The sequence below is a fragment of the Trichomycterus rosablanca genome, chromosome 18, assembly GCF_030014385.1.
Source record: "Trichomycterus rosablanca isolate fTriRos1 chromosome 18, fTriRos1.hap1, whole genome shotgun sequence".
Classification (NCBI taxonomy): Eukaryota; Metazoa; Chordata; class Actinopteri; order Siluriformes; family Trichomycteridae; genus Trichomycterus; species Trichomycterus rosablanca.
In genome coordinates this window covers 26965370-27037458 of record NC_086005.1, presented here as the reverse complement: position 1 = coordinate 27037458, position 72089 = coordinate 26965370, and the positions used below count along the sequence as shown (strand labels likewise).

General features: G+C 40.4%; 4 protein-coding genes across 4 annotated transcripts; all 4 read left to right on the top strand.

Annotated features, from left to right (window-relative positions):
* The first annotated feature begins 19178 nt into the window (after positions 1-19178).
* On the top strand, positions 19179-20916 carry timm10b (translocase of inner mitochondrial membrane 10 homolog B (yeast)). Its single transcript, XM_063014335.1, has 3 exons — positions 19179-19342; positions 19436-19531; positions 20378-20916. Exons 1-3 carry the CDS (start codon positions 19316-19318, stop codon positions 20876-20878), a joined length of 624 nt encoding a protein of 207 aa, XP_062870405.1. The 5' UTR covers positions 19179-19315; the 3' UTR covers positions 20879-20916.
* A 1808-nt stretch (positions 20917-22724) lies between these two features.
* Positions 22725-49780, top strand: ilk (integrin-linked kinase). The gene is made up of 13 exons (XM_063014045.1): positions 22725-22822; positions 26352-26526; positions 40628-40793; positions 41115-41210; positions 43019-43115; positions 43209-43292; positions 44572-44657; positions 44734-44843; positions 44957-45084; positions 45194-45315; positions 46117-46216; positions 46487-46617; positions 47019-49780. The coding sequence occupies exons 2-13, from the start codon at positions 26438-26440 to the stop codon at positions 47166-47168; spliced, it is 1359 nt and encodes a 452-aa protein (XP_062870115.1). The 5' UTR covers positions 22725-22822; positions 26352-26437; the 3' UTR covers positions 47169-49780.
* A 1061-nt stretch (positions 49781-50841) lies between these two features.
* LOC134332391 (NHL repeat-containing protein 3-like) lies at positions 50842-57161 on the top strand. The gene is made up of 7 exons (XM_063014026.1): positions 50842-50963; positions 52968-53120; positions 53210-53360; positions 53825-54028; positions 54925-55016; positions 55105-55217; positions 55428-57161. The coding sequence occupies exons 1-7, from the start codon at positions 50871-50873 to the stop codon at positions 55672-55674; spliced, it is 1053 nt and encodes a 350-aa protein (XP_062870096.1). The 5' UTR covers positions 50842-50870; the 3' UTR covers positions 55675-57161.
* Positions 57162-58996: 1835 nt separating this feature from the next.
* emsy (EMSY transcriptional repressor, BRCA2 interacting) lies at positions 58997-71188 on the top strand. Its single transcript, XM_063014372.1, has 20 exons — positions 58997-59033; positions 60493-60641; positions 60793-60892; positions 61162-61236; positions 61339-61514; positions 61634-61789; positions 62757-63016; positions 63128-63362; positions 63634-63858; positions 63943-64092; positions 64977-65150; positions 65242-65378; positions 65480-65653; positions 65751-65952; positions 66041-66205; positions 66295-66450; positions 67089-67216; positions 68024-68551; positions 69393-69716; positions 70319-71188. The coding sequence occupies exons 2-20, from the start codon at positions 60536-60538 to the stop codon at positions 70514-70516; spliced, it is 3669 nt and encodes a 1222-aa protein (XP_062870442.1). The 5' UTR covers positions 58997-59033; positions 60493-60535; the 3' UTR covers positions 70517-71188.
* Positions 71189-72089: the final 901 nt, after the last annotated feature.

Below are 72089 nucleotides of genomic sequence, written 5' to 3'. Positions count from 1 at the left end.
TTCGATAAAACATATGGCCTTGTACGAGCACGGTTCTACTGGGCCCGAATGAAGACTGATGTTGAGAAGTATTGTAAAACCTGTGTTCGGTGCATTCAGCGAAAGACGTTACCTAACAGAGCTGCTCCACTATTACATATGTCGAGTGAGAGTCCAATGGATCTTGTTTGTATAGACTTTTTGTCAGTTGAGCCTGATTCATCCAACACTGGTAGTATATTGGTTGTAACAGACCATTACACCAGGTACGCTCAAGCCTATCCCACCAGGGATCAAAAATCATCAACTGTTTCCAATGTGCTATGGGAAATTTTTTCGTTCACTACGGGTTACCCAAGAGGATACATTCTGACCAGGGGAGAGACTTTGAAAGCCGACTTATTCATGACATGCTTAGCGTGCTTGGGGTAAAGAAGTCAAGGACAACACCTTATCACCCCCAGGGTGATCCACAGCCTAAACGATTTAACAGGACCCTGTTGGATATGTTGGGAACTTTGGATCTTAAGGAGAAAACCAGATGGAGCCAGCATGTCAGCTACTTAGTTCATGCATACAACTGCACCTTAAATGAATCAACTGGTTATTCTCCGTACTTTCTGATGTTCGGACGTGAGGCACGGTTGCCCATAGATTTGAGTTTTGGGGTCTCTAGTGATAGGTCTTCACACAAGTCATATCTGAGATATGTGAAAAATATGAAGCGTGAACTTCAAGCTGCATATAAGTTGGCCGAGAATAGAGCTGGAGAAAAGAATGCAGCAAACAAACAACGCTATGATCAAAGGGTCCGTTATGTCCCCCTTTCTGTTAATGATAGAGTTTTGATACGCAACCTTGGCCTAAAGGGAAGCACAAATTAGCTGATTGGTGGGTCACCACTCCTTATATAGTAGAGCGCCAGGTACCAGAGTTACCTGTGTTCAGACTGAGACCGCAGGACAGGGAGGGTCCCGTAAAGGTTTTACACAGAAATCACTTACTACCAATTGGGGAAGAAGTGAGATTTCAAAAGGAAAGTGAGGATGAGCCACTCAAGTCTCAAAGAAGAAGGAGTCAGAGAAGCAAAGTGAGGGGGTAAGTATTGCCTAATATTAATAAAGCATTTCCACTGGAGGAAGAAGGTGAATATGACAGTGGCTCTGAATATGGAACGAATGTAGAGATGGGATATGTCTTTGATATACCAAACCCACCAACAACAGCAGATGAGATCCTGGATGAAATGCCAGATCTGTCTGGTCTAGATTTGGATGGTTTGTGGCCTGCTGACATGTCAGAGCATGAACTGCCAGTAACTGAGACACCCCCCCATTTGCCAACTACATGTACTGTGTCTGAAGGGACAGAGCCGGAAGTGGGCGAAGCTGAGTCTCAAACTGATCAGCATGAACAGACTGAAGGAGAATGTGAATCAAGAGTTGAGGGGATAGTTAGGCCTCAGAGAACGAGAAAAGCTCCTGCTAGATTTACATACGACACTTTAGGAACCCATATTTCAATACCAGTCACCTCCTACATAGCTAACATAGCTAAAGTTGGAAAGAATTTTGGTGCTGGTCCTTGTGTCACATTCACCGTTAGATACACAAGTACACTATATAAGTGGATTGCTTAGAGTAAATAGCTGGTATAGGGAAAATTGGTCATGAGGACATGCCGATTTGGGTGGGGGGAGAGTGTAGCCCTCATAAAATTTAGATGCTTGGGTTTTTATTGATTAAATAGAACCCGATGGGACATGAACAGAATTGAGTTATTAATTTAGTTTATATTGTTGTTTGTGTTTGAATGTAATAGGTTGAAAATAAAAGTTGAGTAATTGTAGTGTAAAAGTAGTGTCATCATAACTATATTGCCACATACTACTTTAAATGTGTTTTGTTTCTTTGAAGAGACTGTTATCCAGTTGTGGACTTTAACTTTGGAAAAAAGTAATTATTATTGTGTCAGAGTTCATATAGTTTGGGATAAAAAGAGCTAAAAAGAGAAGGATCGCCACGTTATTGAATGAATGAGGATACGGAGTTTTGTTTTCCAGACTGAATGCTGAAAAAAGGGATAAAAATAACAGTCTAACGAACATTTGTTGGTAGAGCTGAAATCCAGTGATGTAATGAACAAGTTTGTATGAGGGTTTCTTTGCTGGGTTGCAGTTAATTTGAGTGAAATATAGGCAGTGGTGGTTTGCATCGGTGGGCTATCGGGACATGTGAAAGTTGAAAGTTTGGACCGGTGAACGTTCGGACATCAGGAGGACCGGATATCGGTGAACCTGTGTACTTTTGCATCGGGGATCTTGTGCTAAACTGTTTGCTGCCCGGATCTGTTCTGCCACTGGAACTGTGAGTGAAAGATTTTTTTCTTCAAAGCGCGCCAACAGAGGGTAGCCCCCTCAGACTCTAAACCCTGGGGTATTCTTTTTCAATTTGTTTATTGACATGTTACTGAATGTATTATCTTTTAATAATAACTTGGCTAGATGATTTATATTGCCGTCTACTTTGGTGCACATTAAAACTGGGAACCTGTTCTTTGCAGATTTAAAATGGCTGCATTGGTTACCTTAATCATTTTACCACTTACAGTAAAACATTAAAGTTAACCTCTCTGTTCTCATATTTACTGTGTTGTGTAACATTATTTTTTTCTTCTTTCTTGTTCCCTAAATTGTATGTTAACAAGTGAATTGTGTTAGATTTATCCCTTGTGGAGGGGAATGAATATTAATGTATGGGTGCATGGGAGAACCGAGTAGTATTGTAGCCACTTTCTTGAACCGGGCCATATCAAACATAGCCTTAGGCAGTGAGCCATTCTATGCAGGATAGTTTGGTTATTTGTAGATCTCACCGGAGTTCCTCCCATGCCATTAGTATAAGGGGGTAATATTGGATTTTGTTAACCCTTGGAAGTCAACTGAGTCTCCGGTGGGAGGGCTACACGCCTTTTTGGACGCTCAGAGAAGCTTTAAGGGGAAGAAGATTTTCATGTGATGATGATGTGGAAGCAGCGGCGCATCAGTGGCTGAGTCACTGCTCATGCTCATGCTCAACCAAAAATATTATTTGCTGATGGCATTAAAAAGTTGGTACGACGCTGGAAAAAATGCATACACACAAAGTGGTTCATGTGTATTGTGGTTTGTTTTACAGGGAAGCGAGACGTTGTCCCACAATGCTATGATAAACCTGTGGACAGTGAATCCTGACCACTCTGGGATTTACACTTTAACTGTTCGAGCTGAAAATCATCCCCATCTTTACCGACAGAAGGATTTTATCATCACTGTGCTTAACAGGACACACACAGGTGAGTGTGATTGGCGCTGGTTTGTGTGGTCCGATCCAACAGACGAGCTGCTGTAGCTCAAACTGTTGAAGAAGTTAATGCTGGTTCTGATAGAAAGGTGTCAGAATAAACAGAGCATCACAGTTTGTTGCTTATGTGACAGCAAAAAGGGGACCAACACAATATTAGAAAGGTGGTCATAATGTTATGCTGGATCGCTGTAAGTCAGCGTACTCTAATTAAACACAGTTAATGTCACTCCTAATCTCACAGCTTACTTCCTGGATTAGTCAATAAGATAATGAGCGGCTGTGCTAGCTGCTGTGTTCTGGGTCAGAAGCATCTACATGCACTGTGGTTCACGCTGTGGTTTGTTCTAAAGAGGAAAGCAGATTCAGCAGGAAATACAAAAACTAAATACAAAGTTTGGTAGGGATGGTTTACTAACTGGGTAGTAACTTTACTGAGTAGCAATGTTTTATTATGATGATAAATGATGAATATTACTCTTGTCTTTTTACAGACTATCAATAATTGTAACATGAATCAATGACAAACTGTTTACATTATATACATTTTACAAATTATTATTATTAGTAGTAGTAGTATATATACACTGATCAGCTATAACATTTCTACACTCACATTTTATCAGCTCCACTCACCATATAGAAGCACTTTGTAGTTCTACAATTACTGACTGTAGTCCATCTATTTCTCTGCATGCTTTGTTACCCCCTTCATGCTGTTCTTCAATGGTCAGGACCCCCACAGGACCACCACAGAGCAGGTATTATTTAGGTGGTGGATCATTCTCAGCACTGCAGTGACACTGACATGGTGGTGGTGTGTAAGTGTGTGTTGTGCTGGTATGAGTTTTTAAATCCACTCATTGTCCACTCTATTAGACACTCCTACCTAGTTGGTCCACCTTGTAGATGTAAAGTCAGAGATGATCGCTCATCTATTGCTGCTGTTTGAGTCGGTCATCTTCTAGACCTTCATCGGTGGTCACAGGAAGCCGCTGCCCTCAGGCGCTGTTGGCTGGATATTTTTGGTTTTGGTTTCCTCCCACAGTCCAAAGATGTACAAGTGAGGTGAACTGAAGATACAAAATTGTCCATGACTGTGTTTGACATTAAAAACTTGTGAAGTGATGAATCTAACGTTCCTGTCATGAATGTAACCAAAGTGAGAACAACATGACCTTAAAACCATAATAAATAAATAAATAAAATAAAACTTAGAATACTTAGTTATTAAATGAGTATATAATGACTTAAAAATGTAAAATAAAAAGCAGTTACCTTTCACACGTTCCACATGATGTATCTGTCTTCATTACCATCATCAGAAGATCATCAGAGCAGCACCGTGGCTATGAAAACAACACCAGCGATCATACAGACAACAGAAGAATCTGAAGTTACAGTTACATCACAACCACCTCATACCAACAGCACCACCTCCACCATCCTCACCACCTTCACAGAGAAACACCTGAACACCAGCTCCATTGCTCCCTCTACTGGAGACATCACCACAGTACCTGCAAACACCACCACAACATCAGCACACACATCAAGTGATGCTCCAGTTTCTTCTGAATGGCAGAATACGACATACAGACCAGGAGTCACTGGGACAGAGTTCACCCAAGTGCACCCAAACACCAGTACAACCTTCTTTACATCCAGTTTAATGAGCAGCTTTACGGTCCCAACAAGTAATGTCTCTCTGACTGAGGTTAAGAAAGGTACAGTGATGAAGAACGCGTCCATATATACCTACAATGTGCTTGAAATTCTTCATACATCTTTACAATAGTCACTTTAATAGTCTTACAACCTAAAATCAGCAAAAAACTGTCTCCAGCTTTATTAATACGTTAAAAAAATAAATACATACATAAAAACTGAAATAAAATGGCTGGGAAAGTGATTAATCCCCTGATCTTGCATGTTGTAGAGCCACATTTTGCTTTTATTACAGCCATCAGAATGTTTGGATCTGTCCCTGCTAGCTTTGCACACCTAGATTGAGGAGATTGCCTGATCTTCCTTGCAGAATTGTCCAGGTTCAGTTAAAGTTTGCTCACTTTAAGTCCATCCACAGATTTTTTGATTGAATTTAGGCCAGGGCTCTGACTTGCCATTGAAAGACATTTACCTTTCTGTGCTGCTCAGGTGGCGCAGTGGTAAAATACGCTAGCACACCAGAGCTGGGCTTTCGAATACAACTGGGCTGGTATATAAACGACATTTGGCTGTTGGTCATACAGGGTTAGAGACCCGGATAGGGAGCTCATAACTGATGCAATTATGACCGCTGGTTGATGGCGTCCGCACAAAGTAAAGGAATAATGCTGATCAGGGTGTGGCTCTCCGTGCACAAGGCTGATTCGCATATGAACTCGGCTGGTGCAGGTGAAAAAATGTTGGCTACTGTGTGTCAGTTCGTTCTCCTCAATCAGGGGCGTGGGTCAGCACCAGTAGAGAGGAAGCATAACGCAATTGGGTAAAAATTGGGTGTGCTGAAAATCAGGAGAAAAGGGAGAAAATGCATTAAAAAAAATTCATTAATTAATTTAAAAAAAAGAAAGACATTTATCTTTTTATCCATAAGCCACTGCTTTATTTTTTGGTGGTGTGTAGGGTCTAGAATTATAAAACCTGACCTTATTTTAGGTGAACAAACCTAGCAGGCGTACAGAGAATGAAAAAAGCCACAAAACCCATCAGAATGAGATGTGCAATTCCTTCATTTGACCACCAGGTGGAGACAGAAACAACATTTACACTTACATTTACAGTCTAAGTAATTGAGGGTTAAGGGCCTTGCTCAAGGGCCCAACAGTGGCAACCTGGCAATGCTGGGGGTTAAACCAGAAACCTTTCGAATACTAGTCTAGTACCCTAACCACTAGGCTACAATTGTCCACTCTATCTACGTATGATATAGGCGTTTATAGGCGTTTATTTATGATTGTTTTTAGGACGTGAATATTTGTTATGTACATTCATTATGTTCTTTTTCAGATCTGACTAACACAAAGTCACATGTAGTGTATGTTATCATACCTGTTCTCCTGTTGTGTCTCATCGGGTTTCTTTATCGTCGGTATCAAATCCAAAAAAGGTGAGAAATCCATCAAAGCTTCATGCATCAGCGATTGTGGTCATACTTTACATTTCTTTCCTTTTTCTTTCATTACCAGAATGGATCTGCCACCCTCGTTCAAGCCTCCACCTCCACCAGTGAAGTACACATCATCGAGAGCTGAGGGAATCCCTGTGACTGACATCTTAGTATGAAGCCACCATGCATTAGAATAGAGCTTTAAACGCACACAAAGTGTGTGTATGTGTGTTATTATGTTTTATAATCTGTGTTCATCTGTAAATATACATAAACGTTTAATAAAGCGTTTAATAAAATGTTTTTTATCATAAGCATGACCTCATTACACTCAGTAAAGTCAGCACTCCCACATAATGTCTGTTTGTGTTTAACATTTTCCAAAGATGTAAATGAAAGGTCAGTTATAGCATCAACAAGGAAACAGGATGTCTTTTCAAAATGTGGCATAAATTTCACATACCAGGACAACAGTCTTTATTTTTATTTATGCATTTCTGCTTCAAATCATGCAATCACAATAAATTAATATATGATACTGTATTAATGACTCAGTGTTTGTTTTACATTTACGGCATTTAGCGGACGTTTTTATCCAAAGTGACTTACAGTACTGTGACAGTATTTTGTCTAAGCAATTGAGGGTTAAGGACCCAACAGTGCAAACCTGGCAGCAGTGGGGCTTGAACCAGCAACCTTTCGATTACTACTCCAGTACATTACCCACTAGGCTACAACTGTCCCTGTTTTAAACACAATGGTGCTTTTAATTTCTATTAATTTATAGTACAGTAGTGTACACTGTTTGTAGGAGTATGCACTGATATTAAGTAAGAAGGCTTGATGTGCAAATGGCATTCCAATTCATCTCAAAGGTGTTCAGTGGTGTTGAGGTCAGGGCTTTATTCAGACCACTGGAGGTCTTCCACACCAAGCTCACCACACCATGTCTGGTTAAGGATCTTGCTTTTGTTTACATTTACATTTATATTTTTGGCATTTAGCAGACGCCTTTATCCAAAATGACTTACATTACATATTGAGGGTTAAGGGCCTTGCTCAAGGGCCCAACAGCAGCAACCTGGCAGTGGTGGGGCTTGAACCAGTACCTTAACCACTAGGCTATGGCTTGCCCCGATCAACATGCTTAACATGTTTTGATGTATTAGTTTGGTGTATTTAACTCACAATTAGTAGCGATAGTGGTGGGGAGTGCCGTCTCCTCACAGCAAGAAGGGCCTGGGTTTGATTTCCTGGCCAGGTGGAGTTTGCATGTTCCTCCTTCCATGTGTGCTTCCTTCGGGTGCTCCGGTTTCCTCCTACAATGAACGACAAGACAATAAAGGGTAAGAAGCTCCACAGTATGACAAACTCTACTGCTAATGACATTTTTGTCCACCTGCTTTATTTTATGCTTGATTTTATTTCCAGCTTCATCACATCTCTACAGATCTTCGCAGCGAGGTGGGTGAGACGATATATCAGCACAATGCAGATGGTCTTACACTTAACCTCAGGTCACACCTCACATAGACAAAGACGACAGAAAAACCAACGACGCAAACCACATCAAATATCAAACAGTGACCAACAGACGTTCCCCTTTTTTTGTCAAGCAGGTCAGCTAAAAATAGCACATTATAGCAGATTTCACTGCATACAACAAAGAGGGAAGAAATCTGTATTTTATTAGGATTATAATTTAATGAAAAACATTTATAAACTTTTTCAGTGCACCTAAAGTCTCAGTGAGTCTTCTGTATGCAAACCAGCTTGTAACTAATAACTATCGGCCTTAGGTTGCTGACAATGAGGTTGTGGTTCAAATTAGGTATAAATACTCAATGCTGAAGAAAACCAGCATGGTTTAAAATAAAAAAAATTCATTAATTAATTTAAAAAAAAGAAAGACATTTATCTTTTTATCCATAAGCCACTGCTTTATTTTTTGGTGGTGTGTAGGGTCTAGAATTATAAAACCTGACCTTATTTTAGGTGAACAAACCTAGCAGGCGTACAGAGAATGAAAAAAGCCACAAAACCCATCAGAATGAGATGTGCAATTCCTTCATTTGACCACCAGGTGGAGACAGAAACAACATTTACACTTACATTTACAGTCTAAGTAATTGAGGGTTAAGGGCCTTGCTCAAGGGCCCAACAGTGGCAACCTGGCAATGCTGGGGGTTAAACCAGAAACCTTTCGAATACTAGTCTAGTACCCTAACCACTAGGCTACAATTGTCCACTCTATCTACGTATGATATAGGCGTTTATAGGCGTTTATTTATGATTGTTTTTAGGACGTGAATATTTGTTATGTACATTCATTATGTTCTTTTTCAGATCTGACTAACACAAAGTCACATGTAGTGTATGTTATCATACCTGTTCTCCTGTTGTGTCTCATCGGGTTTCTTTATCGTCGGTATCAAATCCAAAAAAGGTGAGAAATCCATCAAAGCTTCATGCATCAGCGATTGTGGTCATACTTTACATTTCTTTCCTTTTTCTTTCATTACCAGAATGGATCTGCCACCCTCGTTCAAGCCTCCACCTCCACCAGTGAAGTACACATCATCGAGAGCTGAGGGAATCCCTGTGACTGACATCTTAGTATGAAGCCACCATGCATTAGAATAGAGCTTTAAACGCACACAAAGTGTGTGTATGTGTGTTATTATGTTTTATAATCTGTGTTCATCTGTAAATATACATAAACGTTTAATAAAGCGTTTAATAAAATGTTTTTTATCATAAGCATGACCTCATTACACTCAGTAAAGTCAGCACTCCCACATAATGTCTGTTTGTGTTTAACATTTTCCAAAGATGTAAATGAAAGGTCAGTTATAGCATCAACAAGGAAACAGGATGTCTTTTCAAAATGTGGCATAAATTTCACATACCAGGACAACAGTCTTTATTTTTATTTATGCATTTCTGCTTCAAATCATGCAATCACAATAAATTAATATATGATACTGTATTAATGACTCAGTGTTTGTTTTACATTTACGGCATTTAGCGGACGTTTTTATCCAAAGTGACTTACAGTACTGTGACAGTATTTTGTCTAAGCAATTGAGGGTTAAGGACCCAACAGTGCAAACCTGGCAGCAGTGGGGCTTGAACCAGCAACCTTTCGATTACTACTCCAGTACATTACCCACTAGGCTACAACTGTCCCTGTTTTAAACACAATGGTGCTTTTAATTTCTATTAATTTATAGTACAGTAGTGTACACTGTTTGTAGGAGTATGCACTGATATTAAGTAAGAAGGCTTGATGTGCAAATGGCATTCCAATTCATCTCAAAGGTGTTCAGTGGTGTTGAGGTCAGGGCTTTATTCAGACCACTGGAGGTCTTCCACACCAAGCTCACCACACCATGTCTGGTTAAGGATCTTGCTTTTGTTTACATTTACATTTATATTTTTGGCATTTAGCAGACGCCTTTATCCAAAATGACTTACATTACATATTGAGGGTTAAGGGCCTTGCTCAAGGGCCCAACAGCAGCAACCTGGCAGTGGTGGGGCTTGAACCAGTACCTTAACCACTAGGCTATGGCTTGCCCCGATCAACATGCTTAACATGTTTTGATGTATTAGTTTGGTGTATTTAACTCACAATTAGTAGCGATAGTGGTGGGGAGTGCCGTCTCCTCACAGCAAGAAGGGCCTGGGTTTGATTTCCTGGCCAGGTGGAGTTTGCATGTTCCTCCTTCCATGTGTGCTTCCTTCGGGTGCTCCGGTTTCCTCCTACAATGAACGACAAGACAATAAAGGGTAAGAAGCTCCACAGTATGACAAACTCTACTGCTAATGACATTTTTGTCCACCTGCTTTATTTTATGCTTGATTTTATTTCCAGCTTCATCACATCTCTACAGATCTTCGCAGCGAGGTGGGTGAGACGATATATCAGCACAATGCAGATGGTCTTACACTTAACCTCAGGTCACACCTCACATAGACAAAGACGACAGAAAAACCAACGACGCAAACCACATCAAATATCAAACAGTGACCAACAGACGTTCCCCTTTTTTTGTCAAGCAGGTCAGCTAAAAATAGCACATTATAGCAGATTTCACTGCATACAACAAAGAGGGAAGAAATCTGTATTTTATTAGGATTATAATTTAATGAAAAACATTTATAAACTTTTTCAGTGCACCTAAAGTCTCAGTGAGTCTTCTGTATGCAAACCAGCTTGTAACTAATAACTATCGGCCTTAGGTTGCTGACAATGAGGTTGTGGTTCAAATTAGGTATAAATACTCAATGCTGAAGAAAACCAGCATGAATTGTTACGTGCATGTGCGAAGTCTATTTGCATGACAGAGAAAGAATGACAAACCATACCATAGTATAAATACATGTGCACAGACTTATCTCTTTTGTTAGTGTGTGTATACTGAGAGTATTTGTGACTTGTGGTTCAGTACCAAAAGCACAGATGAGTTTACCCAGAAGGACGTTTCCTGCCCTGTGGTCGGAAATGGAAAATTAAGAAAAGAAGAAATTGATTCTCACATGCTCCACATGTTTGTACATCCTGCAAACTCTGAGCGCCTTACAATAAGGAATATGTGAAAACGTATTTTTTAAACTTACTCAGATTAAATTAAAGCTGTATGTGAATCGTTTATTTAAATAATCATTAAATGCATCTTGTGGTAAAACATATTTTTGTTTGTGCAGGCTGCATGATTCAGCAAGGGAAATCCTTAAAATTTGAGCTTGTTTAGGTGAAACTACGTCTAGTAATAAGAGTTAGAGACTCAAAACACACAACAAAATAGTTAAAGATAAAGAAAAATAAATATATAAGTTAAAAAAATAATTTGCATTGTTTATACAGAAAAAAAGGTCTAAAATTCCCTCTCACCATTGTACAAGTCTTATCAACAGCTACAGGAAGCAAATCTGCTGTTAGAATAGGTTTCAGATTAGGATTAAATATTAAGTGCCTTTTTGCAGTGTGTATGATATGACAAGTAAAATATTCTAAGGAATAAAATTATACAAACATTTTAGTTGGTTTTAGTCAATTTAAGCTCAACTCCATGATCTCAGAAATTTATTTCATGTATTTATATTAAATAAAAGTACAAAAATGCTCATATTCAGATCAACATACATAAGCAATGCAGGTAACAATTAAAAGCAGAACATTTACAATAAGCATAAAGTACAACAGATCTCATACTGGTTATGTATTCTATTTTCATTATTTATTTATTTGGATTTTAACATCATGTTTTAGTTACAGGTTACACAAGATTCATCAGTTCACAAGTTTAATATCAAACAATATCAAAAACTGTGAGGCGACAGTGCTACCCACCAAGCCATCGTGCCGCCCCAGTGTTTAAATAAACACTTAAATAGATGGATGGATGGATGGATACGATAGATAGATAGATAGATAGATAGATAGATAGATAGATAGATAGATAGATAGACAGACAGACAGACAGACAGACAGACAGACAGACAGACAGACAGACAGACAGAACGCCTTTATTTGTCATTTATACATATACAGACGTACAGTACAATGAAATTCTCTCTTTACATATCCCTGCTTGTTTTTGGGATCTGGGGTCAGAGCGCAGGGTCAGCTATTGTGTGGCACCCCTGAAGCAGAGAGGGTTAAGGGCCTTGCTCAAGGGCCCAACAGTGGCTGCATGGTAACCGGGGTTTGAACTCTCAACCTTTTAGTTCATAGCCTAAAGTTCTACCCACTAGGTTACTACTGTCCCTTAAAGAGGGTTAAGTGCTTTGCGCAAGGGCGAAACAGTGGCTGTATGGCAGAGCTGGGATCAACCTTTTAACTGATAACCCAAAGCTCTACTTACTAGGCCACCACTGCTACAAATGTGTTGATTCACATGTCCAGTATAAGAAAAATAATGATAACAGTAAAGTTAATATTAGATCAGGAGGAAAATAACCTGTTAATCTGCAATCTGTTAATAATGGAACGATAAGCTCAATCCAAATAGAAACCTTTATGTACTGACCTTACAGCAGAAAATAATCAGTAATCAAGCTGAGGTCAAGAAAAAGGAAATGTCTGTTCAGCCAAACTGAATATTTATCAGTATAATCAGTTAAATAGAATTAAGAGAGTATCGTCACATTCCAACTATCATTACATTCTCAGGTTCAGTCTGCGTGGCTACAGAGTAAAATACAATTACTATACACCAACTCAAATCCTTCTTTTAATTTTAATGTTTGGTGGATGGAGCATCATTGTTTTGGCCTGGTTTGGAGCTTGGAAACAAGACATAACATGTATTTATGGAACTGCATTCATATTATATCTATTCATTTAAAATTGAAGTGTGATAATACAAACCACTTGTTTGTTTGTTTAAATAGACTCTTCATAAAAATGGTTTGAAATCTCTCCTCACTACTGTGCAAGTCTAACTGTCAGCTACAGAAAAAATATTGCTGTTAAAAAGGGTTTAGAAGTTATTAAATGCATGTTTGTTTGTTTCTGTAATGTACTTGAATGTGTATTGTGTTTATTAATTGGCTAGTTAAATGTAATAATATTAATTTTAAATACCTCAGTGCTTACTAAATATTTCTTGCTACTGTAAAGTATATTGTGAATATTTAGCTTGTGCTCTCTCTTCAATATTTTGAACATGTGCTCTCTCTGTCAAGTAGATCTGCAAAAAATAAGTAAAGGATTATGTCCAGAACACCAGAGAGACAGACATCATAGTTTTAGTTCATTAGATTTTCTGTTGCATTATTCATTGTAAAAACAAAATTGTATAATAAAACAACATTGATGCAGAACCAAACCCTTAAAGAAAAGCACTCCAAATAAATATTGTTTAAATAATTCATTTAGTAAAGTAAATTGTACAGTACCCCATTACACCCAGACCTACAGTGTCTTCAGGTGACGTGAACACTTGCAGTGAATTAAGCATCCGCCACATTTCCTGTTTGTAACCGAAAAAGACACAAGACAGTAAAAATAGAAGCTGATACGACGCTCCTCACTGTCAGCATGTGTACACACGATTAAAACCGCTGCAGAAACACACAGCTGAGGAGAGGAGAATCAGCAATGTCAGGTATGTTACACATACATACATACATACATACATACTGTACATACATACATATATACATCCAGTATATTTGTGTTTCATGTGCTCTTAAATTAAAACATTTCTATATAAATTCAATACATGCATCTCAATTCTGAGCATCATATAGAGCTATAATTAAAATGGTACATAAAATATTCCCTTAATGACTTTTAAGCAAAGCAAATATTGTTTAAACACAGTAAATGCAAAATATTATTAAATCTGAATTTACTCCAGCAATGTCACACTTATAGCTTAATAGCTTATTGACTGTTAAATAAGCTTATTAATATGTTTATTACATTTTGCATTGTTTGTAGGTACATCTTTTAATATAGTGTTTGTTTTGAATTTAAAAACATGCAAGTTGATTTTAATTTAGCTACCTATAGTGTGCAATTAATTATGATAATCAAGACTAAATTTGTTTAAATAATAGTAAATAATAATAAAAAAATAATAAACAAATACATGTTATTTTATTTACAATTGCAAATGACAGAAACCTTTTTTAATTTTATTTAGATAGTTGCAAAGGAGCCTATGTGGGTCTGTCGTTGACGGCCCTGGCACTGCTCATATCTGTGTGTCTGAACGTACTTCTGTTTCACCTGAGAAGAAAAGACAGACAGAGCAGAGGTATGTTCAATAAATCAATAAATGTTGTTATTTGTTATCATTATTGTTATTATAAATTGTAATATTAACCAGTTATTACATTGTTGTAATCATTGATGAACTTGTTGTACTTGCAAACAATTATACTTGTAAAAAGTAAGTAAAAATTATACTTATTATTATAATATTGTACACTGTAAAGAGATGTATGTTAGTATATTAAAATAATACACTTATGTTCAGTTACTGTAGTGTGCATGTAGTAATCTGTTGCTATTACACTAAAGTATTCAGGTATACTGCTTCTATATGGTAACGTATCTGAGAACATTAAACATATTACACAAATTATCTGTATATAATAATATTTACATGCTGGTGAATCATGACGTTTACTACAGTAGTGGGTAAAATATACTTGTATTGTTGTGACAGTGAATTACAGAAGTATGCTGTAATTTAAGTATAATAAAAATGCTTTGATGATATGTCTATTTTATTATTATGGTAATAAATATTACATATATTAAGTAACACTGGAATGAGTAATATTTCAGATACTATATATAGTAGATTATCTAAAATGCACAAAAATGTTAAAGTACTACAATAATGTTAATTAGTATATGAATCCATTAGTATACTGTATTATATCTATACTGTTATTACACTGAAGTACTGTATACTGTACTAGCAATATAATAATAGTATGATTCAAGAGAATAAATATATTTAATGTTGTGCTATATTACTGTAGCATATTCGATTGCTGTAACGCTGAACTTTCTATTTCCACTGACACAGTAACACATTTTTATTCCTTTTTTATTTTTTACTTCTAGAAGTGGATGAGCCGTTGTACCCAGATTATTTCCAAAGTCGAAGGTAGGTACATTTACACAATTCTGTCACACTCTGGACTCAAAATAAGGAGTAACTATAATTGTCATGCATTTGTGAACAGGACCAATAAAATGTATTTAGAGCTCAAATTAAAAAGGTCTTGTGCTATATAAAATATATAATGTGTTTTCTTTTAATAATCTCAGGTTAGAAGAGGAAGAAAGAATAAATCAAGACAATCCCATTTATGGAAACATCCTCTTTGATGGAGGAGGTGAGTTAAGGCCGATCATTTATTTATTGTTAGACATTATGATAGTTAAAATAAAATGAAATAAAATCTTGACCTACAGCGTTTTACAGTGACTGTCGTGCATTCCGTATGCACACTGCAAAAAGGCAAACTATTGTTTTTAATAAATACATACAGTAATGGTCATGCTTCTTATTTATTTTCACCTAAAAATCAGAGGTTTTTGAAAAACAATATATAATATATTGTATTGTAAAAGTTGATTGTTCTATGCAGTATACTGGCAGGACATCATCATGATTACAAGTGAATATACTGTCTCACATGTACCTACATTCATTTTCAGGAACCCTGGCGACGAGCAGTTACATGGGCTATGAACGCATGACAAAGCCAAGTGCACAACAAGATGAAACGGTTTGATCTTTTATTTTAATTCAAATACTTAAATCATAATAATGTAACATCATAAAACCCACAGAATCCTGATGCAGATTTACATTACTGTATTATTACAGCATATTGGAAAATGTAACATAAACATTAAATAAAAATGCGTTTATAGTTCAATGATAAATAATAGAATTAATTCTAAAAATAGGTTGAGAAAGGAATCAAGTGATTTGTTCCAAACAAGAATAATGTCACTTATATTTTGATGATAGATCTACAGGGTGTCCCTAAAGTTTGGACACATAGGCAAAATGCATATTAGAATATTAATCAATAACATCTTCAATGTGTTGTCCACTATTTATGATGCAGTATGTATGTGTGTGTATTTTAGTAAACATATAGTTAGTTATGGTTAGTGATATTTTCTATGTGTCCAGACTTTAGGGACACCCTGTAATATGTTTTATTAAATCCCTAATGGTCTCCAAAATCATTCTTACACCACTATTATGAGTTGAACTAATTTTGACATTAATTATAACATTTAAAACATGTATTTATCAGTCCAACAAAGTTCCTTTTTAATAAAGATGTTTAGTGTCAGAACAAGTGACCAATCCGGCAGCATTAATTTAACTTTTGTGCCGTCGGATCTCCAGATAATGGGATTTAGACTTAAAAACACGACCCTGTACCACCACTGGACACGTTACATCAGGATTGAACCACAGTGCTGCAAAAAGATCATTATCATTATTATTGTAGATGTCCCATAGCTGTTACTGCCACCGATGGCTTTGCAGTATTTATTTATTAAGTAATAATTTTATAATTACAAAGTGAAAGGATGTTATATGAGTAAACTGGAAGTGGAGTTGCACTAAAGGTAGATTTTAATAGCTTTTTATGAACTTAAAACACATTATGAACCCATAGTGGCCGGAGGCACGGCTGCTTTCTGTACAGCAACTGGGTTTGATCCTAGTTTCCAGTGCGGATGATTTGATCCTGGTACGTCAATTCCCCCCACGTCCCAAAAAACAGCAGATTGAAAAGTCTGAATTAGTACTGCATTGTGTTGCACTGGATTGGCTGTCATTAAAATAAACATTTATAACTTAATGAGAGGCATTTTTATCATTTTGTAAAGCCTTAAATCTGACATTTTATGAATTTATATTTTCTAGTTGATATAGTCGCCGCTCTTTACTTTTGAACCCTGATGTAGTGCTATATAAAAACAATATTCATTAAGGCTGAAAAATCTAATCTTTTATGGATTTCTGTCTGCCAGGCCATGCCTTCAGACATCAACTATGCCTCCCTGGATTTAAAGGCTTTTCAGAAGCGGAAGAAAAGAAAGTACCATCAGAAACAGACATATCAGGTCCAGACTTATCCACATTCCCTGGCACAGCAGAGCAGCTTGGACTTGGAGGCTGAGCGTGACCTCGCCATGCCTTCCCGGAGCAGCAGTTTAATTGTGTCTCGCAGCAGCATCTACCTCAACAGTCATGAAGTAGCGCTGGAGGCCGAGGAGCTGGAGAGGGAACGAGGGCGAGAAAGGGAACAAGAAATTGAAAGAAACCAGGGGCGAGAGATGGACATCACGCATCTGTATAGCAGCTACGATCACGATCTGAGCCCATCAGAGTCGATTCAGGAGCATGGAAGTGATCAGTAACGTGTCTAATATTTAAGTTAAAACTAAGCACAATTAGGGATTGTTCATGCTTTATTTTCTGTTCTTAGATACTGTATAGCTGTTTATGAAAAGAAAATTATCTGATGTGATCTTCTGATGCTGTCGCAGGTCATTTGATCTCTGCAATAATCTTGCGCAATATCCTGCATCAGCAGATAACAGAAGGATATTGAGCGAATACGTTGCTCATCAGCTTACGTCAACCGACGTCATGTGGTGGAAATCACTTTTAATAGTTTTCCATCAACAAACAAATATAAAAATAATAATATAAAATCTGCACCCAACAAACATTGTTATTTTTAATAGTAACACGGTCTGGAGGCTGAACAAATGTATGAATCTAATTAAACAAATACATTCTGGAAGAGAATTCGCTTCTTCTGCTCGGGCAGTGTTCTCCAGCTCTGATGATGATTGGTTTTTCTAGCAGGACAGTGCTCCACATAGCCAGGTCAATCAAGGCGTGGTACTATGAGCCAATCAGACGTCTACATACACGATTGGCTGTGTCTGGAAAGGGAAGGGAGGCCAACACAGCATTACTACCTTGTAAAGGCCCCTGGCATTTTGTCTAAACCGTTGTTTACAAGCTTATTCTGTGGTGTATAGAAGAAATGTGAAATGTCTGGTTTCTGGAGATATATTTAATAGATAACTTTAATTAAATCTAACAATTTAACTTAAATAAAATATCGTTTGTATTGTTTATGTTTAGCTGTGTTTTGATTTGTGCTGTAGAATGTGAATAGACACAATAAATGATCTGTAAGTAATTAAATCATTAAAATTGGCCAGACAGAATTAAAGTACGATTTGGAAAACTTCCCAAAGAGTGGCAGAAATCCTCTGGTCTAATAAAAATAAAGTGGAATCTTTTGGTTCATACAAAGCATAGACATCCATGCATAAAATATGACCTTAGACGAGGAATTGATCAATAAGATTTTTTCAGGCTGCATGATTTTAGGATCACGTTGTTTTTTATATTATACATTGTCATTATTATCATGATTTTAGGTTTGTGTACAAGGAGACCACATTATTTCTGTGTCTCCTGCTTTTCCTTAATTATCCATTTTAACAAAAGTTAAGCAGTAAATGGTGGCCTAGGAGGTGACTGCTCAAGGTCTTGAAGGTGCATGAATTGGAGATACAAAATTATCATGAATCATGAAACATGGAAAACATAAACAAACAAGCAAAAATTGTAAATTGTGGGTAGCACTGTTACCTCACAGCAAGAAGGTCCTGGGTTTGATTCCCAGGTGGAGCGGTGCAGGTCCTTTCTGTGTGGAGTTTGCATGTTCTCCCCGTGTCTGTGTGGGTTTATTCCGGGAGCTCCGGTTTCCTCCAACAGTCCAATAAACATGCAGTCAGGTTAATTTGAGATACTAAATGTGTGATACTATGTGTGTGTGTGTTTTGTGTGTGTGTTTATGTGTGTTTTGTGTGTGTGTGTTTGGTGTTTGTGTGTGTGTGTGTGATTGTGTGTGTTTTGTGTGTGTGTGTCATTGTGTGTGTTTTGTGTGTGTTTGTGTATGTGTGTGTATGTATGTGTGTGTGTATGTGTGTGTGTGTTTGTTTGCCCTGTGATGGACTGGCAACCTCTTCGGTGTGTTTTCTTCTCGTCACCCAGAAATCGGAAAAAAACGCCGGCAAAACAGACAATAAGTGAATGAATATTGATTATTTTGTTCTTTAGGTGGTGGGAACGGGCTTCCACACCCTTTATATTTAATTTATCTTATTAAATTTAAGCGGTTTCCAGATTACCGTGAGAGTGACGTAGCGCTTCTGCGATCACGTGATTTGAAGATGGCGGCCTGCATGTGAAAGTCACACTCCACCCCACATTAATCGTTTACTCGGTGAATCTGTGAGAAATAAACCTGATATCTGCTTTAATACTTTTCTTAATATCATATCTCCTATAACATGGACGCTGACGGACAGCTCAGAAATGTAAGTTGTCGTAAAACCCGCTGTATAGCTTTATACCGTGTTGAATTTAACGCACATGATGCAGGTTGTTGTTATTTGTTCACGTTTGTCTAGTTGAGAGATTTTCTCCTGGTTTACAATCGAATGACAGAGATCTGTTTCCAGCGATGCTCAAGCAACTTTAACTACAGAAATCTAACAATGGATGAGGTAAGACAGTGCATCAGATCCTCTTATGTGGAGAAAATGTAAATATAGGGTGATATTCTCCAGATTATATCATAATATAGTGTGGTTTATTAAAAGTTTATTATAGTATAATAATTATTCATACAAACCTGCAGTTTACTCAATAGCTGTAACTTAATTTAGTGGTTGCTCAATTGGTAGAGCTTTGCACTGTCCATCAAAAGGTTGTGGGTTTGAATCCTAGCTCTGTCAAGCAGCGACTTTTGGGCCCTTGAGCAAGGCCCTTAACCCTCTCATCTCCCGGGGCACTAAATAAGCTGGGATATAGGTAAAAAAAAATCATTGTACTGTACTTGTGTATACATATATTATATACTTGATTTATTCTGTTCTATTTCTGGGCGGTGTTTATATAACACGTCATATAACACATGTATAACATCATATATATACACATACACATCATGACATACACGTCAAATTAGGGTGGTTATTAAGTTCCCAATGGTTTAGTCATGTTGTAACCTTAGGTACGTTGTATCTTTAAATCATAAAGACTAGCAGGAGGTTTTAAGATCAACAGTATCATGGAGGGGTTGAATAACTGTGACAAAATGTTCAGCTACTTTATATCCAGATACATTATTAATTTTTCAATTTAAAGCAAAATCTTGCTCTGCAGAATAGGTTAAAGGTATAAATGTATATTTTCGATTGCAGCCCTACCTTTAAAGTGAATTTTACAGTAATGGTTTATGAGTATGTATAAGTATGAGTTTATTGTACCAAATAAATTGCCAGCTGGGTGTATAGATTAGTGGGAACCGTAATGATGGACACATACTGCTTGTTTCTTGATTTCTGTAGGAACGTTGCACGGACAACTGTGCTGGTAGACTAATCCGCTCCAATCATCGGCTCATGGGCACGTATGTGAAGCTGATGCCAGCCATGGTGCAGCGGCGTATGGAGGAGATGGAGAGCAAGGCTGCAGAAGCAGCAAAGGCAGCTGAGGCTGCGAGTCCAGCACAGCCAGTCACACAGATGCCCACAACTTCTGCTTCTGCCCAGGCAGTGTCACCAATAACTGATGCTGTCCCAGCTATCCCACTAATTACAGATCATACACACACAACTGGAGCTGACTCACCGGTAACAGCCCTGTCCACCCCAGGGTCCTTTGAAGTGGCTCGTCCACCTTTAGATATCAGTACACACGCACCAGCTTCATTATCAAGCACAATTACGAGCATTCCAATGGAAAATATAGCCGATAAACAGGCCAGTGTATTGAGCAACGGCACAGTTTCACCTGTACCTGGACACCAGTCTAGCATGAGAACAACTCAAGAAAATACACCATCATGATGCTGGTTTATTTAATAAAATAAGTGTTACTGTTCAAACTGTGTTCAAAATTACTCAAAGGTTTGAAAGTGTGTAATGAATAGTATGGTGATGTATGAGCTCTGCAGCATGTACTGATTGAACATAAAGTAAAAAAATTAAAAGTATTTAAAGGTTAATTAATTAATCTTTTTAATTAACCTTATATATCTTGAGTACTTTAATATTACCAGTACTTAAAATATGTTTAAATGTCCATTTTAAAATTATGTGCCAAATAATGTTTAGTTTATGTTTTATTTTTAAGTTTTTTAATATAGTTTTTTTAATGTACATAAAGTTACATTTTGCCTTTAACATTAGACAAGTTGTGTAATGTTTTAGCTTTGAGAAAATTGCATTATTTCAAGAATCAAACCAGTATCAAACATGTAGTTTATGTAGCCACATTATTGCTTGGGAATCAAATTGTCCACTTCCTGCTAAATACAGACATAATGTTATCAGTGATTTACGTTAAAAGAGTAGAACAGTATTTAAGATTCCTTTATTTATCTTTCCCCTCATTAAATAACCCCAGTGGTAAATTGCGCTAACCCACTGCTGCTGGGATCCAGGGTTCGAATTCCCAGCTGTGCTATTGTCTGGTTTATTGAGCCAATCGCTTGTGTGTTACTACATTGCGCAGTACAGTGATTCCTGGGAAACCGGACCCACCTTGACCCTGATGAGGATAAATTGGTAGTAAAACATGAAAATAAAGACTTGTAGACATGTAGATTTGAAACCAGACTTTTCTATCATAGGCTCTCCCCCCCCCCCCCCCAAACAAAGCCGGTCATGTCTGTGTAGACCCTAGACTGGTTGATAGCACTGCTAAGATTCAACCCCAAGATGTCATGAAGTAACAGAGGAAATCAGGACAGTCACTACACAAACACTACAATTATGCTTAGTTTGAGTTATTTTAGAAATTAGTTCTGATATTATATACAACCCCCCCCCCCCCCCCCCCCCACACACACACACTAATAAACACACAGACACATTTTGGGCAGGTCCCCAAATCATTTTTGGTCATGTTCTACACAGACAGATTTTTTTATTCCATGAATCTTTCCACAGATTGATGTACAGTGGTTACACCATTTACATTTACAGCATTTAGCAGACGCTTCTATCCAAAGCGACGTACAGTACAGTGACAGTATACAATCTAAGCAATTGAGGGTTAAGGGCCTTGCTCAAGGGCTCAACAGCAATCTGGCAGTGGTGAGGTTTCAACTGGCAACCTTCTGATTACTGGACCAGCACCTTTACCACTAGGCTACAACTGCCCTATAAACCCAAGGAGCCAGAAAGTGGTCTGATAGGTCTGATGTTGACTTTTTAGTTGTGTGGAGTTTGCATGTTCTCCCGGCGTCTGCGTGGGTTTCCTCGGGATGCTCCGGTTTCGTCCCACAGTCCAAAGACGTGCAAGTGAGGGGAATTGGAAATGCTGAATTCTCCATGACTGTGTTCGATATAAACTTGTGAGCTGATGAATCTTGTGTAATGAGTAACTACCGTTCCTGTCATGAATGTAAACAAAGTGTAAAACATGACGTTAAAATCCTAATAAACAAACAAATATTGTGCCACTAATGGATACAAATAAACAACAAGCATTTTTAAAACGGCTTTGTCGTCCAAGGACCGTTTTAAAAGCAGGAACATACATGGAAAATCCAGAATAAAAGGGTTTAAGGATGTGAAGTAAGATTTATAGCCCGAGGCCAGGGATTTAGCTCTGGATTGAAGCCTGATTCCCTGCAGAGGGCGACGCTGTTCTGGGCTTTAGTGAACGCAGCACCGCCACCACACACCCAGAGGTGGATCTCAGTAGGGTGTGGACACTCGGAGCTTCGTGCCCGTCAGATCGTCCTTCCCTGGTTCCACACTTCAGTTAATTCTGCGCTTCGACAGGTAATAAGTTCATTTATTGTTCGCTTCTCATACTGAAGGATTCAGAACTTTTAGTTTATTAATAAACCGTTTGTTGTAGCGCTTGTAGCTAACGACCCGAGGAAAACGGAGATAGCTACACGGCTAACGGCTCAGTCAAAACGCTAAACCGCTTTTATTGATTCTAAAAAGTGTCAGAACATAAATATTTCATTCAGAACTTTGTAGTAATATTTAGAGAGGCGCTTTATTAGACTTTTTACACTGAATTCGTTCCAAATACTACAGCAGAGAACTTGAATGAAGTCCTCTCGAGCTAACGTTACCTCGCTAGCGTCACTAGTCCTGAACTAAAAACAGATCTAAACAGCTCACATCACACCAGACACATTTATATAAAATATATATGTTAATGTATAGATGTACAGTTTTACATGACATGTTAATGTGCAAATCACTTTCTTACTTGTATGTTAATGTGCAGTTGACATGTCGTGCTGATTTGTGTTGAAATGAATGATTTCTTTACAGATAAATTCATTTAATTCATTTTAATGCTGTTCCTTACTTAAATACACAGAAATATTTACATTTATATTGATTATTAGTAATTCACACACACACACAAAGGTTTGATGCATTGTGTCTTGGGGCACATTTACCTCATTACTAGTATTAAAATGATTTGTTATAAGTTGTGCCCTTCTGTCTGTACTTGACATCATAGACTTGGCATCAATGAGTCTTGGCTGCCCAGCAATCTGGACTCACCGCAGCTGTATTTATGAATATGATTCATAATGTATGGAATGGATCATATTCAGAAAGTTGCTTTATTAGACTTTTTACACCGGACAAGGTCCAAATACTACAGCAGAGAACTTGAATGAAGTCCTATTGAGCTAACGTTACCTTACATAACTACAAACAGATCTAAACAGCTCACATCAGACCAGACACATTTATATAAAATATATATGTTAATGTATAGATGTACAGTTTTACATGACATGTTAACGTACAAATCACGATCTTTCTTACTTGTATGTTAATGTGCAGTTGACATGTCGTGCTGATTTGTGTTTAAATGAATGATTTCTTTACAGATAAATTCATAACCACATTTTTAATGCTGTTCTTTACTTAAATACATCGAAATATTTACATTTATTTTGATTATCAGTAATTCACACACACACACACACACACACACACACACACACACACACACACACACACACAAAGATTTGATGCATTGTGTGTTGGGGCACATTAAACTCATTATAAGTTGTGCCCCTCTGTCCGTACTTGGCATCAATGAGTCTTGGCTGCCCAAAAATCTGCACTCACCACGGCTGTGTGTCTGCATAGAATTGATGCATGGCTTTTTCTGTGCGTTCCTTTATGCAGCGGTCAACTGTGTTAAACGACAACGTTTTTCTGAAGAACTTTTTGAGGTGTTTATCACAGTGGGGTAATGATTTCTCATGGTTTGTGTCTGTGGACTCAAAGCGCACATTAAAAATGTATTACAGCTTTACCTTACACAGGCTGAGATTTATCCAGGTTTTATAAATCTTTTCATAGTATTATGTACGGTAGATCATAAAAGACTTGTGAGAAATGATCTTTTTTCCCCCAAAGTGATGTTACCCTTACCTGTTACCAGTTAATCTGTTGTTACCATTACACGTGGTTCAAAACTGTGTAACTTAAGAGTCCTGTCCCAACTGAATAACAGTAAATAACATTAAGCTGTAATATTAAATGTTTTTTCGTATTACTTTTGTCAGTTAAATACAGTTTAAAGAGTGGCAGATTCCTGTCTTTATTTCATTTCACAAATTGTATGTTAGTTGTATGATAGTTTTAAACTGAACATTTTAAAGAAATAAGTAATAAATACATTATTTAGCTGGCTGGTTTGAGTTCCTGTATTTAACCCTACAGGTCAATTACTGCTAATGGTCAGTTGTATACCTCGTATACATTATTAATTCGAGCAATAATCATGTACAATATTGCTAACATTGACACCGTGGATGATATTACTACTCTGCATTATTAATGCATACCATTAAGGAGGGCTGCATAGTATACAGTGTGATTACTGCGGTACTAAAATTGCAGCGTTCACCCCAACTCACCACAGCTGTATTTGTTCTGTAAGCAGACACACGAGTCACATTGGTTACTGTTCAGATTACTGTGATTAAACGTGCCTTCAGTGGCACCCAATTGTGGTGAAATGAAAACAGGACAATCTATAAACGTTACCTCTCCTTACTTGGGCCATGTTGAAATGATCGTGTTGTGTAATTCCTGCGTTCGTTCAGTATCTCGTTCGCGTTCGGATTCCAGTTGACATGAGCGTGGTCTTCTGCTGTCGAAGCCTTAGGGTTCATCATGTTGTGCCTTTGAGATGCTTTTCTGCTTCTTAGGAATATAAAGATTAAACGTTTGACCTCCTGTCAGTCGGTACAAGTTTTTTCTGACCGCTTTTTAATTTGACTGAATTGCAACATTGAATTTTTGTGGAGATGATCATGTTTTGACAAACACAAACCAGCGGAAGTGTTGCATTTACAATCACAGTTGTTGCAATCCTGATGTTTTTATGAAACGTGAACTGAACCTATTTTACATATTTTTTCTATAGTTTTTATATTGCACAGAACTTTGCACCTTTAACCCATAATGTGAATTACACGTGCTAATTGTTTACAGGTATGAATGTGTGTGTGTGTGTGTGTGTGTGTATATATATATATATATATATATAAGACTATTCTATTTGTATTTTTCGTGCACTGCTTGCATCTGTAGAACCAAAGTCAAATTCCTTGTATGTGTGAGCACACTTGGCCAATAAAGTCTGATTCTGATTTTGATTCCAAAACTAAAGTTTACCTGCCTGATCAGATGTTGACGTCTTACTGAGCTTCCAAGCTGAACGTTTCTGTTACCAAGTTATGCAAACAATGTGATTTTGCTTGATTCTTCTTTCTAAAAGTCTAATCAACAAACAGCGAACAAAAAGTACTGCTGGTATCTTTCATTGTTCTGATAACAGTGTTAATAATTAATATGCAAACCCGATTTCTAGAAAAGTTGGGACATTTTTAAATACAATAAAAATAAAAACAAGAATCTCAGATTTTATTTTATTCTCTTGACCTTTTATTTAACTGAAATAAGCACCAAGAGTCGGCTTGTAATGCGTTGGCTTAAATTTGAAGTTGATGCCTGTAACACGCTCACAGATTGTATGTTTTTTCAGTTAAATGAAGGTTTCAGAGAGCGAACAAATCCCACATTATAGTCCCAACTATTCCGGTGTTCGTAATACAATCAAACAAAACCATTTTGCCGTGTCTGGGATGGAACTGCAGAGATCTCTTTAGATATATCTGTTAACACAACTGGCGCATGCACACTGAGGGTGGGTAAGGGTCTGTTACATTTTAGCACCACTCGTGTGTAATAGAAACCCAAATACATTTAAATATTAATTATTAATATCCTGCTTTCCATTTCTGGTTTGATCCAGGTAGAGGTGCATCACACCCCTTTTCCAGGGCGCTCCTGGTAGGGGACGAAGGATTCCATCGACGCGAAGAGCCAGAAGGTACCAGAATGGACGACATTTTCACCCAGTGCCGAGAGGGCAACGCCGTAGCTGTCCGTCTTTGGCTGGATAACACGGAGAACGACCTCAACCAGGGGTGAGTGCACTTTCAAACTGAAACCACGGCCGTCACGAGCTAAAATCAATTGAAACGAAAGATCATCCTGACCTGTAATTTATAATAAAACGTTGACGATAGGATTTGCTTGTTTGTAATTAAGTTTGGCTTTCTAAATATGATCAAACTGATTATTTTAAACTGGGGTATTGAGTTGGTTTATTGATGTAACTGCGTTATTGATACACAGAAAAGCTTTTTGGTGAGGTTTGTGTGGCTGCTGTAACACATTTATAACATCGTTCCTAATCTGTGTCATAATAGTTGTTTCTTTTGTTTGTTTATACAGTAATAATAATATTATTAATAAGGGATGTTATGGCATGGTGCACGTTAGTCACGGTGTATGATCTAAGAGTTACCTCGCCAACTACAGTACTTTTATTTAAATACTGTATAAAATGCATTTATTTTTTTATTTTTTTATACAGAAGTAATGGAGGAACTTAATTTCTTTATATTAAACCATTTCTTGCTGGATTGTTCCTGAATTTGTTTCGGGTCATTGTCATGTTGCATGGTCCACCTCCACTTCAGTTTTTGGGTAGATGGAACTCACATTTTCCTCAAGCACCCTCTGATACCTGTAGGTTCCGTGATGACATTTAAAGGTTGTTGAAAACTTCTTTACGCATCTTGATGAAAGTGTTTTGCATTTGTTTTTGCCATTAAAGTTTGCAGTTGAACCTTTTGTTTGCAGCAATAATGTCTAGTTTATTTATTTTACCGTCATGTTTTACACTCATGACAGGAACGGTAGTTACTCATTACACAAGATTCATCAGTTCACAAGGTTATATCAAACACACTCATGGACAATTCAGTATCTCCAATTCATCTCACTTGCACGTCTTTGGACTGTGGGAGGAACCCGGAGCACCCGGAGGAGACCCACGCAGGCACGGGGAGAACATGCAAACTCCACACAGAAAGAACCCAGGACCTTCTTGCTGTGAGGCGACAGTGCTACCCACTAAGCCACCGTGCCACCCGCAGTAATGTCTAGATTTCTACTTCTGTTTTAATGTAGCTTTAAGTTAACATGTCCTCTACAGGGGGCAAACCTTTTTAAAGCACATTTGAATGCACAATGATCTTTTATTTACTTAATTCAACTGAATTTACAAACATAAAATGTGGCATGTGCTGAAAGTAATCGTGCACTAGAGACATTTCTGTCTCTGGATTGCCACGTGAAGCAACAGTGCTGCGTTCGCAATCAGTCACATTTGTTCCAAATCTGATGTTTTTATGGAAATGTTTATTATTTTGTGTTTTTGACAGTTAAACGCAGGTTTTGGAGAATTATTGTCTTTTTATTTATTATAATGGTCACATTTAAATGCTTAATTGCTGTTTATTTACTAGATTTAAAACATAAAATGTGGCATTTGGCGAAAGTAATCCTGCACTAGAGGCATTTCTGTCACTGAATAGCCACGTGAAGCAACAGTGCTGCGTTCACAATCACGTTTGTTCCAGATCTGATGTTTTTATCGAAACGGGGCGGCACGTTGGCTCGGTGGGTGGCACTGTCGCCTCACGGTAAGAAGGTCCCGGGTTCGATCCCCAGGTGGGGCGGTCCGGGTCCTTTCTGTGCGGAGTTTGCATGTTCTCCCCGTGTCTGTGTGGGTTTCCTCCCACAGTCCAAACACGTGCAAGTGAGGTGAACTGGAGATACTAAATTGTCCATGATTGTGTTTGATATAAACTTGTGAGCTGATGAATCTTGTGTAATGAGTAACTACCGTTCCTGTCATGAATGTAACCAAAGTGTAAAACATGACGTTAAAATCCTAATAAACAAAAAAAATTAATTTTATCGAAGTGTTAGAAACTTTAAACATGTATTATTATGTGTTTTTGACAGTTAAACGAAGGTTTGACAGAATTATTGTCTTTTTTATTGTAGTGGTCACACTTTAATGCACAATTACTGTATATTAGCCAAAACTAAATGTGCCCCAGTGTGCAGAAGTGAGTTGTCTTTAAGTTTGTTTGCTGTAGAGGATGCGTTAACCTGGTTTTACTCACAAAATTAACCGAACATGACATTTTACCAAGGGTGCACAGACTTGTGCATTAAGAATGTACATCTTAACACGATAAATGATCGTTTTATCATTACTGTGGTTTTGTACCTAATAATTACCTAAAATAAAAGTGGTCGATACAGAATAGGATTACAAATAAAAGTGAGAACGATGTGTGATGCTGAAGTGTTAACACAGGAAAGAAATGTCTAGTTACCCCTCCCCATGGGGTGTGTTAACATGCTGGTGTTTTCAGCACGATGGAATCACAGGAAATGTCGTGTTTGTATCCTGCATAACTGTGTGCTGTACTGTACAACCGGCCACATTAGAGAGAATAAAGAATGTCATCGTCAGTAGTAATTTAATTACATGAGATGATCTAAGCGGTTTTAGGTGAGAATGCTCCGTTTCTCCGGCCGTGTGTGTGTTGCGGCTTGATCAGCGTACGGGGCGTGTGGTGTTACGTAGGTTCTAGCTCTACACTGACTCCGAGGTGGACGTGGAGAAGCAAAACCAGACTCCTCAGGAATGACAGGGGCGAATAGTTTCCATTCTATGAGCTCACTAACCAGCGCTTGCTGAGTCGAGCCATGCCAGCGCTCGTTTTTTTTTTTCTTTCTCTCACTCTTTCTTCCTTCCACTCCCGTATTTGCTGTTTTTTTCTCCCTCTCGGCCCTCGCTAGTGTTTTCCTTATCTAGAAATAGAAACGCTGTTCACTTACTCATGGATCAAACATGGTCAGTAGAATCTCGCCTTGCGCCTTCATGTCAATGGCTGGTTTAAATGTAGTATTTTTCTGTTGATTAAATTCCAGCCTGTGTCGAATACACTGTCCACTCATTTGTTTAGCCGTGGATCAGTTGTAATGACCTCACGAGGATAAATAGCCCTGCCTTTTGACTGAAAAGTCAGCAAAGTTATCGTAAACGAGCACAGATTTAACGAAGGATACCATCTCATTAAGCTTAATTTGCTACTCGGTTCAGTCCGGTATTATAAAAGAGTCTAGAAAATCTAAAACAACAGAGCAGGTATTATTTAGGTGGTGGATCATTCTCAGCACTGCAGTGACACTGACATGGTGGTGGTGTGTTAGTGTGTGTTGTGCTGGTATGAGTGGATCAGACACAGCAGCGCTGCTGGAGTTTTTAAACACCTCACCGTCACTGCTGGACTGAGAATCATCCAGCCAACAGCGCCCCGTGGGCAGCGTCCTGTGACCACTGATGAAGGTCTAGAAGACGACCGACTCAAACAGCAGCAATAGATGAGCGATCGTCTCTGACTTTACATCTACAAGGTGGACCGACTAGGTAGGAGTGTCTAATAGAGTGGACAGTGAGTGGACACGGTGTTTAAAAACTCCAGCAGCGCTGCTGTGTCTGATCCACTCATACCAGCACAACACACACTAACACACCACCACCATGTCAGTGTCGCTGCAGTCCTGAGAATGATCCACCACCTAAATAATACCTGTTCTGTGGTGGTCCTGTGGGGGTCTTGACCATTGAAGAACAGGGTGAAAGCAATAGATGGACAACAGTCAGTAATTGTAGAACTACAATTAATGTTATGGCTGATCAGTGTGTATCTGTATATTCTATTTTATTCTATAACATCCTCGCTGTAAAAGCCACAAAGTTGAATCAACCTGTCGACTCGGGGTTTGTATGAATTTGACATTTTACTTTGAGTCTCTTGATGCATGCTCAGTAATCCATGTACACAAATCCACAAAGTGGAATCAGTTCATCTTGGACTCACTGTAAAATCGTTTCTATAAAAACTATGTTGACGGATAAGCACTATTTCAGGCCCCTGTGTAAAATGTACTTTTCAGCTTGTTGTGCTGTAGGAAGCATGTAGATGTCGTGACCTCTGTGCTGTAGTGGAAGGGAACAGGAAATGGCAAACACACAGAGGCTGTGTTTACGATCCCGGTCACTGTACGACCTCAGACTCGGTCTAATGTATCTGTGGGAAAGTGCTAATGGTCGGGTTCTGATTGGGTGCTTTTATTCTTCGTGTGCAGTGCTGTATGCTTCATCTCCTCACTAGGGAAGATGCTCCAACCTGCCATCGATGTAAAGAGAGACTAACAGTTAAACACATACCGATGTGTTTTTTAATGAAAGCGAGACACGAAACGTGCTTAAATCTACAGCACCAGGGAAAATAATAAATTTTTTATCATATTTAAATCTAAAACATCTTTTATAATTAGTTTTAAATGACACAAAGTGAAGAAGCAACTTGAGTACCGCCGTATAAATGACCCCAGCGTGTCGGTACGGCGCTAAAACTAATCAATCAATCAACTGTATACTTCTTTTTAGAGCTTCTCTTACAACGTTTTGTCACCGTGCACTAACCACATGTGGTTTTGAAATAAATCGGCTTCACGTTTTGTTTCGTAGATGTCGAGGATGTGCTTAGTCAGTTGTATCCTGTAGGTTAAGTGTTTTCCTTTAGGTCAGCTTTGTAGATTGATGCATTACTTTAATTGCCTTGATCCTGACTGTTCTGCAGAATCAGCACAGGACCGATGTGCCAATAATGTTCTCTTAAGTAACGGAACGTCTCCCCTAAGCAGAGGCACTGTGTTTGTGTTTGGGAAATCGGCTCTGACTGAAAATAGCATTGCATCAGATCACATCCTCTTTCGTGCTAGTTCTGAGTGTTAAAGAATGAGAAGTGGTGACATGCTGGTCTGGTAAGGGTTAAAGTATCATGTCTGTTTTGACTTTCCCGTTTTATATAACCGATGATAAAGATTTAATTATGTTTTTGTCCACTGTTAAGTTATGACAAAACAAACGTGCATTAAACATTCACATTTAAAACTTATTTTCATTTACTAAAAATGCATTAGGCTGCATTCACATGATGCACAGCAAAACTACTTTGCTCCACTTGCCTTGTAACTTGCTGCTGCACTATTCTAGGCAAATTCACAGCCTTTCTGTGTGGTTTTTACCACTTGCCACTGCACACAAGCTTCAGTCATACTTAAATTTTGACCCAGTTTGCCGTTAATAAGACAGTCACTGATTCTCACTGTTTCACATAACCCTAAACTGTTTAATTCAAGACGTTGTGAGAAAACATACGTCACAGGGACTCAGAGACTGGGTTTGCATTTTAAATAGTATGTTTAATCATTTCTTTTAACTAATAAACCAGCCTCAGTAGTCGACGGTTAACAGTTAAGCATGCAGTGCCCCATTAAAACCACCCATGAATGGGTTGCAGAATGGAATGAACAAAAATCCAACAAACTGTATCAGATATAAGGACAGGAAACTAAAAAGAAGAAGCATCTAAATGTCACTAAAAAACACCACAAGAACCATAAATCCTATAATACTGGAATACCCCATGTACAATGATACAAGAACGTAGTTCTACAGGACATTTTTAACAACAGACCACCAGGAAAAATCCTGTACTACTATGTTCTACAACTGTGGTCCCCAACCGGTACCGGTCCGTGGGTCATTTATTACCGGGCCGCACAGAAAGAATAAATAATTAGAGATCGATACAAGAGCAATTACATTTCCAAAACTATTCGAGTGTTATTGTCTCCTATCACCACTAGGTGGGAGCAGCGTCTCGTTGCATCGAAAAAAGCTCAGGATTCACACCGATTTTCCATTCGGTCCGTGAAATTATATCTTATATGAAACCGGTCCGTGTTGCAAAAAAGGTTGGGGACCGCTGGTCTACAAGTAATAAGATTGAAAGAAGACGTGTAATACTTAATATTGAACATATAATGTATAATATAAAATGCGATGTGCTCTAGCCAGGAAATAGCCGACGGTTCTGAACTGGCTATAAAACAGAAACATATAATACAAATAATAATAATAATAAAGATTATAATTCAGGTGCAGCTAATAAAATCAAATGTTCCACTTAAAAAAAACAAGCACTTGGATGAGTGTCTGAGTATTTAATGTGTTTAATCAGATAAATATTTTATTTTAATGGTGAAGTATCTTAATGGCCCTTTGTTTCACTCTTTATTTAGGGCGTTTGTACCTGTTCAAGTCTGCGTCTGTTAATAATAAGTGAAGCTATTGGAGTGGAACTAGTGGAGCCGCCCACCCCACACACCGATAATATGTGTGATGTCTGAGGCTGTGCATAAAATCCACACACAACAAGCAGAATCTATTTTTCCATTACAATCGTTCGTCTGGCAGTCGTCAACTCGGAGGTTTAGTGTTTCAGTAACCGTGTTCAGCTTGAGACTGAACGCTTCCAAACATGGGCATCAGAATAAATGTGTCATCACTACGGTTAATAGGAACATCATCAACCTTCCAGTGTAGACGCGCGTGTCTGTGAGAGCACAGACAGAAATTAGCATCATCGTCTGTACGTTTAATGCAGACCTGTTTATTACATAAATATATAATTTATTACATATATATACAGTGTATCACAAAAGTGAGTACACCCCTCACATTTCTGCAGATATTTAAGTATATCTTTTCATGGGACAACACTGACAAAATGACACTTTGACACAATGAAAAGTAGTCTGTGTGCAGCTTATATAACAGTGTAAATTTATTCTTCCCTCAAAATAACTCAATATACAGCCATTAATGTCTAAACCACCGGCAACAAAAGTGAGTACACCCCTAAGAGACTACACCCCTAAATGTCCAAATTGAGCACTGCTTGTCATTTTCCCTCCAAAATGTCATGTGATTTGTTAGTGTTACTAGGTCTCAGGTGTGCATAGGGAGCAGGTGTGTTCAATTTAGTAGTACAGCTCTCACACTCTCTCATACTGGTCACTGAAAGTTCCAACATGGCACCTCATGGCAAAGAACTCTCTGAGGATCTTAAAAGACGAATTGTTGCGCTACATGAAGATGGCCAAGGCTTCAAGAAGATTGCCAACACCCTGAAACTGAGCTGCAGCACAGTGGCCAAGATCATCCAGCGTTTTAAAAGAGCAGGGTCCACTCAGAACAGACCTCGCGTTGGTCGTCCAAAGAACCTGAGTGCACGTGCTCAGCGTCACATCCAACTGCTGTCTTTGAAAGATAGGCGCAGGAGTGCTGTCAGCATTGCTGCAGAGATTGAAAAGGTGGGGGGTCAGCCTGTCAGTGCTCAGACCATACGCCGCACACTACATCAAATTGGTCTGCATGGCTGTCACCCCAGAAGGAAGCCTCTTCTGAAGTCTCTACACAAGAAAGCCCTCAAACAGTTTGCTGAAGACATGTCAACAAAGGACATGGATTACTGGAACCATGTCCTATGGTCTGATGAGACCAAGATTAATTTGTTTGGTTCAGATGGTCTCAAGCATGTGTGGCGGCAATCAGGTGAGGAGTACAAAGATAAGTGTGTCATGCCTACAGTCAAGCATGGTGGTGGGAATGCCATGGTCTGGGGCTGCATGAGTGCAGCAGGTGTTGGGGAGTTACATTTCATTGAGGGACACATGAACTCCAATATGTACTGTGAAATACTGAAGCAGAGCATGATCCCCTCCCTCCGGAATCTGGGTCGCAGGGCAGTGTTCCAGCATGATAATGACCCCAAACACACCTCTAAGACGACCACTGCTTTATTGAAGAGGCTGAGGGTAAAGGTGATGGACTGGCCAAGCATGTCTCCAGACCTAAACCCAATAGAACATCTTTGGGGCATCCTCAAGCGGAAGGTGGAGGAGCGCAAAGTCTCGAATATCCGCCAGCTCCGTGATGTCATCATGGAGGAGTGGAAAAGCATTCCAGTGGCAACCTGTGAAGCTCTGGTAAACTCCATGCCCAGGAGAGTTAAGGCAGTTCTGGGAAATAATGGTGGCCACACAAAATATTGACACTTCAGCAACTTTCACTAAGGGGTGTACTCACTTTTGTTGCCGGTGGTTTAGACATTAATGGCTGTATATTGAGTTATTTTGAGGGAAGAATAAATTTACACTGTTATATAAGCTGCACACAGACTACTTTTCATTGTGTCAAAGTGTCATTTTGTCAGTGTTGTCCCATGAAAAGATATACTTAAATATCTGCAGAAATGTGAGGGGTGTACTCACTTCTGTGATACACTGTATATATATATATATATATATATATATATAGAGAGAGAGAGAGAGGGGTCACCACAGTGGATCTAATCTGCGCACCAGAATTGGTACTGTTTTTCTACCACTGTTTCATCCATCTTTCCCCTCTTTTGGACATCAGCGAATCATGTCAGTGCAGACGCCCGACCGGCTGACAGCACGGCTAAGATTCAAACCCTGCAGTAATAAACGTATTTAATTGCAAATATCTATTTCCTCGGCTGCTCCCGTTAGGGGTCGCCGGCGGATCGTGATCCGCATTATTGTTTCGGCACAGTTTTTACGCCGGATGCCCTTCCTGACACGACCCTCCCTATTTACCCGGGCTTGGGACCGGCACCACAACGCACTGGTTCATGCATCCTAGTGGCCGGGTACCTATAGGACGATTCAGTGTCTCCAAATAGCCTGGCTGCATGTTTTTGGACTGTGGAAGGAAACCGGAGGAAATCCACGAGGAGAACATGCAAACTCCGCACAGAAAGGACCCGGACCGCCCCGCCTGGGGATCGAACCCAGGACCTTCTTGCTGTGAGGCGACAGCGCTACCTACTTAGCCACCGTGCCGCCCATTTAATTGCAACTATGACAGCATTAATTATCATGCTAAAATGTCATTGTTATATACAGTATATTAGTACCTTGAACGTCTTCTGACCCACGACTGGTAGTTTGGGTCAGTAGGAGTGGCTTTAGTATTTAAAAAGCCCCAGTAGGTCAGTGGAATTAGTGTAATCCTGACCCCAGTGGTAGTGGGAACTGAGGAGTGGTCTGTAATTTGTGCTTTTATGTATTTTTAATAACTTTGTACCACTGTAAACTAGGGATGTCCTGATCACGTTTTTTTGTTCCCGATCTTTAATTTTGATCCCGATCCGATACCGAGTCTCAAACCGATACTTGTATTTTCTAGATATTGTCTAGATAAGAACTGGATAATACTGTTCACACAGTGCACACTTCAAGTACATTACAGTTATTCACATTAATCAAATGGAGCTTCCATAGTGCATGGAATAGCGTGCTTGGCTAACGAGATGACTCTAGCTGTCCGCTATTCGGTACCGTAACAGAAGAAGTTAATAAAGTGTTATGCGCCTGACAATTAGTGAATATAGCGTGTATTTATTTCTTTATTAAGCGAGTGCATCACTGCGACGCTCGGTTACATAACTAAGCCAATCAGAGTGCTTGATACTGAGATGTCGTTCAGTCTTGTAACTCGTGTGCTGTACGTTATGGTCCTGAAGTTTTCATACTGGAATTAAAAGTGATTGTTTTGTAAACCGGAGTGATCCTCGACTCACACACCATATAAATAGTAAAACTCTACAGTAGTGAACGCAGCTCTGCTCCCACCGCCTCGTGAAACGCTCGCATTGCAGACGTCACACTTCGCTGTTGGACTTGTTTCACTTTCCAATTGAAAGTATTTCCACACAGCGGACATGCTGACGTAAAACAAAAGATCGGGATTAGGATCGGCCTTAGTAAAGCCGATACCGATCAGTTAAAAAATGCCTTGAAAGGCACATCCCTACTGTAAACAGTTCATGTGCACCCTTGTGCTGTTATGGCAGACCTTGTTTGTTTATATATTTATATATAATACATATTTATATATATATATACACCCCCCCCCCCTCGCCTGTTGAATAAAGCCTTTATTAGTCCTGCTTGCTTTTGCTCGGACTGATATTTGTGGATCCCGTCAGCTGCCGAGCTACTTCTCTGGTAGGAGTGTTAATGATGCAGGCATTCGTACTTTCATCCTTACAAGGGCAAGAGAATCTCTTTCAAGGAACAGCGCAACACCCACTCGAGCCAAACAGGCAAGCCCAGCCGAGGAGTGTGTGTGTGTGTGGGCGGTGGGCTGAGGGGAGTAGCATTTCCTGCCTGTTTTCTACTCTAATTTCCCCCAGTCCTCGTTCGGCTTCCCTTGATAACGTCAGTCGCGTCTCTTCTGCAGCTGCGTGATTAGTTATTTTTATTTCCAGCTCGCAGAATCTAAGACGCATATGAGATCACAGCCTCACTCGCAGCCTTTGTTGTACTTTTGCTTTCATTTATCATCTAGTTAAAAGTGTATGAATATTGTTGACTCTTACCAGACATGTACTTGTTTTGGAGAAGTTTATTACATAGTCTCGTTCTTCCCAGAGGCCTTCGACCTTTTTTAACTGTATCCAGATCCTCAGTTGTGCCTCTTGTAATTCAGTGTCTGGGGGGTCCGCTCCGTGGTCACTGAGAAGTACGAGCAGCTGTTAGCATTGTGTTGTCGCTTTTAGGAGTCAGGAAAACTGAAGATCCAGTATCTCCTAGAGCTCGACCAATAAAATGCTTAGCTCCTAAAATTGGTGTACATTAGGGTTCCACGTTCATACTGGACATGGACAAGAATTGGTCTAAAATGCAAATAGTATCTCAATGTTTTCATTCCATTTTTATTTACTATTTTAAGCAAAACCATGTTCCACCTCTCCCCTTTGGAATCATGTGGTTAGCACCGTCCCCTGCGCTGACCAACGAGTGCTACGATTATCACACTGCCCTTTTTTCATTGCTGCTTCAATCAGTCCTCACAGTAATAGAAAGAAGACGTCCAGATTTATTGAGGCACCCTGAATCCGCTGCTGGTGGATCCCTGCTGGCATTCGAGGAGGGTGTATTTCCCGCTCACGCCTCCTCTGACCTGTGCGCAGTCCTTAGCGGACCCCTTTCTTTGTCCATGCATTCTGCACAGGCGCCTCTATCTGCTAACCGGGGTCCTTAAACAGAGTTTGAAGACCCAACCCACTTATAGTCCGGTCATCCCACCCAGCTGACATGGTAGCCAGTCATTGTTTGCTGCAGCGCCCAGCTGACTGAGTTTCGAACCGAGGTGTTCGGGAATTTCGGCGCTGGTGTGCTAGCGGAATCATAAGCTGCCTACTAATGTCCACTGTTTATTTTTACATCTGTGCTAACTAACACTTACATCCGACCGCTGCAACATAGTACGAATTATAGCAGGATGGTTTCTAATACATGACGCCACCAGATCAGTAGGAATCGCCTTCATTTGGATTTGCTGACGCTTCATTAAGCCGAATTGAAATCTGTCGTAATCGGTAGCGTAGCCGTACGGCCGATATTGCTGACGTGCAGGACGCTGCGCTTCAATCTTCACCCCGGCTGTATAAAGGAAATGAATAGCCCGAGAGAGAATCCTGCCTTTGAATATAAATAAAACCCGGTGCTGAGGGAGGCGGCGCGTCACACACGCATGCACAGACGCGCCGGTGGGGGAGGGAGGGCGCACGGCAGACAGCACAGGGCCGGTTAACTGCTGTTTATATTTAACCCGTCATGGGGAGCCTTACAGACTGACAGCTGAGATTGGGATCACCCGCTGCGTCTCTGGAGAGGGTAGAACTGGGTTTAGGAAACTTTCTACCACCGCTGTCTGAAAACCTACTGATCTCTCTAAATGGATGCATTTTACGTCATCCTACACTCCTGAGAAGAGGGCGTGTCTAAATTCTTAGTTTCCTCCTACTGAGGCTCCTTAATTCTGAGCGATAATCTGACTGAAGAACAAGTGATCGTCAGATGCTTCCTCATGCCAAGTTCACACTACACGACTCTCCAAGTGGTCGGGTCGCTGTACACTTCACACTACACGACTGGATCTCTTGTAATCGGGAGACTTTCAAGTCGGTGTGGCTTTCACACTACACGACTGATCGGCGACAGTGGGTCACACACTACACGAATCGCAGGCGAGCTTCTCTGGTCTCGCGAACTACGTTCCGTCACGAAAACAAACGTCCGGAAAAGCACATCAACAAGTAGCGAGCGATCAAAGTTTGTGCGCCGATGTGCAGCGTAAAATCAAGGAGGAAAAATAAATGAATCTGAGTGGATTTGGCAACGTGAGCAGCATGGATTGTTCTATAGTGAGTTGGAGGTTAATAAATATTTTTGCAATGCAGCGTGGGTGTTTTGTAGAGAATGATAAGGTCAGAAAAACTGTAAAACTTGTGTTTGTGTTTGCCGATGTCCCACCTTTTTACACTCCTACCCTGCGTTTCCCCTCACACCGTATCTCGCGTATCTCATTGGCTGTTCGACACAGCACTCATTGCCAGTCGGGCAACTCGGATCCAGATATTTGACATGCTAGATATCTCTCTTCGGTCCACTCGGAACGAGTTGTTGAGCAGTTCACACACAGCGATCGAGAGTGGAGTTTCGATCGCCGAATGGACGCCGAGTCTAGTGCCGACCAGTCGGCGAGCGAAAATCGGGGCAATTATCGTGTTGGGTGCACAAGTGTCGTTTATTTGTACATTCGAGCTCGTCGGGGACAGTTTAATCATTTTCGGTACACGGAGAGAGACGTTAGCTGGCGTGCTAGTGGGTTGTGCCACCTCAGCCCGTCGGTTTGAATGGCCTAAGGCGAACTGCGGTGACGTAATCACCATAATCTCTAAGTAGAGCGTCTAAATAATCTGCCTAATGAGCTCGATGTCTTATTAGAATCCTCTCTGCTGAGGCAGCTGATCAGGTAGGCACTAGGCAGCAAGGCAGCTCACTAGGTTTTCAGACAGACGCATTAATAAATATTGATTCGAGTTTAATGAAAGAATTTGCAGTATTACATAAGGTTAGGTCGAGCGTACGCAAGTTTCTTCATGCGTCATTTATCATCCCATAATGAATCGTTTCTTCCCTGCTGCTGTGTCTCTCAGTTCATATTTAAGCACCTGTCTGTGAACCCAGAATTTACGCACATCCGAAACCCCAAAGGTCTCCTAACGCTCTGGATCTGCTTTCTAACCGCGTCTTGCCTGTAAATCTTCAAAGAGGAATCCGACAGCGAATTCATACACACGCGAGCACTAAAATCTCAGTGGGAGATTCTTCTCAGAGGATTTCTTCTTATTTCAACTTATGTACTTAAAAAATTAATATTGTAAACTTGGTGTATCGATTGGGGCTGTGGAATTTGGTGCTTGGGTGGCGCATTGGTCTATTACAATTTCAGCAGTGCTACACACACACCGATCAGCTATAACATTAAAACCACCGCCTTGTTTCTACTTTATCAGCTCCACTTACCATATAGAAGCACTTTGTAGTTCTACAATTACTGACTGTAGTCCATCCACTTCTCTACATATCTTTTTAGCCCCCTTTCATGCTGTTCTTCAATGGTCAGGACCACCACAGAGCAGGTATTATTTAGGTGGTGGATAATTCTCAGGACTGCAGTGACACTGACATGGTGGTGGTGTGTTAGTGTGTGTTGTGCTGGTACGAGTGGATAAGACACAGCAGCGCTGCTGGAGTTTTTAAACCCCTCACTGTCACTGCTGGACTGAAAATCGTCCACCAACCAAAAATATCCAGCCAACAGCGCCCCGTGGGCAGCGTCCTGTGACCGCTGATGAAGGTCTAGAAGACGACCGACTCAAACAGCAGCAATAGATGAGCGATCGTCTCTGACTTTACATCTACAAGGTGGACCGGCTAGGTAGGAGTGTCTGATAGAGTGGACAGTGAGTGGACACGGTATTTAAAAACTCATACCAGCACAACACACACTAACACACCACCAACATGTCAGTGTCACTGCAGTGCTGAGAATGATCCACCACCTAAATAATACCTGCTCTGTGGGGGTCCTGACCATTGAAGAACAGGGTGAAAGCAGGTTAAAAAAGTATGTAGAGAAACAGATGGACTACAGTCAGTAATTGTAGAACTACAAAGTGCTTCTATATGGTAAGTGGAGCTGATAACATGGACAGTGAGTGTAGAAACAAGGAGGTGGTTTTATCCTAGATGCGTGCTTTCTCTAAAGTTAGTTTACATTTGTTTACTCTCTTTATCTCAGAAGGAATTAGTTTATATTATTAATATTATCTAATAGAACGATATCTCTCTGTATTTCAGCGATGATCACGGCTTCAGCCCGCTGCACTGGGCGTGTCGGGAGGGCCGCGCCAACGTGGTGGACATGCTGATCATGAGAGGAGCTCGCATCAACGTGATGAACCGTGGAGATGATACACCGCTCCACCTGGCCGCTAGCCACGGCCACCGTGATATTCTGGGAAAGGTTTGTAGAACCCCCCCCATATGTAAACACACACACACATACACGTATACACACACACACACACACACACACATGGCTAACTGGCCTGAAAATTTCAGAGCAAACTGGGAAAAGAATATTCAAACACACACACACACACACTCGCATACAAACACTGACTCTCCACACCACATGTGCTTAAGGAGCTCAACTCTGTCCAGTACATTTAGTCAGAGCTGCTGGTTTGTTGGGATACTTGAAAAAAAAATGAGATAGGTGTTAATATATGGTAATGTATTTATTTATAAAGTACTAAAGGATTTGTGTGTTGTTTTTATTCAGCTGATCCAGTTCAAAGCGGACACCAATGCAGCTAACGAGCACGGCAACACCCCACTCCACTACGCCTGCTTCTGGGGCCACGACCTGGTGGCCGAGGTGAGTTTACTGCCCCCTCTGCTGCTGGAAATGTAGAACTACAACAGTTTATGTACAGAACTGTACTCTGGGTATGGTTGTACTCTAGAGCAGTGTTTCTCAACCTTTTTTCAGTCACTGCACCCTTTAAGAGTTTTCAAAATCTCAAGTCACCCCAGTCTAAAATGTATTAAAAAGCTTACACTCTGCCTCCCTCGTACTGCTAACACACAAAAACACTACAGGGAAGAGACGTACTGTGGTTGCATTGCATTAAGTTTCAGAAAAATCCTCTCTTGTGCAGAGATGAGCCCGTGTTCGTTTCTGCTTTTAAACATGCGCGCCATGAACCAATCAGATTTAACATCATTAAACAACTTTTATAGTTTATTTCTCAATTATTTGTCATTATACCACTAGCACTGCTCATTGTCTGCATGTTCTCTCTGTAGCTCGGTTACGGCTCTCAAACTCAAACTCAAAAGAAGCTTTATTGGCATGACAAATAAGGACATTCGTATTGCCAAAGCAAGTTAGAGAGAAATAATAAAAATAACAATAAAAAAGAACAAATATATACAAAACAGTTACGTGTGCAAAAATATAAAATAGAATAAAATATTAATAAAAAAAAAATAATAACAATAAAAATTATAATATTTACATTAATGAGGTAATGACCTCTCTCTGTGTGTGTGTGTGTGTGTGTGTTTGTGTGTCGCTTGCTCTCTCCGCGATACTGAAAGTGATTTGAATTTCGACAATAAACAGCTCTTATTATGACTGAATAATTCCCTCTACTGATGGAAGCGGAATGGTTGAATTACAGCCGATAAGAAATATAAATATATATATATATAGCAGCTCCCAGAGGCGCGACTCCGGTTCCTTTTGTTCATTTTAAAGAGCCGTTCGATAGAATCGGATCGTTCGCGAACGACTCATCACTATAGGCAACGCACGCAACCCGCGTTGACGTTGTAGCATGGGAAAAGGGGCGTGTCAGACACATTTTGATGTTTGAGGCGGCTAATGGTCTACATTTTCATGATAAGTTGACTTTTTTGTATTTTAAATTTATTTCATTTTCAATATCAGTAATGTCACAATATTTTTGACGGCACCCCTGATGAAGCCAGACTGTCTCCAACGGACCGGTTTCATATAAGATATAATTTCACGGTCCGGCAGGGGTGGAAAGATTTAAAATAGAAGAACTGTACTACTCACACGTGAGCTTTTTTTTGCTGCAACGAGATGCTGCTCCCACCTAGGGGCGATCTTTAATCATTTATTCTTTCTGTGCGGCCAGGTAATAAATGACCCACGGACTGGTACCGGTTTGCGGCCCGGTGGTTGGGGACCACTGCTCTTTTGACCCAAATTTTGTCCCCATGATTTTACCGCGACCCCGACAACACAGACAACGCATCAATATGAAACACAAAACGAAATAGACTTAATTAATGAAAAATGGTGACAATCTGGTCCCGCTGTGGTTTACAAGAAGTAACATAAAACAGCCTCCACAAGGGGGCGTTCGTGTACAAGTTCATTTTGTGTTTGTGCCTGTTAAAATGCTCTATGGTGTCAAGTCAGGTTACAGGTTTCAGTGCCTTATGTATTGTATAGCACTGTCGCCTCACAGCAAGAAGGTCCTGGGTTTGATTCCCAGGTGGAGCGGTCCAGGTCCTGTCTGTGTGGAGTTTGCATGTTCTCCTTGCGTCTATGTGGGTTTCCTCCCACAGTACAAAGACGTGCAAGTGAGGTGAACTGGAGATACAAAATTGTCCATGAACCGTTAACGTTGTTTCATCGTTCCATTACAGGACCTGGTCAGTAACGGTGGTCAGGTGAGTATCTGCAACAAATATGGAGAAACTCCAATGGACAAAGCCAAGCCTCACCTGCGCGAACATTTAAAAGGTAAAACGTTTAATGCTGACAAACCTTTACGTTTTCAAAGACACAGTGTATGTGGTTTATATTTCTCACATGAATGTAAATGTCGTTGCACAGAAATAGCTGAGAAGCAAGGACAGAATCTGACCAAAGTTCCATTTAAGGACACCTTCTGGAAGGGAACGACCCGAACACGACCACGTGCGTTTTTAGGATACCTGTGCATTTATTTTCTGAACCTTTTACTTGTTTGTGATTTTGTTCTAAATTTGTGCATGTTAGAATTAGTGTTAGTTTGAATTAAACACGTTTGGCTTTCTTGCTAAATGAGAAACATCTCAAGATACAAAGAGTTTAGAGTATCAGCTACAGTAGTAGTTCCATCCCCAGGTGGAGTTTGAATGAATGAATGAATCCTTTATTGTCATTGCACATTGTACTTGTAAACTTGCACAATGAAATTGAAGTACTACCCCCCACCTCTCGGTGCAAGAAAACAACAGCAGCAAACATTATTAGCACTATATACAAATATACAAATACAAATCAACACTCAAACAAAACAGAAGCTGAACAGACGCGATTGCACATGTCCCATTGAAATTTTTACATTTTAATTATAAGTTGCACATTGGCCCATTAAAAGTGAAATATGAAACTGCACGAGACCCATTGAAACATGTTTGTGTTTAACAGAGCTATGGCCCTGTTGTAAAAACTGTCTCTCAGTCTATTTGTCCTTGTTTTCATTCGCCTGTAACGTCTACCAGAGGGCAACAGTTCGAACATCCGGTATCCTGGGTGTGCGCTGTCTTTTTTTTTAATTCAGTGTGTCCTCCTGAGACAGCGGGTGCTGTAGAGTTCCTTTAGTGATGGGAGAGGGTGCCCAATGATTTTCTGGGTGGTGTTGATGACATGTTTTCCCTGTGTCTGTGTGGGTTTCCTCTAACAGTGCAAAGACGTGCAAGTGAGGTGAATTGGAGATACGAAATTGGCCATGTCAGTGTTTAATATTGAAGTAGAACTGATGAATCATGGGTAACCTGTCCTGTCATGAGTGGAACCAAAGTGTAAAGACATTATCCTAATAAAAAAATAAAAGAAACAACAAATCTGAGCTCTAGATGAGGTAAAAATGTGGTAAAGAATTGGTGTTCTTACTCTAACTCTTAATTGAAATCAAGCATCTGCTGTTGGAAATGAATTTAAAAGACATTTTTAATCGACGGGATTATTCAAAAATGACATATTTTTTGTCTGGTTAATAAAGCATCAAATATTAAAACGACTTCTTGGCTGGGATTTTAAAGTGTTTAACAAAATATTTCTGGCTTATGTGTGATCTAAGTGGAAGCTTATAAGGTTTAAATGACTAAAAAAAACAACTCGGTGTCTAATAAAACTACAGGACGATATGCAGACCGTTTGACGCAGCCTTGTTTGTTTTTTTGTGTGTGTTTTCTTGTGGTGTGACCTGTAGGTAATGGTACACTCAACAAACATGCAGGCATAGACTACAAGCAGCTCTCATTTATGGCCAAGATCAATGAGAATCACTCTGGAGAGGTGAGCTTAGTTCTTATTTAAAAAAAGAGCGTTAGTTGTACGTTCGTTGCTGATTTGCATGACCCTGTGATTGTAGCTGTGGAAGGGGCGCTGGCAAGGGACCGAGATTGTCGTAAAGGTGCTTCACGTTCGGGATTGGACCACCAGGAAGAGCCGCGACTTTAACGAGGAATACCCCAAGCTGAGGTACATACACACATGTCATGGCGGTCAGTGCTTTAAGAAACCAGTTCTGTAATGTCTGTGAGTCACGTGGACGTCTGTGTGTCTGTCTGTCTGTGTCATTCATCCTGCTGTAGAATCTTCTCCCATCCCAACGTGTTGCCCATGTTAGGAGCATGTCAGGCACCCCCTGCTCCCCACCCCATCATTATCACACACTGGATGCCGTACGGCTCCCTGTACAACGTGCTCCACGAGGGCACCAGTGAGTAACGTTCCATAAACACACACAGCACAGAGTATCCATGTGTTTATCACCACGTTCGTTCCCTCGTTGTTTCCTCAGCTCCGGTTTGCTTTCTCTGTCCCTTTAGACTTTGTGGTGGACCAGATGCAGGCGGTGAAGTTTGCGCTGGACATCGCGTGTGGTATGGCCTTCCTGCACACGCTGGAGCCCATGATTCCTCGCCACTATCTCAACAGCAAAAGCATCATGGTAAGATCCTCAGTGTCCTTTCCGCATTAGAACTGAGCTCTGGTTTTCCCACCCCCACTCTGTCTGTGGATGTTTTTTACACCTGTTTTCATTAACACCTGCCTGCAAACGTAAGAAACAGACAAATGCAACATTTAGGCTACCTGCTTGTCTTGGTTTGACGGGTGGGTGGGGGTGCCCTCCCTGTTGCAACTCTTCTTATTCATATCTGGGGTTTGGGACAGGCACTGAGGTCAGTGGCTAGACTATTACACTGTTTGGACAACTCTCTTGACTTTTGACCATTTCAGGTATTTGATGTGTTTTATCTCTCTTCTAAGACTGCACTAGCCATTAAAGTGGTATTTTGTCATGAATTTGAAGAAACCACTTGTTATATTAGTGTTTTGCTATTTAAACAGTCCAAACAGCTGAAATTTTGTACATTTTGGTGATAAACCTAATTTGCAGTGTGGGTTGAATCATTTTGATTGCAAATGTAATTCTTACCTGCGTAATCTGAGGGCTGATAAGCAGCTATTAAATGCTGGATATGATGAGTTACACTGCGGAAAATCCTCCTGGATCAGGATATTAGAACAACCGATTCAAACACAGTTCTTGTATCATTTCGGATCTTTTTATTATTGTAAGTAAATGTGGCTGATGTTGTAATGTTCAATCCTTCAATGCATGACCATTAGTGACTTAATACTAGACATTTAAATGCCAACACCTCTTCCTTCTCTTTGTAATACACTTATTCCTCCCTGCCAGTTGTTTATATTTTAATTTTCATGCTTTTTCCTACGTACTGAACAGATTGATGAGGACATGACGGCCAGGATAAGCATGGCAGACGTTAAGTTTTCCTTCCAGTGTCCCGGCAGGATGTATTCTCCAGCATGGATGGCTCCTGAAGGTACTTTTCGTATACTAAACACACTGACCTCCCCCCAAAATGCACATGGACGTTGCTGTTATGCACACAGGCATCAGAACTGAATGTCCGCTGGTCCAAATGGTCCAAGTAAGGTTTCTCCTAAGATCCTGTGGACGTCCAGGCACATGTACACCACCCCCAACCTACACACACTTACAAACATTGCCAATCACTATTCGAACCCTGGATTCTGGATCCCAGTGTTAGTAGGGTGCCTTTTCTTATCTATACTCTCATTTTCTTCGGCAGCTCTGCAGAAGAAGCCAGAAGAGATCAACAGACGTTCTGCAGACATGTGGAGCTTCGCTGTGCTGCTCTGGGAGCTGGTTACCAGAGAGGTACCGTTCGCAGACCTCTCCAACATGGAGATTGGCATGAAGGTAAGTGAGAGTCACCCGCCTCTAGTCCATGTGTGGATGAATTTCGTCTTCAATGAGCATTTGAAACTACATGAGATTATGGAAAATGTACAGACCAAGTTATCTACACTAGATGATGAATAGGTCGTTCCAGATTGATACACCAACACAGTACTAGGAGAAGAGCCCAGGCTGTGAAAAATAATATAAAAGAAACAAACAATGAGGTTTTGTTTGCAGCTAAAGATGCAAATAGACCAGATGCATAACCGGAGCATCTTTCTAACATGTTAAGTGTAAAATTAGACTACAAACTAATAATAAAGGTCAATTTAAATGCTTAAAGTAAATTCTTTGCACATTTTTGTCACAACTTATATGAGCTTTACTTTAAATAATCCTCCCTTCTGTGTATCTTCTAGGTGGCGCTAGAGGGTCTTCGTCCCACCATCCCACCTGGCATCTCTCCCCACATCTGCAAACTCATGAGGATCTGCATGAACGAGGATCCCGCCAAAAGGCCCAAATTTGACATGATCGTGCCCATCCTGGAAAAAATGCAGGACAAATGAGCGACCCCGCCCGTTCCCACAACACTCCGGTTTCCACCTGCCTGCTCATCCGCACCCAAAACCCCTCACCAGTCTCACTAGTATTGCACCAGTATTGCCTTAAATATGCCGAGCACCGACGTGCTCTGCGCCACTGTAACCTTTCTGCATTGAAAATGTGTTTGTACGTCATGCCACATCTCACAGCCTCTCTTGTACTGCGCTTTACAATACACAGCCAGCCAATGATTCTGTGTTTGTGTTTGTATAGCCCCCTTTCACATCCCAAACCCAGAAAATCACTGGGTTACCTTTACAGCCTTTAACGTTCCTGCTTTGTATCTTTACGTGCAGGCTTTATATACTGGGTTGCACCCTCTCTCACTCAAAACACTTGGTACATAAGTCATTTTGTTACTTCTGTGATTTGTGGGGGATTCAGTCATTAATTAGCATTGGCAATAATGCAAAAATAAGAATTACAGGACTGACAATCAAAGATTTGTTGATAATTTTGTTCTCAGCACGAGCAGTATTTATTTCTGTACACCGATCTGCAGAGCTTGTTTGACATGAGGAGGTATTGCTGTGATTATTTTAGTCATTTTAGTAGTTTTACAGACTAAACCTGTCCAAAGAATTCCAGCTAATATACTGTACGTCATGCCAATGCGGTAACCCACCGCTTCTGACATTTTGAGCTCTTAAATCCTGAATCTCAGCTGTGCTATTGATCAATGATTGGGCGCCTACACAGATCAGTGCCTGACTTACTGTATGCGATATTGATCCCTGTGTGAACCCGCCTCATGCAGGTGAAAAGGTGGTGTGTGTATGTTCGGTTCGGCCCTCCTCGGTCAGAGATACAGCTGGGTAATTGGATACGGCTAATAGAAAAATGCATCAATAAATAACCGGATGATCAATACTTTAGATAAGCTACTGTGTTTCTACATACAACGTACAGAGATATCTTCTAGAAACCTTATAGAAAGCATAATAATGATCTGTTTAAGATTGACAGACTTTGTATTTTGTATTGACAAACGTGCAGAAAGATTCACATAATTACCAGTAATGTATTTTACTCCGGATGCCCTTCCTGACACGACCCTCCCTATTTATCCGGGCTTGAGACCGGCACTACAATGTACTGGTTTATGCATCCTAGCGGCCGGGTACCTGTAGGACAATTCAGTGTCTCCAATTAACCTGACTGCATGTTTTGGGACTGTGGGAGGGAACCGGAGCACCCGGAGGAAACCCACGCAGACACGGGAACATGCAAACTCCACACAGAAAGGACCCGGACCGCCCCACTTAGCCACCATGCCGCCCATTGAGCCACTTTAGTAATAGTAATAAATCAGCTTTAGTTCTGAGCTGACTCAGGAATTACTTTGCTGTTGTACCAGGTCTCAATTAATTCCACAGAATATTGACTATTGTGATTTTGGCACTTATAATGCCGACCCAGTAAATCCCCAGTACAGGTAATTAAGTGTGAAAGGGGTTTATGGAGCTAACCTGAATTTATTCTGATGCCTCTTTATAGCCGGTTATTAGTGTGTGCTGGTGATGATGAGCATGTGACACAGTGAATGTACTATAGGATCCATAACGTAACAGCTAACCACTAGTCCCTCCATTTCATCGATTGTGGTCATCGCATTTAGTTCACGGGGCCATATTTCATCTGTATTATCTGTGCTTATTATCCGTGTGGTATGTCTTTACTTTGTGAGGTTTTTTAAACCTTGTTGTGTTTCTAAACCTTAAGTGGTAAAGGGACGGTTTCTGTAGTATTACCTGAGAAATATTAGATATGCAACGAATATTAGGAAATGAAAGATTAAAATTCTGTCATGTTTGAGGAATCACAGCTTTTAGGGGGTGTTCTCGACAGATCTAAGCTTATTTTAATCATGTTTACTGTAAGGCAGGCTGAAAAACCTTGCAAAAAATCTAAGCAATTTTAAAGCAGACTTAATGTCGTATTATGCAACTAATACCAAATAATAAATTGCCTGCTGCATCTCGGCAGCATTAAATACAATATGACTGCTTATTAGGCCCCTGTTGTTTTATACAGGCCAAAAAGAAGCAACTACAAATGATCCGATCTGTGTTATTAATTCATATTTGCTCTGCTCTTTTTGAGTTTGTTATTATTGTTTATTATTATTATTATTATTATTATTAACACTCTTGCATCATCTTATCCAGTCACGTATGTCCATGCTTTGTGCTGTCCTGAACTATTTTATACTGTACACATATGTATGTTTCTAACATGCCTCTGCCGACCATGTGTGCTTTGTTACAGACTTCTGCGAACACTACATCTATACACTAGCTTTTCTTTTTTTGCTTTTTCCTCCTGGCAGCTGGTCAGTGTAAAATAAGAGCCAGTGATCCAGTGGTGATAGGAATAAACAGCCCACATGCATATTAGAACATTAAAGACGTATTATACAAAGATTTTATCTGTTAACTTAAGTCTTTAGTTCTGTTTTTGTGCCCTTTTATTGGTCTTATTTTAAACATTTTGGGCTGTTCGTTTTGTTCATGTTAACAGAAGTTTACAATCAAACTAAAGACGAGAACAAATAAAGTATTTTGGCCTTGCTTAATCATGTGTCTGTCTGAAATGTATTTATATATGTAGGTCTCTCGTGTAAATAGATGCTATTTCTGTAAGTAAACATTTTGTCTGTGTACGGACATGTTAATCTTGTTGACAAACAGTCCAGATAGGGCCTTCCCATCGCATTTTCCCAAGTGTTGATCACAAGCCTACTAAAACATGCCCCTAATTAATTAAAGTTTTATTGCATATTCTTGTTTTACCGCCTCTATTTACTACTCGGGGATGTGGTGGGTCTGTTTCTCTGGACTCGCCGGGTGCAAAGCAGTAAAACACCCGGTCCATCACAGTACCTGACGACTGTATTGAACCCTGTTGGAATTCTGGGGCAGGTTCATCTAGGTAAAAAGAAAAATTTAGAGGGGGCAAATGGTTTTTAAAAGAAGTATATTCACTCACAGATCACAGTGGTGATACTTAACTTTTACATCTAGAGATTTCTTTTGAGATGTTTAACAACACACCTGGTTCATCACTGTACCTCAACAACCATAGTTTATCCTGTTGGAATTCTGGGGCAGGTCCTTCTGGGTCAAGATTCCTTCACAGCAATGTAAAAAGACTGATCTGCAGTTTATGGAAATGTAGCACAAGCGGTTATTAGATAATTGCTTTTCACATGGGGTGATATATGTGTTGCATATCCTTTATTTTCGAATTTTACTCATGGGGATCAATAAAGGAATATTATCCTATATTATATTTTTTCCTATAATAAATAAAATGATCTCTTAAAACTTCATATTACATTTTATATGAGGATACTAAATATGAAAATAAAGAAAGAAAAAGAAAAACTCAGAGGGGCAAATGCTTTTTACAGATAAATTCAAATTTACTTTGACCTCCATGGAGTTCTTCTGAGATATTAAAAAGCTGGAATGCAATAGATATTTGTTGCCCAAAGCTGGACAAAGCAGATAGTTAATGTTTTATACCTAATAACTACAGTCAGACTAAAGTAATCTGGTTTAAGTCTTGTGATCGTGGCTGTCAGGTAATTATAACCTGTTCATGAACCAGCAGCACATGAACGACTAGTTGATCAGTGTGTACAGACGCTGTTGTGTTTCTACATGGGAAAAAGAAGTCATCTGTATTTAATTAGCACTATAATGGCGATAATCCTTCTCGTCATGTTTATCTTGCACAGCACCATCAATTCACACGTAAGTTTACTTAATTTTTAATATAAATATATCAATCATCAGAGATCGCTGGGTTACACCTGTGCTAGCTAGCTAGCATAGCATAGCATAGGCTCACTGTAGCTTCTCAATGCTAGCTTTGCTAATACATTGTGATCTAAATTTTTATATAAATCTTGAATAATGTTGTAAGAAGTATACGTGTTTTTGCTTCAGCTGTAAAATAACAGATAGTGTGTATTACATTAACTCAAAGCTAGAATTATCTGTAGGTCCTGGGTCTGTAGTCACAGTGTTCCGCACACTTTTGTTGTTAATTTTGAGTCTCTTGTCACATATCATTCATTACCTGTCATCACAAATGCTTTGCACCATAGACATAACCAGACATATTCCTAGGTGCAACCTAAGCTCTCAAATGTTTCGACTTTACCAGACAAGTTTTTATTAAAAAGAACAAAATTCCAATAGACCTGCTGTATGGAACACTGTTACCTGGACTATTAAGCCACATAACTCACACTGATAAACGTAAACTGTCATTATTTAGATAAATATTTTAGGTAAACAAAGTATTATATGACAAACATCCATCCTAATAATTGGGTTCACATGTTTCAGCCTTATATATTGCAAATAGATGCATTAAAGTACCTTATTAAAGTAAGGTGTTGGAATGGGATGGCCAACAGTCAAACACTATCAGTCATCTTCATTACATTACATTTACATTTACATTTTTGGCATTTAGCAGACGCTTTTATCCAAAGTGACTTACAGTATACAGTATTTAAGCAACTGAGGGTAAAGGGCCTTGCTCAAGGGCCCAACAACAAGGGCAACCTGGCAGTGCAGTGGTGGGGTTTGAACCAGTGACCTTATGATTAGTAATCCAGTACCTTAACTGCTAGGCTACAACTACATCTTTATCATTTTATTATTTGCTTTTTTTACATCAACATGATGGCAAAACACGTCCCAGTCACCATATTTAACTGTCTGGCTGGCTTGCAATTATACAAACCAAACTAGTCAAACTCGTCCTCACTGGAATCTGCTTCGTACAAATAGGGAAGTCCAGCAAGGCCGTGTGTTCTTTTATCAGATGATCTCAAAAACAGCTTCTGTTATCTCAAGATCACGAGTTATTTAATCGTTTTCTGGAGATTTTGTTTTCTTGTGATCTCGAGAACGATCTCTAAGAGTCATTTTCTTGAGAGCATGAGATAAAAAAGAAATAACACTTATTTGTTAACTGATAACATGTTTAGTCTGTATGATGTTATTTGTACATGGTCTTACCTGCCAAAAATCACCATAAAGTCACTTTTCTTAATCCTTTATCAGAAGAACACAAGACAGACATGTTATCGGTAAGATAAAGTTGTGATCTTGAGATTTTACTTTTACCCTTTAATGTTCTGCTCAACCATTTGCTTGAACTTACTTTGAAATTACTTAAATAATCTTGGTTGACATGCTAAAATCAAAACTATTTTAGACGACACTGTGGTTTTAAGAAAACAGCCTTTCTAACCTACTTTAAGTCAGTGGCTGAAAAATCATCCATCATCATATTTGTGATCATCTCAACTGTTTGGTAGTAGTAGTTCATTAACAAACTGCTGTGTACACTAGTAAAAAAAAAAAATTAATTGTTTGGTGATGATGGAGTCCCAAGAAAACTAAGAATGCAAATAAATAATTGTTAAACCTTATTTTCTTGAAAACACGAAAGAAGAAAACACGGCCTTTCTGGACTGGCTCAAACAGGAACTGACCTTCCAAACTGTTGTCACAGAAGGAGAAGCATATAGTTTACTTTAGGTAATTGTTTTATACAAGTCTTAGCAATGGGTGTGGCAAAAATCATCTAAGATTAATGTTGAAGGTGTGTGTGGAACACGGCGATCTTAAACACACTTTCCAGTAGGCTGTACCTGCATCTGAACTTCATTTTTGCTGTTTTGTGTGTGTGTGTGTGTGTGTGTGTGTGTGTGTGTGTGTGTGTGTGTGTGCGCGCAGTCTGTGGCATCAGGGTGGAAAAGAGACTTTAACAATTTGGCAAAGTCCTTCTATAAACTGGACGTGTCCTGGCCCAAATATTCTGAGCATTTTACTGGACAGGTTTTCGGAGTGGCTGTTAATCATCTGGCTGGTACAGTGTACGTTGCACAGGTGAGTTTGATTACATTTACACCCGTTTTACTGCCTGATCACATGATACAGAAATATAACGTGCGTACATACCTTCTTATACTATACAGAGAGGTGAGAATGTGCCCAAAGTGTTGGTGTTTAGCACAGATGGAGAGTTCCTACAAGCCTGGAACACCAGCACTCTGGAGATGCCACATGGGATTTTTCTGGCCAGTGCAGCGAAAGACCCCTCAGTTTGGATAACAGATGTGGGTAATGGTAAGTTAATTCAGAGTCTATGACTTTATTGTTAAAAATATAAATGTGTGCAAACGATCATGTTTATTATTTATTGTTTATTATTATTTAAAAATACAATAATAAGTTAGAAACAACTAGAACAGTATGAATTTACAACGTGATTTTTGGCTCCGTCTGGCGGTGAACAGTGGAATTGCAGGTACTGTATAATGATTCTGTGCCTAGTTATTTTTCATTGTAGACACCTGATTATGTGGTACTACAGTAAATCTGTTTGGTTATTATATATATATGTAATCAAAATCTTACTCTGCATGCACTTTAGTCTAAGGAGGAATGTATTCCTATAGTAGGGCAGCGAATACTCCAGTGTAATTATTTACATGTATAAGTATAAATATATTCACTTGTGCTGATTATACTAGTTGCAACAGTTTGGAAGTCTGTAAAACTGAAAGGTGTGTGTGTGTGTCTGTCTGCAGGGCCGTATGGTCACACTATAAAGCAGTACTCCCCATCAGGGAAGTTGCTGCAGGTTCTGGGTTCGGCAGGGAAGGCTGGCTCTGGTCTCAGCCCACTACAGTTCGACCAGCCCGCTGAAATCTTCATCCACGACTCCACCAGAGAGATTTATATCGTGGACGGAGACGGAGGAATGAACAACCGCCTCATCAAGCTCTCTAAAGGTGCTTTTTTTTTGTCTAACAAATATAAAATCAAAAGAATAAACTAGAATATAATAATTATATGAATTAAAAGTTAAATACAGAATAATGATAGACTTTAAACAGTATCAGTGTGCACTGCTAGATTAATTCATATATGTCCTATACTATATAAAAGCAAAGACCTAATTGGTTAATACTGGCTGCATATCCGACTTGAATAGGAGAAAAAGAACCAAAAACCTTTTTTTAAACTGGATTAATTGGTGTTTAATTCCTAAATGATTATAAAATGTTGTGAAAGGGAAAGGTAACGGAATACGGTGGCAAACCTGCTCCTGTTTTACTATATTTTAATCCTTTTGCAGGCATTAAATTCAGCATGACCTTACATTTTCATCCACGTTTGCTGCATCAAGCAGCTGCTTCTATTAAAAACAAATAAAATGGCCCAAAATATAAAAAACAAGATAAAATAAAGAGACAGAAACATAATACTGTACCTATTTTGCCATAAAATGACACATATGTGTTAAACATGGAATTAAAATCTAAATAAATACATTATTAAAAATAATCTAAGCAGTTAAGGGTTCCAACCTTTAATTCCAAGGGCAGTTGTAGCGTCGTGGTTAAGATACTGGTCCAGTAATTAGAAGGTTGCCAGTTCAAGCTGGTTCTCACCACTGCCAGGTTTCCACTGTTGGGCCCTTGAGCAAGGCCCTTAACCCTTAATTGCTTAGACTGTGTACTGTCACAGCTGTAAGTCGCTTTGGATAAAAAAGCATCTCCTAAATGCCAAAAATGTAAAATGTTACGTTTTTACAACAATCATTGTTTAATTTGTTCTTCTCAGTGATTGAATGGCATCACTTTTAGAGTAAAGTGCCGGTTGTAATCATGTGCTTTCTCTCTAGACCTGCAGATGGTGTGGATGCATGGAGAAGAAGGACAGGGACTCGCACAGTTCTACATCCCTCACAGTGTGGCCGTGGATAATTATCAGAGAGTATGTTTAACACATTCTTGGCCTCTTTACAGACTGTTTATTGGCTCCGTTTTTGAGTTCGGGAACGTTTTTGTGTGTTGTGTGGAAGGTGTGGGTTGCTGATCGAGGAAATAAGCGGATTCAGGTGTTTAACTCGGTGACGGGGGACTGGCTGGGCTCATGGGGAAGCTGCTTCACTGATGATGCACCTTACTCTGTAAGGTAAGGGAGGAAAAATGGTAAAGTAACTGTGTTTGGACATTGCAGGGATCCAAACAACTATTAAATTATTTTCAGTCAACAAACAAATGAATGTCAGCATCACGTTACATTTTCTACATAGTCCAGACCCATGTGTGGTTGAATGTATGCGCTTTAAAATGTAAAGCCTGTATCCGTTACATCCCAGTGCTGTTATTTCCCTCCCTACAGACTCACACCTGATCAGAAATACCTGGTGGTTGCACAGCTGAACATTAACCGCATCTCTCTGCTGGAGGCTCCACCTGTTGGAATCATCGGTCAGTGTAAAGTGGTCAGTTCCATCCAGCTGGCCGAAGACATCAAACCTCACCTGGTGGATCTGGATCAGAAAACTGGGGAGCTTTACGTGGCAGAAATCGGCGGTCAGCAGGCTCAGAGGTTCATACCCATCATGTCTGAAAGCAACATACTCTAAATCTGAGACCGTGGTCGCTCGGTTTACTCGGTTAAGGGGGAACTCGCACGGTTTGAGCGTGTTACTTAGTATCGCTGAGACTGATGTACATTTGTAATAACCTCATGAGGAGAAAGCAGGTACAGCGAGTAAAGCACTTTATTTAAATGTTCAGCTTAATCAAAGTACTTTAACAGTTATGTAGATACAGTACTGGTTTTAGGTGGAGGAAAAGTTTAAAGGTAAAAGCTGGACTTGTACTCAGATTGTACATCTGTACAATTATGTGATGTATTTTTTTTTCTTTAGGGTTTAAAGTGGTTTCAAAAGTGTGAATTATATTTTGCTTGAACTTTGTGTTATATTGAATATTAATGTGCAATCTACTGTTATCATTACTATGGGAAAGTGGTGTATTGCCTTCCATGTTTTATATTCCCCCCTAATATTCTCCCCAATCCAGCAATCCTTCACTCCCGATCTTAGGAGAACCACAACCAGCAGACACACCTTTTTGTTTTCTATATGAATTTTGAAAATTGACCTGTGTGAAGCAGCCAGTCGCTTCTTCACCAGCCAGTGACAGATTCTAACAGAGACCAGACGCACAGGTACCACGCTTATCTTCCAGTATTCTCCCCCATTATTTGCCAGTGCCTCAAAAACACAGTAGGAGTTTTCAGTAGGAGTGTCAAGATGATTAGATTCAATCCGTCCTTTTCTTCCTCGGACGCCAAATTTTAGATTGTTTAATCTGTGTAGTTGGAAGGAGAGGTTTAGGTAATTTAAAGGCATCACGCCTTGCTCAAACCAAATAGCCTTATTCAAAACTTAATCATCTGGTCAAAAAACAAAAAAGTATTTGGCCAGTACCGGACAAAAATGCTGGATTATTATTGGGTTGGATTTGACATGTTTTTTAGTTGATTTGACAAATGCTGTAAAGGTGTTGATTTTACCTGATGTGATACAACTAAATGCAAGAGTCTGAATGAAGGACCCAAACTGTGCTTCAGATAGCTACTAATGCAACTTAAGTTTACATAACTTGTTTGTTTGAGTGTAATTGCTTACAGTGTCACTGTGCCATGTCTTAAAATGTAAACTAACAGCTCTGATACTGGAATTGGAGCTAAAATAGGTAAAATGTACAGGATATACCTGGTTACAATAACCTTACAGTATATTTTGTAAAGTACACACAAGGATAAGTGATTAAACTGTTTGTATTATGTATGTAGATCAGGTATTGTGCTTTCATTAATGCACCATCCGGGACCATCCGTGTTTTGATATTGAGCAGTGCTCTTTACCTTTTTTATGTGTATGTGCTGACATTATTAATTTGCTTCAGACTGTTTAACAACGGAATACAATGTAAATCAGCATGTGAGTACAAATAACAAAACCTAAACAGTATCAACTGAAAGAGCAGCTGTGTTGAAGAACTGTACACCACTGTTGGATCAAAAATGATGTGAATTATTAAAGCCGTTTTCACAGCTTCATCTGTGTCAGCTCTGTTAATGCCTCTGAGAGATGTTACTATATTTTAAACCAGTTGTTCCCAATTTTAAAATACAGGCTTGCAGACCATACAAAGGCATCAATACTGTATATACGAATAATAGGCCTATAGAAATTAAATTAAATGTTTGGAAACAGTAGACTATAGTGGAAAGTATTCAAGCCCCTTGACCTTTTAAACACTTCACTGTGTTGTGGATTTATCTTGAATAGATAAAATTGCCATTTTACTATGAATTTTACACTTCCCCTACATGTGATCACCCATAATGAAGAGCTAAAAAAAAAAGGTGTTTTTGAAAATTAATGATTAATTAATTTACCTATTTTACTTTTGATAATTAACCAGTTTACCTAATTAAATTGATATGCCAGTTTAGCTAATTAAACAAAGCCAGGTCTGATTGCAGCTAGTTCTGTAGAATTCAAAACTTATCTTAAATCTTATTATATCTTAAATTATGTTATAAATTAATGTAATATAAATATTGGAGTTGAAAGGTTTTTCTGGGTACATTTTACCCTGTTTTCTTTTGATACCAATAGGTCATTATTGTTTTTGTGTGTTCACAATCAGGATATCAATCAGCTATGTGTAAAATAGTGTGTAAATTGTAGCTTATCATGACCAGGGGGGCGGCACGGTGGCTAAGTGGGTAGCACTGTCGCCTCACAGCAAGAAGGTCCTGGGTTCGATCCCGAGGTGGGGCTGTCCGGGTTCTTTCTGTGTGGAGTTTGCATGTTCTCCCCGTGTCTGCGTGGGTTTCCTCCGGGAGCTCCGGTTTCCTCCCACAGTCCAAAGACGTGCAGGCGAGGTGAACTGAAGATACAAAATTGTCCATGACTGTCCATGACTGTGTTTGACATTAAACTTGTACTAATGTACCTTGTGTGATGAGTAACTACCGTTTCTGTCATGAATGTAACCAAAGTGTGAAACATGACGTTAAAATCCTAATAAACAAATATAAATGAATGTAATATTGGAGTTGGAAGGTTTTACTGGGTACATTTTACCCTTTTTTCTTTTGATACCAATAAGCCATCATTGGTTTTGTGTGTTCACAATCAGGATTTCAATCAGCTATGTGTAAAATAGTGTGTTAATTGTAGTGCATCATGACTAGGGTCGCAGTGAAACACTCGGAATTTCTGCCACACATTTCCCTCACTTTGGGGAATTTATAACCATTCCACCTATTGTCATGTTTTTTAAGGAAAACCAGACTAAACAGGAGGGATTGCTTTACTGACAGTAAACGTAGGCATTATTACAACAATAAAATCTGACACTATTGCTATCCTAAGCATAACAACATACGCTGCTTTTCGCGGGCTGTATCCGAAATCACACTCTACTTACTAAATAGTGCACTATTTAGGGAGACTCCTTTTGTAAATCCTGCCTAAAACCAAATGATAGAATATTAAGCACATTTAAGAAGTTCTTAGTTTATCTTGATAATGTCAGAGTCGAAAGGATGAAGGGTGCAGATACATTTTAAGCATTTTAAATATTTAGGGAATAGGGAGTGAGGTTTATTTTGGACACTTGACCGCAGTACAGCTTTTGTTATTTGTGTAGGACCTTACAGAGATGCTGGAAATGTGCCTGTGTAAAACGATACTTCAGCCTCAGTTATAATAAACAAAATTTCATATAAATACTTCATATTAATATGCATTTTATTACGATTTTGTGTCGCCAAAAAGTGAACACAAAATGTTCTTCTTTTATCAGGGTTTTTTAATGTATTACTGCTTTTCTGTGGGCTGTTGTATGGGCCGCTCGGCTCTGTTGAAAAAGATCAAACATTAAACATGGCGGACTGTAGGGAGCGAATCTAGCAAAGGTTTGTGTTTGTTTTGTTTATATTCGCCAACGCAGATCAGTCAAGTAGTCAAGTGGTACCTTACACAATGTTGTGGTTTATGTCACAGTGTAATATTAGAAGGAGATTTCTGTATTGGTTGGTTAACGTTGTTTTATAGCTGGAAGAAAAAAGCCGCTCGCTGGTTAGGTTTGAAAGACATGGGCTGTGTCCTAAATCGCGTATTACATTACTAAATAGTATGTCTAATTGATTCCCTATTAGTTACTCTTTTGTACTACGTAGTGAGTCTTAATTGTGGAATTGGAACGCAGCCATTGCGTTGTCAAACTATCCCAACACTGGGTAAACAAGGGCATCGATGCCACAGCATCCGTGCCATCAGTATCACTTAAATTATTATTTATTTTTAATATTTTAGTCCGTTTGGTGACAGCAGGGCATTCACAGTTACAAATTCTGCTGTTTTTATTTTAGATTACTTGTAATAGAGAAGTGTGTTAGCTAATAACAGACCGACCCGCCTCTACCTACTGAAGCGATTCGATTCGGTGTCGACTCCTCAAAGAACCGAGTCTTCGAGTCGATTCCACTTACAATTACTGATTGTCGCCCATCTGTGCTTAGTATTTAAAAATCCCAACAACACTGCAGCACCTGCTACACTCCTACTATTGGAACACACACTACCTCATAATTATTCAGTGGGACTCAGTGGGTGTCACAGCAAGAAGGTCCTGGGTTCGATCTCCAGGTGGGGCGGTCCGGGTCCTTTCTGTGTGGAGTTTGCGTGGGTTTCCTCCGGGAGCTCCGGTTTCCTCCCACAGTCCATGACTGTGTTTGACATTAAACTTGTGAACTGATGAATCTTGTGTAATGAGTAACTACCGTTCCTGTCATGAGTGTAACCAAAGTGTAAAACATGACGTTAAAATCCTAATAAATAAATAAACCACGTCTTTATAATAATATAAATAATGTGTGGTCAACAGGGGTCCCTTTTATATAGATAGATAGGCTACAATGGGTGACAACTTGTACCAAAAAACAGATGGGCTACAATCAGTACTTGTATAACCTGTAAAAAGTGTATATATAGGGCAGTTGTAGCCTAGTGGTTAAGGTACTGAACTAGTGATCAAAAGGTTGCTGGTTCAAGGCTCACCATTGATAGGTTGTCACTGTTGGACCCTTAAGCAAGACCCTTAACCCTCAATTGCTTAGACTGTGTACTGTCACAGTACTGTACGTCGCTTTGGATCAAAGCGTCTGCTAAATGCCGAAAATGTAAAATAAAACTGTAATAACCTCAAACTACGCATATCAGAGATAGTGGTTGCTTAGTGGTTAAGGTACTGGACGTGTAATCGAAAGGTCACTGATTCAAGCCCCACCAGGTTTAAGATTCTGACAGTTTTATACATATATATTTTTATCGTTTACATGTCCACCAGTCTCATTTTGCTCGTTCTGTTTTCAGAAGGAAGGAAACATTTGATCATTATTGCCCGTACGTGAAGTGGATGATTCAGCAGGAGAAGCCCCAGCTGGCAGGCACCATGCCGGTGGTGTGGCCAACACTTCTCGATCTCAGCCGAGATGAATGTAAACGGATCCTGCGCAAGCTGGGTGAGATGCTCTTGTTTTTGATGAGTTTGTTTTTGTGTGGCACATGACTTAATAACTCAGGCTGTGAAGCTTAGCTTAGATCAGATCGGTTGTTAAAACCAGGAATGCCGTTAACATCTTTGTCCTAACTGTTGTGTGCATTTGTGCGCAGAGTTGGAGGCGTACGCCGGAGTGATCACTGCGCTCCGTGCACAGGGAGATCTCACCAAGGACAAGAAGGATCTGCTCGGGGAGCTCACCAAGGTCTTAAGGTAGATAATCTAGTTTATTTGCTAGGAAAGGTGAGCACTTCTTATCACCTGTCAGGGTTTGGTTCCCATGCAGAACCATACTGCAGTTACGCTAAGCTCCATGTGACCTTTACACCCCCCTCAGCTGTTACTTTTCTCTTTAATAGTTCTTTAGTAGTTTAGCCGTTTTTATTGTTGTGGTATTTAATCTCAACATAATTCTAAAACTGTATTTATACAATATAAGCTAATATAAGTAATATTTGTAATTAATTCTTATATTTGTTCAGCATCTCAACCGAGCGTCATCGGGCAGAGGTGCGGCGAGCAGTGAACGATGAGCGCCTCACAACCATCGCGTACCAGTAAGACTTACGTACTACATGCATCCCACAGCGACTTCAACTACGTATTTACTGCATTTACACTTTTTATTTGTTTATCATCGCTTTTATTGTTTTTAATAGCATGTCCGGGCCGAACAGCTCCTCCGAGTGGTCCATCGAGGGCAGGAGACTGGTCCCTCTGATGCCCAGACTGGTGCCTCAGACGGCTTTTACTGTGACGGCCAATGCGGTCGCCAGTGCCACGGCACACCAGAACTCGTCACTGCTTCTGCCTTCAGAGACGGGCAACAAAGAAGGTAAATGGCTTAAATATACAGCTGTGTAAAGCACATTTTTCAGCTAGCCCACGACTGCAGGGATCAGGGTTCGAACCCCCAGCTGTTCTTGGGTTTATTAATTGTCTCTTTTTTTGCAGTGGTGGTTTGTTATTCGTACACCAGCACAACAGCCACGCCTCCCAGTGTATCCACTCCCAGTTGCAGCACCGCAACTGCTGTCAAGTCACCCCGACCTGTAAGCCCGGCTTCCAATGTGGTGGTGCTACCCAGCGGGAGTACGGTCTACGTGAAGAGTAAGTCTGCATCACACACACAGTTACACAGATATACACTGATCAGTCATAACATTAAAACCACCTCCTTGTTTCTACACTCACTGTCCATTTGATCAGCTCCACTTACCATATAGAAGCACTTTGTAGTTCTACAATTACTGACTGTAGTCCATCTGTTTCTCTGCATGCTTTTTAACCTGCTTTCATGCTGTTCTTCAATGGTCAGGACCCCCACAGGACCACCACAGAGCAGGTATTATTTAGGTGGTGGATCATTCTCAGCACTGCAGTGATACTGACATGGTGGTGGTGTGTTAGTGTGTGTTGTGCTGGTATGAGTGGATCAGACACAGCAGCACTGCTGGAGTTTTTAAATACCGTGTCCACTCACTGTCCACTCTATTAGACACTCCTACCTGGTTGTTCCACCTTGTAGATGTAAAGTCAGAGACGATCGCTCATCTATTGATGCTGTTTGAGTCGGTCGTCTTCTAGACCTTCATCAGTGGTCACAGGACGCTGCCCACGGGGCGCTGATGGCTGGATATATTTTTGGTCGGTGGACTATTCTCAACCCAGCAGTGACAGTGAGGTGTTTAAAAACTCCATCAGCGCTGCTGTGTCTGATCCACTCATACCAGCACAACACACACTAACACACCACCACCATGTCAGTGTCACTGCAGTGCTGAGAATGATCCACCACCTAAATAATACCTGCTCTGTGGTGGTCCTGTGGGGGTCCTGACCATTAAAGAACAGCATGAAAGGGGGCTAACAAAGCCTGCAGAGAAACAGTCAGTAATCGTAGAACTACAAAGTGCTTCTATATGGTAAGTGGAGCTGATTAAATGGACAGTGAGTGTAGAAACAAAGAGGTGGCTTTAATGTTATGGCTGATCGGTGTATATTCAGCTTCCTACCTATTCAAAAGTGATACGTCACCTAATGGCCCTTTAATTCTGACTCTCGATTCCTTCCTCAGGCGTGAGCTGCTCGGACGAGGACGAAAAGCCCCGCAAGCGCCGGCGGACCAACTCCTCCGGCTCCTCCCCCGTGCTGCTGAAGGAGGTCCCTAAGGTGATCCTGCCCTCCACAAAGAGCATTGCGGTGCCGGTAAGCGGCAGCCCCAAGATGACCAACCTGATGCAGAGCATCGCCAACTCTCTGCCGCCACACATGTCTCCGGTGAAAATCACCTTCACCAAGCCCAGCACACAGGCCACAAACGCCACCACCCAGAAGGTCAGTCCGTAATCATCACACTCCTCTCGTTTGGACCTTGTTTGCTTTTCAGCTTAAAAAGGAATGACCGTATGTGTATGTCATTTCACGAACGATTTCTTCTCCTCTCAGGTCATCATTGTTACGACGTCCGCGGGCTCCAGCTTCGTACCGAACATCCTCTCCAAGTCGCACAATTACGCGGCTGTGTCCAAGCTCGTGTCCAGCTCAGGAGTGACCTCGTCCACTCAGAAGCAGACCATGGTGATTTCAGCGGCTAACACCTCTGCCACCAGTTCTGGCTCTGTCGCTGTGACAACCGTGGTGTCCTCCACCCCGACGGTAGTCATGTCAACCGTATCGCAAAGTAAGTAAAAGTGTGTGTGTGTGTGTGTGTGTGAGCTAGTGTTTTATTACTGGGCGACACAGTGGCTCGTAGCAAGAAGGTCCTGGGTTCGATCCTTTCTGTGTGGAGTTGGCATGTTCTCCACGTGTCTGCGTGGGTTTCTTTAGAAAATTATTAACACTAGTGCATTAGTGTGTGTGTGTTAATTTATATATATAGATATAGATATATAAGGTGAAGTATATGTATGTGTCATTAATTATGCCTGCAATCCATTACGTGTGTTGTTTAGCCGGGTCGTCAGCAGCAGTGAAAGTCGCCTCTGCCAGACTTCCCTCGCCCAAGACTCTGGTGGGCTCTCCGTCTCAGATCCTCCAGTTCCCCAAACACCAACTCCAACAGCAGCAGCAATCCATGTCCCCTAAGAGTCTGTCTGGCTCTTCTGTTTCGTCCACACTTCAGACGTCTTTCGCTGGCTCGGGGCCCAAACCCACCATACAGATCAAACAGGAATCAGGTCAGAACCCAAATCAACCCTGCACAGAGCCTTGAATACCAGTATGTGTACATGTGTGTACATAATGTGTACCTGTGTGTGTAGGTGTGAAGATCATTACACAGCAGATGCAGCCCAGTAAGATCTTACCGAAGCCCTCGACTGCGGCCATGACGAGTAGCAGCTCCGCTCCCATCATGGTGGTGAGCAGCAATGGAGCCATCATGACCACAAAACTGGTCTCCACCCCTACAGGTACACTGACTGCACCGATCGTTTTCACACTCGTTCTAAGCTTGAGGTTGGGATTTATTAATGCAGACTTTATCGTTTTTAACATCATGTCTTGTGCAGACATGCTTTTTTTATTGTTGTTGTTAATTTGATCAACACATTGTGGATTTGCTTAATATCAGCATTAATCAACGGTTCAGATGAAGTTTTTCAGTCAAAGCTCTGGATTTGCATAGAAAAATATAAAGAATAATTGATTGTTTTTAGTTATGTTATATGCTTTGCTCCATATGTTAAAAAAAAATAGCATTTTGAGTATTCAGTAAGCATTGTCTTCTATCTTTTTAGGCATAATACCAATACAGTATGATTATAATACTCTGACAATGAGCATTGCCCTAATATTAAGCAGGAAAACAGTAACTTAGACTCATAAATATTATATTTTTTTGCTCAGTTAACAAAACACTGCTGCATATTGTTCATTAGCAATGATTACATTTGTTCATTGCAGCTATTAATCTAAAGAACCTATTTGAGATTATATAGAAATAACGGAGTTTGGAATATTTGCAGTGTCATTATAAATGACCGCTGTGGGCTTTTCCCCTTTTGAAGTCCCCTGTGTAGGCTTTCTGTCGTCAGAATGAACCGCACCAATAGTAATGGGCTTTCCGTTCATTTGATTCTATTCAAATTCTAAATTCTACCTACACGACCTTTATTAAAGCATCAGGCATGACAAAATACCTCTAATTTAAATGTGTTTGACTGGTTTTGATTACATCACTTTGGCTGTCCTGTCTTTACCCAGATACCCATTCTTTATCCGTTTGGGCTGCAATTGAACAATTTGCACAGCATTTGAGTAGAAGGTAAAACTTGCATGTGATGTATGTGTGCAGGAACCCCGGCTACCTACACCCGGCCTTCTGTGGCCCCCTCTATCGGAGCGCGAATGGCAACGGCGCCAGCTGGGACCACATATGTCAAAACCACCAGCGGCAGCATTATAACAGTGGTGCCCAAGTCTTTGGCCTCACTGGGTGGGAAGATCATCAGCTCCAGCATGGTGTCTGGTAATATTTAGACATGCAAACGTAAAGGAATTGACAGAAAAATTAAAGTGAAGCTGTGATATCATGTCTATGTTTTGTTTTTAAATGGCAGGTACCACCACAAAGATCACCACTATACCCATGACCTCCAAGCCTAATGTCATTGTGGTGCAGAAAACCACTGGGAAAGGAACCACCATCCAGGGTTTACCCGGGAAGAACGTCGTCACCACGCTCCTAAATGCTGGGGTGAGATTGTAATCCTCACTTTCAAACTTTTTACTATTTACTCCCATAAATACAATTAAAGATGAATATTAAGGTCAATTAAAAGATGATATGTGTCTCAGGGGGAGAAGGCTCTGCAGGCTGTGGGGACGAAGCCGGCTATCATCACGGCACCTCGGCCCATAACCAAGATGATCGTAACTCAGCCGAAAAATCTGGTATCGGCCATGCAGCCATCCACCACTACCAAGCTCATCCCCACTAAGATCGTCTACGGCCAACAGGGCAAGACTCAGGTCCGACACGGAGACCTTTCCTCATTTCTTCACGTACTTATATAACATATATAGTTTTAGCACCTGACATCATCTACCGGAATGTCTTGCTGCTCAGGTGCTGATAAAGCCGAAGCCCATGGCGTTTCAGACGGCTGTGGTGAACGAACAGACGAGGCAGCTGGTCAGCGAGACGCTGCAGCAGGTGACCCGTGGCCCTGAGGCTGGTGTGGTACCAGGCTCCAGCCAGGAGGGGGCGCACAAGAATGCGTCTCCGGCTTACGTGGACAGCGGCGCAGCATCCTCAGACAGCTCTCATGGTACAATCCTATTATTTTTCTGTAAACCTTATGCTTTATCCTGGTCAGGGTCACAGTGGGCCCGCTCATGTTTTCCACGTTTCTCTAGACACCCAGTCGGTGGTCCATGTTATCAGCTCGAGGGCTCAGGACTGGACAGAGCAGGAGGTGTCAGTGGAAGCAAGTCCCACCATCATTTACCAGGACATAAGTAAAGAGGCTCAGTCTGCCACGTCCACCATTAAAGCCCTGCTAGAGCTGCAGCAGACCACAGGTGTGTGTGTGTGTGTGTGTGTGTGTCTTTTGTGTTCCATGTTTTTGTGAGCTCATAATCAGCTCCTGTTTTCCTCTCTTGTGTATCAGCGAAGGAAAAGGTCGAGGCCAAACCCCGGGCGCACACGATCGATCTGAGTCAAATGGCAGTGCCCATGCAGATGCCCGCTGAGAGGAGACAGTCACCCGAGCCCTCGGGCCAGGCCGCAGGCGAGCCCGACACCCCAGCGAACGCCACCGCTGTCGGTACTGTTAACCTTTCTGATGCGCTCGTATGGAATTTTTCTAAACAGTACAAAAATAGATAGACTCGTGGAGCATGATTTAGGCTCTCTTTTACACTCCTGTTAATATTTACTGCAAGACACTTTTTATATTACATACTACACTTCTTATTCTATTTATTTAATTACATAGTGTCCTACAATAATACCTGTGTACTTTAATACCTGTGTAATTTAATACCTGTGTACTTTAATACTTTTGCTTTAGTGTATCTTGAGCTGCTGTAATAACTGACTTTCCCTATGGGGTTAATAAAGTTATCTATCTATCTATCTATCTATCTATCTATCTATCTATCTATCTATCTATCTATCTATCTATCTATCTGTCTGTATGTCTATCTATCTGTCTGTCTGTCTGACTATCTATCCATCTGTGTATCTGTCTGTCTGTCTATCTGTCTGTCTATCTATCTGTCTGCCTGTGTGTCTATCTATCTATCTATCTATCTATCTATCTATCTATCTATCTATCTATCTATCTAAACAATCAGCAAGTCATTCAATTCCCTTTTGTGACAATGTGTGTTTTGATATATTTATAGGCAGTAGATTTTGTGTATAAAACATGCTGAATTAATGATCTCTGAATGTGTTCAGGTAAAGCCGGGAAGGCTACAGGAGGAGGTGAGGTGACCGTGTCCAGCAGTCAGTCACCAGGTCTGTCCTCTACGGTGAAAATCTCCAGCTCTGCTTTCTCCACCAGCACCAGCACACTCAGCACTCAGGTACCCCGCTGCGTACGATACTCTGACTAAAAGGTCTGTAAAATGCGATTGTCCGAAACGGTGAGGTTTTTTTTCCAAGGGGGTGTGAAAATATACGAAATCACAGCACTGAGGTCCACAAAAGTGCTAAACATGCACACGTGATCAACAGTAAAATGGACAACATAAATAGATATGTATATATGTAATGTAAATTTAGTGTACAGGGCAGGTGTAGCCTAGCGGTTAAGGTACTGGACTAGTAACCGAAAGGTCGCTGGTTCAAGCCCCACCACTGCCAGGTTGCCACTGTTGGTTCCTTGAGCAAGACCCTTAACCCTCAATTGCTCAGACTGTATACTCTCACAGTAAGTCGCTTTGGGGATAAATTTTATTTACCTTGTGATGTGGAGGAGGTTTTTTTTTGTTGTGATCATATAGTGGGGACTCAAAGAGTCTGAAGCACTACAGGTGCCAAAAAAGAACGAGAACAAAGCGAGCCTCCTGACAAACCAAAGCCTCACACTCATGTAAACACAGAGACGTGCACCGGTACACTGACAATTACTGAACTACTGGTCATGTTATGCTTCTCGTGGTAATTTTAAACAAATGGACCGGACATTCGGCTTTCCAGATTTTGTCCGTTAAATCCGAAATCCGTTAAATAGAGGTCCGTTAAAATCTAGGTTCCTCTGGGTGTATTAAAACCCACCCAAAACTGGATGAGATTCAATTACAAGATTATGTAAGTCAGCTTGTTCTAGCAAAACTGACTGCTACTATTTTGTGTTTTTGTGCTTATTATGAATGGTGTGTGTGTTGCAGGCGGGCACTGGCAAGCCGCCTGAGGTGCAAACAGTAGTGGAAGAGGGCGATTTAGAGGGCGATACATTAGACCCTCAAACTGGATTGTTCTACAGATCCGTAAATCTTCCTACCCCGTCTGCTCCTCCTCCACCTCCTCCGCTACAGCAGCACCGCGTTCCCTCTCACATCACCGGCAAACCAGTCGTGCCTCCCACCATCACACCCGCCAAAACTACCCCCAAAACCACCCCCATGCAGACCGAAGTTTCCAAAAGCAGCCCCACCGTCAGGCCCTCTGTTCCAGCGTTAACCCCAAGAATAGAGAAGCCCTCCGGATCTCCCTCCTCCTCCGTTTCTACCCCTTCTGGATCGGGAGTTCAACACAGTCCCGCAGCTAAACCTGCGCACACTCCGCAGCTGCCCCGACTGCATCAGGCGCCGAGCTCGCACAAAAGGCCCAACATACACACGCAGCTCTCTCAGCCGCCGCCACTGCAGGCTCACCACCCCGTCGGCTCGGACAAAGCAGCCAGCAGCAGCAGCCAGGTTACAGCAAACACACATACACACTAGTTTTAGAGTGGAAATTAACTCTCTCCACAACAGAAATATTCCGCTAGCACACCAGCGCTGAGATTCTACACTCGAATCTCGGCTTTGCTACCGGTCGGCTGTGCGCCTTCTAACGGGCACAATTAGTGGGAAAAGAGCAGACTAATAAATTGGGTGGGTTGTTTAAACGCTGGGCAAGGACCCTGGTTAGCCTGTACAGAAGTGGAGGATCCTTATGTGTGAATCCACCGAGGTATGGTTGAATAAGAAGGGCACAAGGGACTGCGCACATGCCAGAGGGGGCGTGGGGCAGGCGAATATACCCTCCTCAAACGCAGCCGGGATCCCCAGCAGCAGAAGACTAATATTGTCTATGCTAAATGGGGAGAAAAAAGCAGAAAATGCATCAATTTGTAGAAAATAAAGAATCAAGCCACTGGGGGTTCACGTATCAGTGCACTCTCAGTGCTGGTCCCAAGCCGGGATAAAGAGAAGGGTTTCATCAGGTGTAAAAATCGTGCCAAATTAAACATACGGACCATTTAAGGCCCGAATTAACAACGGCCGCCTCTAGTACTGTTGACCAGCGTACCAGCAGGTGGATTTGTTTTATTTGTACGTAAGAAGGGGCAACTTGGCAATTTCGTCTTTACATTCTATCGTCAATAAAAACAAACTATAAATATAAATATTTATCTCAATTACACCATCTACTGTCTCCTCAAATTCACGTGGATGTGTGTGACAAGTCCTATAATACTGTATTAAATCATATGGTAGTAACAGTATCATAACTATAGAGTAATACGAGTGTCTTGACGATACTTTTTTCCAGGTGCAACAGCCGATCATCACGCAGGGCGCGGCCGTCACCAAAATTACGTTCGGCTCCCCTCCCGTGTCGAGCAGCAGCAGCAGCAGCAGCGAGGCGGCCGTGAAGCTGCAGGCCGAGTCGAGCTCCGAGAAGCCCGGCGCCTCCGATACCCTGAAGATCTCCATGATGGAGGCCGAGGTCGAGCCGGGTGCCGAGGCCGTGGTGGTGGGTTCGTCCAGCGACCGCGGCACCTTCAGCAAGGCGGCTTCCACGTCGCCGCTCATCAGCAGCACCAAACGCGTTTTCGGGCGCGTCTCCAAAAGCAAAGACGTGGATGTTATACAGGTAAACGGTCTTGAGGTCTGCTAGATTAGAAAATAGACCGGGTCAGATTAATTGGGAGAAAGGCAGGAAACACTCAGGACAGGTTGCCAGTCCCTCTCAGGGAGATCGAATTTGTCTTTTTTTAATAATGTCCTGGGTTTGATCCCCAGGTGGAGCAGTCCAGGTCCTTTCAGTGTGGAATTTGCATGTTCTTCCCTGTGTCCATGTGGGTTTCCTCTAGGAGCTCCGGTTTCCTCCCACAGTCCAAAGACATGCAAGTGAGGTGAATTGGAGATACAAAATTGTCCATGTCTGTGTTTAACATTAAAGACTTGAACTGATCAATCTTGAATGTAACCAGAGTGTAAAACATGACGTTAAAATCCTAATAAATAAATAAAATAAATATGATATATGGGTATCATAGTCTTATGATTTAATGGAAAGCCTTCATAGACGAGTGCGCGCTGTTAATCTGGCGCATTGGGAGGAACATGTTTATATAAGCATCAATTACTTTGGACTGGTATTACTATGTATGTAGGTAATGGTGGCAGGTTTAGTCTTAGGCCAGATCATTTCTGTAAAAGTCCCTGCATTCAATATGAATCTCTGACCTGTAGGTGATCCCACAGTACTCCATTATGCCTGACTCGAGCCAGTCGAACGTGGTGGTGGAGCCCAGCGGCTTTCTGGAGATCACCGACTACACCAGCCAGCGCCTGGACGACGAGGCCACCATGGAACAGGAAGTGGACAGCAGCAACGACGAGGGCACGGCGCCCAGTCCCATGGAGACCTGCGCTGACCAGTCTCAGTAAACTGATGCGCCAGGAACACTGCAGTAGGAGAATGTGGTTTGACTGGTGGCGTGGCTGGAATTTTTCCTGAAAAGAACTTCCTGAAGAGCATTGTACAGTAAAACGTAACTGTTCTGAAGTTCTCCGCACATTTCACATGATAGCTTTTAATTACAGATCAGTATTGTACGATGAAGTGAAACAATATTTGTGTTTTTTTTTAAGTTGCCGTCCTGTTGTAATATAACAGGACTTTCCGAGGAGTGCAGGCGTGTATTTATCTGCTCACATTCAAACCTGTGATGGACCTTATAGGCGATGATGTGGAATAAGAGCACGAGCTCTTGATTCGGAAGAAGTTGAGGTCAAGTTTTATCTTTGGTTAACCCATAACGCCACGCTGTTCCGTCAGGATGTAAATGAAGTTACCATGACACGCTGGTAGTTATAGAATTGTACATTCTCATCCTCAGTGCTGAATTTCTCTGTTTCGTTGTCGTATCTGAAGCTCTTCTGCTGGTGTAGTTACAGGATTTGATATCTGATCATGTATAGTTCATTATTTTATATTATATCTAAACTTTAATACAAGATTTTCATCCGAATCTGTGATGGTGTTTTTGTCAGAGTCGAATTGCATCATGTGATGCTGAAGAATTAAAAAAAAAAAACATGTTTCACTTCATGTTGTAGTACGAGACCTTGATATAATAATGTAAATAAATAAATATTGTAAGTGTAGGTACTTAACAGCACTTCAGTTCAGCTCTTGTTACTTAAAATGTTGCACCTGGTAAAGGGAGAGCGCCCACCGATATGTGACCACTGTGATACACAAATAACCACTGAACATTTATTAACAAAGTGCACAAAATATAACATAGAACGTCAAAGACTTGCATTTTTTACAAAACCAAAGCAGAGATTCTGATCAATTTTTTGAAAAATACAAGACTGATAATACACATCTAGAACTATAAACAGAAAGGACACTAGACAAAAGAACATGAATAAATAACCTGTATATAATCTAGGTGCCTATCTTGCCATGAGAATGACCAATGTGTAAACATGGCGTTAAACAACAAACAAACAAACTAACAAACTTAAAATGTTCGATTTTACATGTTTCTGTGCTAGTTTCATTCAAACCTGGGCTAAATAGGCTGTCAAAATGTTTTTCTTTTCAGATGTTTTCATGTTTTTTTATTCACCAAAGAATAATACATTTTTATGATTATAAAAAAGCTAATATTAGTAATCAAAATGGAACAATTTTAAACCATAAACACTGATACAGCGCTGTGGATAAAAATTCACCCTTGCATTTCTTCCACTGTAGTTTTGCATGCTGTTTTTAAACCAGCATTTCCTTACTTTTATCACTCGCATGGAAAAAGGTCTTGGTTTTTAAACATATTAACTGTTGCGTAATTTTATCCTAAAGCTTCTGGATAAATCCCATCATGCTGTGGAGAAGAGTTGGCCTTCTCGTTCCTTTAATTTTCCTTGCAGAATTGCTGTAATGTCACTCTGACCCGCTTTTATTAATATTTGCTGCCTCTCAACGAGGTACGAGTCAAAACTTGTACCA

Excerpts from the sequence above, each read along its gene's own strand:
- timm10b (XM_063014335.1), top strand. The coding sequence starts at position 19,316 with ATGGACGCTGACGGACAGCTCAGAAAT. Across the intron at positions 19,343-19,435 it reads CTGACGGACAGCTCAGAAAT|TTGAGAGATTTTCTCCTGGT; the intron begins GTAAGTTGTCGT and ends ACGTTTGTCTAG. Across the intron at positions 19,532-20,377 it reads GAAATCTAACAATGGATGAG|GAACGTTGCACGGACAACTG; the intron begins GTAAGACAGTGC and ends TGATTTCTGTAG.
- ilk (XM_063014045.1), top strand. The coding sequence starts at position 26,438 with ATGGACGACATTTTCACCCAGTGCCGAGAGGGCAACGCCGTAGCTGTC. Across the intron at positions 41,211-43,018 it reads GCCACGACCTGGTGGCCGAG|GACCTGGTCAGTAACGGTGG; the intron begins GTGAGTTTACTG and ends GTTCCATTACAG. Across the intron at positions 43,293-44,571 it reads AACGACCCGAACACGACCAC|GTAATGGTACACTCAACAAA; the intron begins GTGCGTTTTTAG and ends TGTGACCTGTAG.
- LOC134332391 (XM_063014026.1), top strand. The coding sequence starts at position 50,871 with ATGGGAAAAAGAAGTCATCTGTATTTAATTAGCACTATAATGGCGATA. Across the intron at positions 55,017-55,104 it reads CCGTGGATAATTATCAGAGA|GTGTGGGTTGCTGATCGAGG; the intron begins GTATGTTTAACA and ends GTTGTGTGGAAG. Across the intron at positions 55,218-55,427 it reads GATGCACCTTACTCTGTAAG|ACTCACACCTGATCAGAAAT; the intron begins GTAAGGGAGGAA and ends CCCTCCCTACAG.
- emsy (XM_063014372.1), top strand. The coding sequence starts at position 60,536 with ATGATTCAGCAGGAGAAGCCCCAGCTGGCAGGCACCATGCCGGTGGTG. Across the intron at positions 65,379-65,479 it reads CCACGCTCCTAAATGCTGGG|GGGGAGAAGGCTCTGCAGGC; the intron begins GTGAGATTGTAA and ends TATGTGTCTCAG. Across the intron at positions 69,717-70,318 it reads AAGACGTGGATGTTATACAG|GTGATCCCACAGTACTCCAT; the intron begins GTAAACGGTCTT and ends TCTGACCTGTAG.